This window comes from Nestor notabilis, unplaced genomic scaffold (genome assembly GCF_000696875.1).
Source record: "Nestor notabilis isolate BGI_N333 unplaced genomic scaffold, ASM69687v1 scaffold14695, whole genome shotgun sequence".
Lineage (NCBI taxonomy): Eukaryota > Metazoa > Chordata > Aves > Psittaciformes > Psittacidae > Nestor > Nestor notabilis.
In genome coordinates, this window is record NW_009930723.1 from 1 (window position 1) to 56,122 (window position 56,122).

The 56,122-nt window shown below is 41.0% G+C and overlaps 1 protein-coding gene across 1 annotated transcript; it reads right to left on the reverse strand.

Annotated features, from left to right (window-relative positions):
* Positions 1 to 16,305: 16,305 nt before the first annotated feature.
* On the reverse strand, positions 16,306 to 53,321 carry AACS (acetoacetyl-CoA synthetase; the record flags this gene model as incomplete). Its single annotated transcript, XM_010015551.1, has 17 exons — positions 16,306 to 16,748; positions 18,728 to 18,930; positions 19,758 to 19,816; positions 20,723 to 20,792; positions 22,405 to 22,530; positions 22,998 to 23,111; positions 24,447 to 24,569; positions 24,750 to 24,814; positions 27,442 to 27,566; positions 28,337 to 28,417; positions 32,599 to 32,746; positions 33,420 to 33,501; positions 34,042 to 34,156; positions 37,863 to 37,960; positions 46,009 to 46,122; positions 48,967 to 49,087; positions 53,218 to 53,321. Coding segments are annotated over 17 exons (1,886 nt in total), but the record flags the coding sequence as incomplete, so codon positions are not given.
* Between the last annotated feature and the right edge of the window lie 2,801 nt (positions 53,322 to 56,122).

The following is a 56,122-nucleotide window of genomic DNA, read 5'->3' on the forward strand; positions in this document are numbered from 1 at the left end:
GGGGTGTGCAAAGGGCATCCCAAGGGGTGTGTAAAGGGGTGCAAAGTGCATCCCAAGGGATGTGTAAAGGGGTGTGCAAAGGGCATCCCAAGGGGCATACAAAGGGGCGTGCAAAGCTATGCAGACAGGAGTTTGCAAAGGGCACCCAAAGAGGCATGCAGCAGGGGTGAAGGACCATGCACAAGGACATGCAGGGCAGCACCACTGGCCTTGCACAAGCGCTGCCTGGCAGCAGTGCAGGCACAGGTGAGCTGCTCACACACACAGGTGTTTAGAGATGCTTTGGTTATGAAACCACCTGTGAGCTGTTGACCTCCACATCAAATCCCCAAATCCCCCTCAGCTGGAACCAGCCTCGCACCGAGAACACACTCAGCTGGGAGTTGTAACAGCCATAGCAATAAAAACAGTGAACAAAAAAAAAGGAAAGGGAAAGAAAAGGAGAGGAAAAACTAGAAAAACCCCCATCCCCTTGGGTTCTTCTGCAGTTTTGCAAACATGTCTCTGAGTCTGATTTCTTTTCCCTCCCTGCATAAACAAGCTTTTATGTAGTACTTGCTGTAATCTTGTTTGCCTCCATAACCACTCCTATGAATGTCATAAAAAATTTAAGTCCAATATTTTAGCACTCCACACAAACAGGAACGTGAGTAAACGCTGTTCTCCCATGTAGGGAGATGCTGTGAGGTGGGATGAGAGCATCAGCCTGGGGCTGGGCCCACACAAATGGGGGAAATACAATAAAAGACCAAGAGAACACAAAGATTTAGTATCCTCAAAGAAGGTAAAACTGATCAATCAGGCTGCAGTGATGAAGGTCATGTTGCTGTCTGCTCCTGGTACTTGATATAATAAAGTGAAACAGGATCATTTAGCTGCTCGTGGAAGCTTAGTGATCCAAAATTCAGCTGATTTGCTACTTCAGACACCCCTGTTTCTTCCATGGGCAGTCTGGAGATTTGGGTTTGGCTTTGCTGTGAGGCTTATGCCACTGTGAAAGCAGCATGCAAAGGGTATCATCCCAAGGGATGCACACAGGAAGTTGAAAAGAGCATCCAAGAGCCATCCATAAGCTTTGCCCTGGGGCTCAGCTATATCCCTGGGGGCAGGGGTACGGGATACAGGCACCCAGAGCTGTGCATGAGGGACAACCCTCTTTTGCTGCCCAAAACCAGACACACCCCCCAGCTGGACCAGCACCTTCTGTCATCTCAGCCGTGAGTCCTGTGCACAGCTGATGGCCTCCATCACAACCTCACCTTTATGGCAACATGGGAAAGCACTTAAACTTCATTCCAGCACTGCTACACATTTCAAAGTCTGATCTTATAACCAACATGCATAAGAAAATCCAAAGTGAGAAATTTTGCAGACCAAAAAAAGCACTGACAAGGAACCCACTCTGCTTCCATGGATGGAGGTTCACTGGCTAGAGCTGCTCAGTCCCATCGGGATAGCTGTAGATAGGACTAGTCTGGTCAATACCTTTCCAAACTTGGCCTTAAAAGGAATAGTAAAGCTGAACTGATTCATCATGTGCCTTTCAGCCAAATAAAGCAGTAAGATCTTCTCCCTCCTCTAGAAAATGATTTTATTGTCTTTTAATGAAGGCTAACATGCTGGTCAAAATGAAATGCAAACAAGTATTAGGCAATGCGTACAGACTAAGATGGCAGATAGAGGGCAATGCCAGAGCAATCCTCTTCCTGCAGGTTAGCTTGTTTGTGTTGCAAGAAACAAACCATAACAAAGTAAAATACCAACAATAACCTCTTGTGAAGGTTTTGCCACTGAACTGTGTGCAAACAAAGAAGTGAAAACAGAATTTATCAGAGACTTACTTAGAGATTTCCCAGCACAGAAGGCACCTTGCGGCAGAGGAGCTGCTCCCAAAATTGGGGCTATCGGGAGTTGCTCCAGGAGTTTTGGTGTGGGGGAGCTGGAGAATCCAGCTGTGCGCTAGCCATAAGGGTAACTGGGATTTATTTCCCTCACTGGCTTTAAAAGAGGTGTGAGAAAACAGAAGGGGATTATTGGGGAATGGATTACTAGGGAATACAAAAAGCATAAGGAAGAATTGCAGATGCATCAACAAAGCAGCTACAGCTGATGGAGCACAGCTTCCTCGTCAAAGCAACAGGGCAATAAATGCTCCTTGACTGAGTTTGCACAATTCATGGGAGCTTCTGGTTTCTGAATCAGCCACTGAGCTGTTTCTAACTCCCTTAGCTGGCTTACAGCATGCCTTGTCTTTTCCCCTCTTCTTCTGGTGCGAGAGCAGTCGAAAGGTGAGTGAGGAGATGCCACCAAGACACCCGTGGGTGCCAGAATCTGCATCTCCCATATGTGAGCCTCGAAACGATTCTTTTCCCAAAGGAGATTTGCTTTCAAGTTACTCCAGTAGGATGTAGCTCTACTTTCTTTGTGCCAGTGTGATTTTGCACGCAGAGGCAACCCGTGTGTAACAAAGGACTTGAAAGGCATTGCAGCATTATGGAAAGATGTTGGGTTTTTACATCAATCACATGTCAAACCACCGAAGGTTTGGGGAGTGCCCTGCAGTAAAGATGGGAACTTAAAAGATGTCTTAGTGTATTAGGAAGCAAAATGCCAGCTGGGAGTTAAAAGGGGGGTAGGGATGGGGCCAAATCCTGGCAGTGTTTAGACACTTATTTCCTAGAGGGAATAAGGATCCTGAATAGCGCTGAGGCTCTGTACAGCACATGGAGGGCTGCAGAAATGCCATTGCTTAGGCTAGATTTGACTCGCATGGTCACCACGCACTCAAAGCACGGTGAAGAACCACCACCTCTCTGGGAACACTGGGGGCCAACGCTCCACTGGGCAGCAGGACTTCCTCATCCTGCCCTGTCTCATCTGGACACCCAGCAGAGCAGTGGAACCCTCAGGTTTGGCCTTGAGAGCAGGGGAGGGAGGATCTGCACCATAAGAATCAGAGCCATGTCTGATATGGGGGGAAGGAGTTGAATATTTCCTTATCCCAGCTTTTCTTCTACTGGGGTTTAACAACAATGGGAAAGGATTATATTTAATCACCCTTCTGAGATGTGTTACAGTATTTGAAAGCTCCCCATAGACTTTAAGTGCTTTGTACCCTTGTGGCCAAGCTCAGTAGATCAGCATTTATAATAAAAGTCTGCTAGACCTAAAACCAGTTAATTCCAAAAACACCCAACCATGGGTTGTCCTAAAACTGCTGGTTTGCGGATCACTAAAGCAGCTTGTGAATCCAAGTCAAACTCCACAAATAGTTTTGGCTGGGGGCAGAAAATGGTAATGTCTAAATATTATTGGTGCTTTTGAATGGAAATACTTTGATTTTGTATGTCAAGCGGCCCGGTTTGCTTAGAGCATCATTAAGGAATGCTGTCCCACCAGACCGTGTCTTCTGCCTGCTTGCTTGCAAGAGGCAAGAAAGAATGTTAGCTCCAGGTCAGAGAAAGCCCAGATTTTGCAGAAATATAATTGCATCCACTTTGCAATGTTAGAAAACACTGAGGTAATGAATGATGGGGCTGCTGATATGAGGGTACCACCAGCAGCCCTGGAGAGAAATGAGCAGAGAAATCATCACAGTCCCATTTTACAGACAGGGAAGTGCATCAGGCCTGTTATTTAGGGGTACTTTGAGGGAACCCAAGCCCTGTGGCCTGTCCTTCCCCATCCATAGGAACTTCACCACAGCTTGTGACATGGCACCCTGACACACAAAATGGGGTCCTCTGAGGATCTGCCCCTCTGTGGTCCCCAGCACCATCCAGAGAGGAAAAATCCAAAGGGGCAAGGCAGGGAGATAAGGAGCTGCTGTTCTGGCAGCATGGGGCTGGTGTGAATCACAGAGGTAAGTGATTCACCCAGCATCATGCAGGAAACCTGTGAGCAAGGCAGGAACTGAATCAGGGGGTCTTGTTTTTAGCTTTTAATCATCTTTCTCTCATTATCATTAAAGCCTCTTCCCAGACATGGAGGGGGCTTTGCTCACCAGAAGGGAGCAGGTTAATCACTCCCAGTAGGAAAAGCAAAGAGCAGTGGGAAGTGTGGTGCCCTGCTGTAGACAAGCACCTGCAGAGACTAAAGGGTGATGAACTGACATAATTTCTGCTCCTTCCTTTACCTGTGTTTAATTAAATTGGTTTAAGACAGGTCTGAGCAGGAGACTGATTTCTCTGTGCAATTTAAACCACCTGTATGAGGAGGAGAGGTGGGATCAGGGATGCTTGGCAAGACCTGCCATTCTTATGGATTTCTTATGCTCACTCTCAGCTAAATTAAGAGATGCCTGGAAGATCTACTCTAAGAGGAGGATGAGGAGAGCTCAGCCCCTGGAACAACATGCAGGTGGGACCAGTGGATGCTCCCATTCCTGCACTCAAGCCATCAAGACATGATGTTCCACACAAAGCAAAATCAACCCCCAAAACTGAGCATTTTCCATGGAGGTCTCAGCTGGGGAAGTTCTCAGGTAGCTCCATCACTGAAGAGCTGCTAAAGGCAGGAGTCACACAAAGCTACATGCCTGCGGGCTCATTAAAATAGTCTTTGTGCTCCAGAAAGGCATATAAAAGATGCACACAGGACCTGTCATTCTTACAGATTCCTTCTCTTTATGTTCACTCATTCTCAGCTAAACTAAGAAATGCCTGAAGCTGTCAAAGGGGCTGTTTCAAAGGCAGCCTGGAGACAGAAAGGGAGCAAGCCTGTGCCTGGAAAGCCTTGCTAATCAAGGGAGGGGGATCCGCCTGGTTTCCTCCCTCCCGGAGCACGGCTCGTGCTTCAGCTTTGAAGACCTGTCATCTGTGACACTGCTTTGCCTCAACATTTATACTGAGACGTTTTTGCCTGGAATATAAATTTAATTCTTCTCAAACCAACCCGCCCACCCTTTGCCTCTCAGCACAGCACTGGGATCATTTCAGAGCCTTAAATAAAACATAAGAGAAGGTGGCCCCAGTGCTAGGACCATCCCCAGGCCATCGTCTGTATAAACAAAGGGATTTTCTCTCAGCAGTGCCCAGCAGGCTGTATCTAACACCAGGATCTTTAGAAATCCAGGTCTCTAATGAAAAGGAGAGACTTTCGCCCCCAGGAGCACTACAAAAATTAATGGATATCATGACTGTAACTACTTGAATCAAATGCAAAGCCATGTGTCAGTCAGCCCTTCCACAATATTAGCAGCTTATTACAAGCCTGTTTACATCTGTCCCTGCCTGGCTTAAGCCCAGCAAGAATAAAACTAATATAAAGTGAGCAAAGTGAATTAGGAGCAAAGATGCTCTTACCACAAATTGTCCAACTGCAGCACACTCCTAGCACTGGGTAGATAGATGGGTCCTGCTGGTGTTTGGTGTGTCAAAGCCCAGCAGGTACCAGGGGGAAGCCCAAAGGCACAGACCCAGGCCCATACCAGCTGGAGGAAGACTTGTTCCTTTGTGCCTAGTGTCATTGGTACCATGCAGGGACATCCCATTGCACAGCAGAACTGTCCCTGCATCCCTGTAGCCAGTAAAGCTCCTCAGGCTCTCCCAGCTGCAGCAAGGGGTCAAGCTGGGGCATAGAGAGTGAAAACCACCACTGGGATGTGCTTGAAGTAAGTCTCTGCAGCAGCCCCAGATGCAGACATTCACTCCGCGTGTGTTCATTAAGCTGAACAATGCCTTTGGCTGGTGTTTGAAGAGCTGAGGTAGATGCCCGTGTGGTGAAAAGGCAGAGGTGTGAATTTTCTCCCTTTCTGTGCCATTGGCATCTTTAATCTGAAGCCTCTCAGCGAGCTGAGCACTGACACCATCCTCGTCCCAGCTGGCAAACACAACTAATTAGAGACAGTGCGAGAGACAGCGCAGCATCAAAGGGGGGTTGTGGAGCAAAAAGCAACTGTGGGTGCCCTGTCTGAGGTGGGGATTTGTCTATGCAACAGGATGAATCACTCCTTTCCTCTTCCCACGTGGAAGAAGGGCCCTGGCTGAAATTTTTAGAGATTGCATTAATAGATCACAAAACTTATCCGTCTGTCAGGAATGAAGCACATTTTGCAGGGAAGAAGTATGGATTTGGGGTGGCACACAGCTTCATGGAACCATTGGGCTTGCCATCACTGCAGTGGCTTATGAATTACTTACAGGTAGTTGTAGTCTCTGGGCTGGTTTAATATTTCATCTTGTTTTCCTCGGTCAGATGCAGGGCAAGATCCCAGAGAAACCAAAGTCCAGGGCTGAGCCCTGTTAATGCCACCACTTAGGTTTGCTGAAGAGCTGTGAGTGTGCTGCCCGTCCCTGTGATTTAGATGTGATGCACAAGACATGCAGGAGGAATTATTCATACCAAATTATTTCTCTTACCCATATTAACTTCTGGGAGAGGTGGCAGCAAATCCACTGGACCATGTGAGCCAAGATCTTCTGCTAAGCAGCTACTTAACGGGAGCAGATCTGAGGACTGCGTGGCAAAAGGGAAGTCAGGCAAAAAAGAAAGCTCAGGGTTATCCAAAAATCACAGCAAAATCAGCTAGTGTGCAGGGCTCAAAGTGGCCAGCACCATGGAGTAGCCCAAATTGAAGTCTTTGACTCACCAAAGCCTCCCAACACCCTTGGCCAAAGGGAGACAGCTCAGCTCACACTGGGCTTTCCCCTCTCTAGCACCGTTTTACCTTTCAGCTTTCATCAGAGCATGGCACCATGGTGGGGATCCCTTGGAGCACTGGCCAGGCTGGGTCTAGATGAGCTTTCAAAGTTCCTTCCACCACAAACCACTTGGTGTATAGCGCAGGTTGCTGCTGCAAACCCCACAGAAACTGGAATTTGAGATCCCTTTTTTCCCCCCTAGGAGCCTCTCTCTGGGCTAACACCACGTTGACCTCATCTATGGGTCCAACATTAACCAGGCTAGCAGCTCAGGGGGCTGTGAGCAAAGCCTCTGTGTGTTATTCTAAGACCAGACATGTCATGAGATGAGACCATATCCAAGTGATGAGGAACTTCCATCTGTGTGTCAGGACACAAAACGGAAGACCCTGCAGGAAGGACCACTTCTGGTTTCAACAGCGTTCAGCACTGCCCCAGCGGAGGCAGCACAGCAGGATTTGCTGCACGAGTATTTTTGCAAGGTGTTTAAAAGCAGATTTCTCTGGAATTCAAAGGAGGCAGACATTAGAGCAGAACCAGCCTCTCTCCTGGCAGCTCAGGTGGCACATTTTATTGTGCAGGACAGAGACGTGGACATGGGGTCATGTCCCCTCTTGGGCTCTTGTTAAACTGGGGCAACCAAGTGCCCGGACTGCATGTTTCTGCCCTGCCAAGAGCAAAATGATTGATTTTTTGTTTCTACTTTAATAAATGAGTGGGAAATTTCCACTACTTAGATCAGGAGATGCTGTGAATATTTATATTATTGTTCACCAATTGGGGGGGGAAAGGAAGTGCTATAAATGAACATATTTGGTGACCCAATTTGAGTGGCTCATTACAATTAGATCAAGCTAATTGCCAGCCTTGTATTTCATTTGGCAACTTGTTAAGCTAATTGAACAAAATAAAACTAATGAACAATTATAATGAGGTTTATAATTAGACCACTGGAAAAAAAACCTCAGTTTGAGAATATTTAAGGCATAATGAATGTTCAGGAGGTTTGGGGAGGGGGAATGGGAGGTGTCAGTACATCATGTCACTCTCTCCCACCAAAATGCTTCTTCCCAGGAGCTGAAGTTCTTGGCATATTACCTATTCCCAAATTACCTCAACCTAGCATTTTCTTAATTACATTAATGCCTTTAATGTACATACATGGCACTTAAAGTGATCCTAAATTCAGGAATTAGCCTGTTAATGAGCAGCTCAGAGCTGGACATTACGTTACGGTTCTCCTCAACTCCATCTCTACAAAACGAACCAAACTCTCTGCAAAGGCTGGGTTTTTAATGCTAAAAGTGAAAAACAAGCATGTGGTGCAGAAAGAGGAGTTCACAGAACCCCGACAAGCTGATCTATCGTGTCAATACACCAACTTGCCTTTCCCATTCAGGAGCCAGGGAGGCAGAGATGGCAAGAACAGAAAGAGAAGCACTCTCCACATGATCAGAGCCATTTTTAAAAATAGTTATTTTCATCACATTCAATTCCTACATAGATTTGAATAAACCCATGCCAGCCTCTTTTCACCCCCTGCTGCTGAAGCACAGAAAATTAAATACCATGATAAAACACACAGTCACCTTCTGGAGTTTCAATTTACAGGGTCAAGCAGGTGCCCACTGAAACCTAATAGAATTGTCACATCAGACTCCTCACAGCTTAAAAACTTCTTTTCCTCCAGTTTGCACATGAAAGTAATTATTTCATATAGAACTCAGTGGGAACTGAGGTTTTGCATCAGGGAATAAAGGCAGAAACTTTTAAACTAGGGAGGCAATGGGATCAACCTTTTCTCTTAGATGTCTAGAGGTTTCCAGCACTTCTTGCACTCTGAAAGCAAGTGCTGGTTTTCATCAGGAGCCCATGGTGCTGAGTGCCACATGCACAGGGCAGAGATGAAGCACACAGAGTCTGGACAGACCACAGGATGGGACATGGGGAGAATCATCACTGGAGATATTCAACAGAGCAGCATTGATCACACTCCCTACCTGTAACCACAGTAATCCCAGCCTGGAGCCCTAGTGGCAATAACTTTCTTCTTCCCATTTACATAGCTGCTTTACTTGCCCAAAGATCAAGATAACGAACTGTTTCAGGGAAAAAAGAGGTTTACTTTTATAAGCCTTTGAAATCTCTATTCCCCTCTCCCCAGTTTTAATTCCAGCTGCATTAGGAGAAAAATCTCTGAGTTTGCAGCCATGTCTCAATATTTCTTTGCAATCAGAACCAGCTGTCCTCTTCTAAATCTAATTACAGGTTTCACCAGGAGAGTGATAATATCCTGGTATTCATGTGGGTTTGTAACTGTCTTTGGCACTCACCATGGTTCATCACCTTGTTTTGGGGGAGTTTTCTGCAGGTGTCCTTGCATCAGTCATCCTGGAACTGTTGGCACAAACATCCTGGGGCTAGGGCTGCCCTCCCTTTGGCTTGTGCTGCTTGAGGCAGGGTCTGGTCCCACTTCAGCATGGGCAGGAGAGAGTTTGGGTGAGGAGGATGCAGAGGGCCATGACCACCACCACCCACCCCACATCCCTCTCTGCAGAGATGCAGCTGCTGCATCACCTGTAAACTTGGCATCTCTTCCTTACACTGGTACCTGGAAGCCCGGCAGGTTACAGCCATGGATTATTCTCACTACACCAACCCTGGCAGCACCTTCATTTTTTGTCCATTGCATTAAATTAAAGAGAAATCCTCCCATGTGCTTTCCCTCTTAGGCAGAGCACCTGGACCAAAAACAATCAGGTCTTTTTCTCCTCCACTGCAGCAGCCCCAATTCACAGGCTTGATAATGCCTTTCACCAACACGTCTATAGGACAGCTGGCTGACAGGCTGATCATCACTTGGTAACAACCACGAGGGCCTCCAGCATGCTAAAAGCTCACATACACATGCAGGGTGTTCTATGGGCTTGTGCCGGTCTGGGCACTTCCTCCCTAATTTCCCTCCCCACATGCATGGCCATGTCCTCTAATAATAAAACGGTTGAGAAAATGGAAACAAACCTTAAAGTGAAGCATGAGATAGGCTCCATGATTCCAGACAGCCAGGTCCATTTAAAGCCTTGCTTGGCATTTGCATTGTAAGAACAAATCCTGTACAAAAATCTCTCTTCATGCGTTACACTCTTGCATTAATTCATGGAGTGTCATGTATCTAGCATATTTTATTATACATGAGAACTAGGCAAACTAAAACTCTCAGCTGAGTATCACATTTGCACATTCAAGGCCACCTCCTCAGGCCCTGTTGAGCTTTGGAAGTCTCACCTGTTTAAACTCAGCTTGCCTTTTAAACCGGGTTAGTTAAACCAGCACAAGTTCTTACAGTTTTCTCCACGCAATTTATTTCAATTTAGCTTTAACCTCTTCATAGCTCATACAAGCTGGAGAGAAATACATCTGGTTTAAAGGGAAATAAATGCGCTTGCCAGGGAAGGTAATTGTGATTGAGTTCCTGAGGTGCAAGAACTCAAGCAAGAACCTGAGCAAGCCACCCACTTGCTCAAGTGCCACTGCCTGTGCCTGTCCCAGCCCCATCACCCATAAGCAGCTGCACCAGGCAAGTCCCATCAGTTTAAAATCCACCGCAAAGGAAGGAAATGCAACTCCACATGGCAGCAAGCTCTTAAAAAACACCTTTTCCTGAGCAAAAGATGCCACAGATGCAGGCAGGGATCATGGAAGGTAACAGCGCTATAAACAGTCTGGGACTCTCCTCCTCTGACTGCTCTAGAAAGAGCCTGAGATAACTCATCTTTAGAAAGGGAAAAAGTCAATCATGCTAAGATGGGGTTTCACTAAAATTAGGCTGTTTGAACATGACACTAGAGCTCATATCCCCATCAAAGAGAACTTCCTTGGTTTGGTGCAACTAGGTTTTGCATGCAGCTTCCAAAACATATCTTCTCAAAGTAGCAAAGCCAAACTAAGCAGGCACTTCCTAGGAGTGGGTGTTCAGCTACAGGCTCCCAAAAATGACAGCATCCAAGGACTGCAGAGCGAGGGGCACCGCCAGGATCTCCCCCTCTTCCAGCCTTACCTTCTCCTGCCCCAGACACATACACACACACCCCCATCCACTCTCAATCCTTCACATTGCTACTGATTTCAGCTCTCCTCTTGTCTTACTGTTGTCTTAACAGCTCTTACTATTCAGCTTAGAGCTTGTTCTTGTAACACAAACTCTCTCCTTTGAAGGGTGGTGTTTGAGCCATTTGCCATAATACCGCATCCAGGGCCCTGGAGAACAACGTAATACAACCAAGGCATGTTTCTAACAGTGTGCAAACCATACAATGGAAAGAAATACTCTCCTATTCCTTTGCAAAACACACAGGCTGTAGACCAATAAGCTAGAAACATTAGAAACAACCTCACTGTAGAACTAAAACAGAAACCACAGAGGAATATACCCATCAGTGGGACTGTTACCCTGCAACAGCCAATTCTGAACTTCCTTTGAATCTCTGCAGAAGAGGGAACAAAACTGAAAAAGGGATTGTTCTTTTTTTTTTTGACCAGACTCCTCATTAGTGATGTGAACCTCTCCATGTATACATTAATCTGCTATTGTAAACTCATTAACAATCCGGGAGATGATGGGGGTTTTTCAAGGGACATTATCATTTCAAATGCTGAAAAGCCTCTTGAACTTTGTAAAACCACTTGTCAAAAGTAGTAAGATGAGAATTTGTTAAGGTCTTCTAATTAAGAAGTACAAGGTCCAATTAAGCTTTCACTAACATGTTAAACAATGGCATGCCAAGGATTTTCCCACCCCCACCAACGCTGTTTTATCACTTGAGTTCATCTCCAACCGGTGGTTTGGAAGAATTTCTCTGGCCATCAGAAGCAATGATGAGAAATTGTGTGGACAGCTGCAGCCTGCTACATTAATACTTTGGGACATCTTATTGTTCTGCAACTGAAATTGTTCTGAGACACTCTTTGACTCGCTAATGGCATTTCAGAGACTGTTATGCAAAGGAGAGGGAAGCAGAGTCACTCCCACTTTGCACACAGATCATGTAGAGCAAGATGCTCGAACTGATGTTGATTATCTCATTATTTGAATCTAAAAAGGCCACTAATTCCCAGCAAGGAAAATATGTGTGCTCTCATCAGCTTGGAGGCTGCTGTACTGGACTGTGGCCATGCTTCACAGCAGTTCGTACCCTCATTTTATTTCTGGAAGAATACAGTGTATGACATGTAGCTTCCTCTTTCTATAAAAGATGTAGAAGAAAATTAAGTTGCATCTTGTTGGTGTCTAAGACCTGATTATTTAAGAACTAAAAATACCCTCCTTACAAAGGGAGAAGGATGAGCCAAGCATTTTCGGACTTATCTCTGCAGGGCAGAAGATCCAGCCAGTAGACAGACACCTCAGGAAACCAGTGGTGAGCTAGAAGATTTAATGGAGAAATTGCTCAATGCAGAGCTCCAAAGATCACCTGCAGGAAGACCAAAGCCTTCTATGTACTGAAACATCTCCAACCAGAGTCCCAAAGGTGGACAGAGGTTAAGTGCTCAATAAAGTGACCCACTAAAAGAAATGAAAAAGCAGATACAGACAAGTAAAACGTTATTCAAAAGAACACATCTTCCAAATCAATGTCTGTTCCATGCTGTGACCCAAGCATGAAACCCAGTATCAGCCAATTTCAAACACGTTAGTTGACAAACATGTCTTTCCCAGCAAATCTCTTGTACCTCTGAGCACCAAGGAGACAAATCACAGACATGAAAGGCCTGATCTCGTGCTGCTCCTGCACTGTGCTCCTGCAGCAGCCTTCTCCAGCAAAGGTGTGTCATGTTCACAGAAGTGCTCATGACCCACAAACCTTCTCCTCCCTCAATAACCTGTTGAGCACCCAAGATTCACACACTATTCAGGAAGACATTTAATAACTTAGTCCTGATATTCAGCCACACCACAGCCCTGCTGTGTGCCATCTGGAGCTGCACTTACCTGCATGAGGACTATGGCAGCACTTCCATCCAGGGATGTGGCATAGGGTATATCATTCCCAAGCACCTTCCACAAAGATTCACCAGGACACCATCTTCCTGCCAGAGTGTTCGCTATAGACACTGGTTCTCCCAAAAGCAAAACCCTGCAGAGTTTGATCTCAAGAACAAACTGGTACTACTTACTAATGCATTTTACGTATTAACACCCATTCACCTGTGTGACTGACTGTTCTGCCTTGTAAATGATATCCCTTTAAATATGTATGCATTAAACTGAAAGACAATAATGGCCCCAGGGAAGCTGCATTCCATTAGGCAATTACCTGTGCTTCTAAAAATCACTGAATAAGTAATTCACACAACCAATTTCTCTCGCACATAACAAACAATTTTATCAGCTATGCCCTGCTTAGGTTGTTGTGTACCAGCTCACTTTATTTCTTTGAGAACCAACACTAACCAGAGAAATTAACTCAAATCATAGGGTAGTGGGAAGGGAAAGTGCTTGCTCTAACAGGAGCTGACAAAAGCACATTTCTAGAAGGGGTATGATAAAACTACATCTCTCAATGAGTTGAGGGCAAATGGGCTGATTCCATCACATAATTCAACAGTCACTCTCAAATTTGCAGAAGACCAAGTGGCCTCAAGTACCTCTGCTCTGAATTTCCTTGCTGTTGGGCATTTATGTCAGAGCTTAAAGCAGTTTCCAGAACCAGCTCTATTTGCATGCCACACATGCCACTAACATCTGCATATGTCACTTTCCAGGTAAAACACTGTGAACCTCAAATTATACATAGGCAACAAGAAACTAAAGGAAGAGGGCTATGCATACAAGGTATAATCAAGGCATCAAGTCTTTCTGGATAAAGCCACCTGAGGTAGGCCAGCACTCCATCAGCTGAGACATTCTGCAAGGGTTGCCCAGCTTATGTCTTAGGATCACCAGAGCTGTGGTACTCACAGGAGCTGTTGCTGCCAATGCTATGGTATCAGGAGCTGCACTACCACACCAGACCTTATTGTTGTGGCCAAGCATCTGGATGCTACCAGTTTGTAAGGACACCCTTGAAATTATGTTTGACCACAACTATGCTATGCCCAAGCCCTGGAAAGAGCACAGCTAGCTCACAACCTGGGATAGGAAGCAGAAAATCATGTTCTCTGTTTTTCCTTTGCAAACTGTAATGACCTTAGCTCCCTACTTTCATGCCAGTGAGATTCTGAACTATCCCCAACTGGATAGAGCACTGCCATATTCACAGCTCCATGGCAGTAACCAAAGAAATGGGTCACTTATGCTACAAGTAAGCTAAGATAAATCCAAGTTGAATGCTTGTAGGACAGGAGGAGCTCCACTCAGGAAGTTGGACTGTGTTCCCAGCTCTGCCACAGCCTCCTTTCAAGTCACTTTGCAGCCTAACACGAGTACCCACATACCTCTCCTCCTCCCTGGATTTCCATGGCTGTCAGCATCCAGCACTTCTGAAACTCAGACCCTTGAAACCAGGAGAGGCACCGACAAGTCCTTGGTCTGCACAGTGCATTTTGCACTACCCGTCAAGGCTTCATGGCTATAAAGTCATTTTCAGTACATAAATCAATATATAAATAGATCTATTTTTTTGCTTGTAACTATAGTCTGGGAAAAGTTTTGCAACATGACATTTGCAAGAGATCAAATTATATCCGTTAACAAAACTTTCTACAGTGTTTACAGCAGGATAGCATATTAAAAAAGCAGCCTCTAGGCATTGTATATGTTCTTAATGCATCTGTGCTTCTAAACTATCTTTAATTAATGAAATATCCCAAAATTACTTATTAATAAGGATCTGTGGGCTTTATAAACTCCAGACATTTTGCATGAATTAAAGAACAATATAATGAAGTTTTAATGAATACAAAGTCACAGTTAATGTAAAATTTATATATAGCATGCCAGAGGGGAGAGGAATTTAAAAGTGCTTTTAATCATAGGTTATTGGCAGCTGTATAGCTCATTTTTATACTTTTCTAATGGGTGCTTGGTATTTATGCTACCACATTTTTCATGCCAGCATGGTATATAGTCTGCCTTGGTACAGTTCAGAAAGTCAAATGGAGACCAGATCATTTAACACCTCATTTGCTAATGAGGCATTTCTGCATCCGGCAGTGCACGTGGAGCTGGTGGACCCAATGACTGTGTGCTTTTGATTCAGCCACAGACCACCTGAGAGGGGCTACTCAGCTGCATTCATAGGCAGTTTCACCATTACTGAGTTACTAGCAGCAATGTGACATATTCTGCAGCAGATCTATCACAGGGTGGAAGAAATATACATTAAACTTTTACTAGCTGTAACCAAACGAGCATCTAAATGTTGCCCTAAGTAACAGAGTACACACCTTTCAAGTGTGATCCCTTTTAGTAACATCAACATATCACAACCTGCAGCTTCTTACTGTACTGACACAAGGCACATTTTCAGGACACTGTCTTCCTCTCCTGTTCACCTGTGACCTTCTCAATGAGCCAACTGTGCATATGTAACTAGCAGCAATGTTTTACTTGTCCCGGGCTCTGCGTAAGAAAACAGGATAAAACTTTCAGAGAACAATAATTTTGTAGTGGGATGGACTTGAATAAAAACTATTAAACTTAGTAACAAATTAAGCTAAATATCAGTAACAAATTAAGCTAAAAATGATTCCATGACACCCAATTGAAAGGAAAAAGACAATAACCAAGTGCAAATTAAAACACATGTAATATATAATATATATATTTAAAGAATCAATTTCTTTTAATTTACTATCAATGCTGAATGCATTCAACACAACTGTAAGTACATCCATGATTTTAATGCATTAAATACTTAGCCCACAAAACTCAAATGTGCAGGAGATACTGAATGCCAGAGGCTCGGTACAACTACTGCAACTGTATTTGATGAAAAACAAAATGGTTTAGTGCTTCCATTTTACTGTTTTAGTATGCTCATGACAGTATTTTTCCCTTTATAAACTGGAAGGATACAGAGCTAGAAAACATTTTAGGCTTCAACTTTCAACATGACACTTAGTAAAAAAAGTTACAAAATCCATCAGCTTTTAATAAACACATTGGAATTCTTCAGCTAACATAACAGAGGATCACTGCCTTAAAGCCAGTAAAGGAAGTTCAAAACAAGGAAGCAAAATGCTGTCTTCAACTGCAATGATGTTAATCCACAGTAATGACAGAAAATTCCATGGAAGTTACACCAGGAATAAGGAGGAGGTGATTGCTCCCCCACCTTCTGAACACCCAGAAGTCTATCAACTAAAAGCTTAAAACAATAGGAAGGTTACAACACAACATGAAGCAGCAATTACCTTCAAGAGTACCATGAGATATTTCAAGATTGAAATTGTTCTGAGTCAAGTCAAATGGTTTAGTGCATTATGATTTGGCTTTATAAAAACATTTAAGTGTACACTACATATAGAACACTTGCATGTTTCATGGTCAAGTAGTTAAAATCACTGTGTGTTCCTTACAGGTGACAAACACATGGACTGAAAAAAAATGTGGCTAAAAATCCAGTTTAAAAAAAAAACAAAAAAACAAACCAACAAAAAACCCCAGAAAGTGAGTATTTTGTGAAAGAAATATTCTATTTGCAACTGTAAGTGATGCTACCAGTGCTCCCCCTTGATGGGCTGTTGATGTAAGTCTAACCAGAAAAGATGCACTCATATATATAAAAATCAAAACAGGCAGGTTCCTCCTCCCAGGCTGGAAAAAACTCCAAGATATATGGCATATTTAACCAATAAAAGGAAGCTAAGCTTTACCCATGCCTTTCATAATGCACTTCATGAAATATTTTTTCTTTTAAAAGAACCACTGGTATTAAATAGAGCTTTTTCTTTACATACAGTATTGGTATATATACAAAACAAACACAGAACAAAGACTGATGCAAAAAAAATGCCAAACAAGTGACTTCAGAAGTTCTGAAGCTCAGGAATATTTCGGTACAGGTCCAAAGTCTCTGGGTTTGAGAAAGCACCCCGCTGCTCAACTTCCTTCCCTGCAATTACTTGCTTCACAGCTACTTCCACTTTTTTTCCATTTATTGTATACTGAAAAACAAAAATGGCAATGACAAAGTTACACTTTCATGTAGTAGCTTTATGGAAATATTCATGAACCAACCTGCCCTCCAATCCCAGAACAGGATCAAAGCAATGTCTTCCTTTCTGTTACACTTGAGGCATCAGAATCTTTCTTCTGAAAAATCAGCTGAAGGGTAAGTGGAATTCCTACAGTCTGGATGTAATTTTAGCTTATTATTCCTACTTGGTAATACTGTGAGAACATGATCAAGCTCCAATTTAAACCAATGAAATCAGATCAGAATCATGGTATAAACACCAAAAAAACTTCAACATGTTCTGACACTTCCAGTTTTCAAATAATTTTTAATTTTCTAAGGGTGGGCTCAAAAAAAAGACCAACTCCAATGGGCTTGGGGAGAAGAAAACCACGACTTGTGTCTTAAATGGACAGCCTTTTTCTGACAGGGTGAAGTGAAGCACTGAGCTTAAATGGCCTTCTACATTTAAATGTCTCAGAACAAGTCACAACAGGTTGTGGATGATGACCAGAATGCTTATCTGGTCAGGACAGGACTAGGAAGATTTGATTAAGAGTTTTCAGTATGTTTTTGACACCTGGGTATCTCATTAAAACCTGTGCTTCGTATTATTAAAATCCTAATCACTTCAACACAGCTACAATATTTTTCTACCAGTATATAGTGCCTGTACACAGTCAGGGTTAGATTGTATCTTCAGATGAGGATTCTAATACAGTTCTAAAAGTAGCAGAAAACAGGAAAATGTTTCCCTTCCAAGGCGAACTTTCAAAGGTGGGAGAGAGCTTTGATCACCACTAGCACGTTTACCTGAAAGGTAATTAAAATTCACTCAATTGTAAATTCAGGCAAAGTGTGAACTAATTAATGATGTGAGCAGGCTTTCCTGAGGGACCCCATCACAAGCACCTCACTGCTATCAACTTTGTGCTGTACATTCAGGTGATTTACACGCTTTACAAGTTCAACACTTCATGCAGAAATTAAGTTGCAGCCCAGAAAATCTAGGCTTTGCCATTTCACAGGCACAGGGGATTTTAGGCTCATGCAAAGAAGACATTTTGAGCCAAGGATTATTTGCCAACAGTGGCCTGAAACAGCAGTAACTCAACAGATCAGAACCAGATCACTGCATGCACCACAGAGGCTGGCAGTCCTGAACTGTAGACTACTTCCACATTGAAACCAATATTGGCAGTAAATGGGTATCTATATGAAACAATTGGTCTGAAGTCTCAAGTCTTTTCTGTAGGCACACTCAAGTCCACATGCAAATGGACTTGAGACAACTACACTCTGCACCCCATTCTGCCACTCATACAGCTGTTGAGAAGACTACCAGAGAGTGCTATAAAACACAGGCATTCCAACTAAAAGGTTCATACAGCAAAGGAGAGCATGAGAGTAACAGCTCCAGAAGACTGAGTATGCAGAACCTTTAGCTGTACAAATTTCTCTACCTTCCCCCCATAAGCACAAGGATGTTAATTACTGCTATAGTTAAGGCACTGAGAGCTACATTTAAGTGGCTAAACAGATGTAAAGGTAAAATGGCTTCCAAAATAATTTTATGAATTTGCTCAGTGCTCTCAGCTGTCATAAGAAAGTCATTTGAAACAGGAAAACAAAAACAAAATAAGCTTATGGGTGCCAGAAAAGCCAAAGTTAAAGGCAAATATTAAAAAGGTAATGTAAAAGGTTTAAGTATATATTACTAAGAGAGCACACCACATTTATAAGCTGAGAATGGGCATTTTTAGGTATTGTTAAACAAAAACATGCTTAGCTCAAAAGGAGATGAAATGATGTTGCTAGGCAACATAGACAAACTATTTATAAAGCTCGAATACACTTTTGAGATGCTAAAATTTCCATGCATGTGGGTTTGAAGAGCAATGACAACTGCTCCTTAATTACTATTCAAGGTGACAAAGAAAAAAGTAGGCAGCATTTTTCATGACATACCGGAATGCCTTTGGTTTCTAGAATGAGGCTTGGAACATGCCTGGCAGAAAGCGCCCTACGGATTGCATCCTGGATTCTTTTCACCAGATCCTTGCTGAACGCATGGTTTAATGCCATCTTCAGGAAGAGTATCACCCTCTCCTCCCCATCTTTGTTGTACTGAGGGACACAGAGGCTATCAGAAACCTCCTCAAAAGCTTCAACTGAAAAGAAAGGAGAATCCTTAACAGCACTTACAAATGTGTATTATTCAGTACGCACATGTTTTGTGGTTGCACCAAAAGAAGTGTCAGTTCCCCAGAGCTGCAAAGGCAAAACAGACATCTTGGTGAGGTTATTCTACACCAAGCTTCCCTCTGGCTGCTCTGAAATTTTAACTCGTGCTTAGTTGAAAATCCAGGTTTAAGGACCATATATATTTAAGTCCAGGACAAAAAAAAATTGCTATAGCTTTTGGGACAGACAACAAGGTTTTACACTAAGCCATTTTCTTTGGGTTTCCTCACAACCCTCATTACTGCATAGGCAGAAAACTAACATGCTTGATCACACAAGAACCAGGAGAGGCAACAGGCCCTGAAGTCTTAGATTAGCACCTCTGCAGGTGCAGTTTCACAGCCTTTCACAAGACAGACCTTTGAAATATGAAGCACAAGCTCAGGAACTTCTAATTATTAGGAAAGAGAATAAAACCGCTTGTCTCGCAGGGGGGAAGCAAAGCTTCAGAAGTTAGGTTCTCTTATAAATCTGCATTATGTAATTAATCTTTCAGGCCTTATTATAGGAAAGCATCATCTTACAGAGAAAAGATCTTGAACAGTCATCTCCAGCCCTACAGAAACTTTGGGAAAGCAATCCATTTCAAGTCTTCAAAACTGAATTTTACTGTTAACGCTAATATGCTCTATGCTGACATTTGAAAAATGGCAAGTCTTTTATTACCTAATCCTTCCAAACACCTGAAATGTAAGCATTATAAAGATTTAAGGCAACAATGTCACAGCTGAGAGGTAGAAAGTTAATTTCATACCTATGTTGTAGATTTCAGAACTTCCAAATCTTACTCCATTCGGATTTAAGGTACCATCACTGAATCACACACCAGCAAAACAAAGAAGCATTGAAATGTGATTAATTTGATGAAAAGAGAAAAACTGATGCAATTAACCAAATCTCTCTACATTTCATGCAGTGAATATGCAGCCACATTAGAAACAGAATTTTACAAGAATTTGTTTCAAAAAGGCATTTTGCTCATTAAAATGAAGCTGTACAGAGAAGCTCAACATTATTCACTGAGCCTTTCCTAGTGCCTCCTCTTTCCAGTAGCCTACAACTACACACACATATGCCACTGATGACAAAACAGACCAAGGATCTTAGTACTCCATCATATTGCAATTACACATCATTACTTTCCAGTCTCTTATAGCTGGAACTCATGTTTCATATACAGCAGCCTCACACTGTATGTCTGTTGAGCAGGTCTATTTGTGACAATGCCAGATACAGCTTCAGGGCATCCACTCAACTTTGTTTTGTAAAACAACTTTTAAATGCAAGCTGAAAATTTAGCCACAGCTGTGATCTTGAACATCTGTGATGGCCAAGACAAGCACAATACCTGATCTTCTATAATTTCAGTTTTGCTGTAAAGCAAGTCAATGGCAAAACCAAGACCAGAAGAAAAGTTTCCTGATTCACCACCTTGAATGTGCTGCTCTCTATTTGAACCCTTACAAATGATCATGATAAACCATGGAACAGAAAAACAAGTCCAACACTGTCTTGTGTTCACATATACAGGAGTGGAGTAGAACTCTGAAATGGGCTCCTTCCCTCTAATCCAGCTGCTCTGATTCATTTAAGGGTTGGAATTCACAATACTGGATTTAACAAAAGTAACATAAAGCTAACAGGCATGATGGAGAATCATGTACATTAATCTTTAAGGTGAAGTCTGCAAGTTTTAATGCTTTCACCAAAATACTATACCTGCGACCCAGCATGACAATTCCTCCTGTTTTGGGATTAATTTTGCAGTAATCACCATGGGCCCAAACACCTATTAGAGAATGACAGAGATTAAGCAGCTGATTTCTTATTCATGCAGTCATGGCAGGCATTTGTGTAACTCAACTCATGTTAACTTAATAAAATACATACAAAAATGCAATGAATCAGATATAGTTTGAGAACTACCCACAGCAAATGTAGCAGTACTTAACTATGCAAACAATCCATACTGCATTTACTACACAGAGCTAACACAAACAAGAGTAGCTCACACATTAGGATCAAACCTTAGGTTATCTTCTGATTACTTGTTTGCATGACTGTACAGCATCCTTTAGAAAACAGGTGAATAGCTGCTCAGAACACCGTGTTTTGAGGAAACTGGGAGAATCTTCCACAAAAACAACAACATTCCCACCAGTCTTCCTTGATCCACTTTTATGATGTGCAATTCTGTGCAAGAAGCTTTCTGGGCTTGTGCAATAGGTCTCAACAATCCCTAGGAGCTTATGTGCTTAATGATCTTGAGTTGTGTTAATACACAATCAGATTTGACTGCAGAGCTGGAATAACTTCTGTATTCCTTTTAAGACTGATATCACTACAGCAGCCTGCCACAAACAAATACAAGCCAATTCCACTCAAGTTTTTCCAAAGGAAACCAAACAGCCCCCAATTATTTCCACATGCATGTGCACATAAGACCATTTTTTAACTTCACTATGACAGCCTTAAGCCCCTTTGCAATGAAGGACAGAAAAGCGGTTTCAGACAGAACCTCTGGACCCCAGTGATTTCAATCTAACAACTGTAAACACAGGGGGTTTTCCCCCATTTATTGTTGTCAGGCTTACATGCAGACTAACTCCCACATTCCCTCAGTTTTCCTATATGATTATCTCCTGATGCATGTCCTGACTTCGCTTGTGAATTCATTCTGTACTGCTGCTATATATAAAAAAGCCTCCATCTCCAAAAAGCAGCAGCTTGAGGTCCTGGCCCTATAAAAGCCCCTGCCCCATAGGCAGCAGGGAGTTCAGCATGCCTGTGCCACATAAGCAAAAGCTCTGGATGACAGGAGTCCTCCCAAATTATTAGGAAGAAAGCTTCTGGCACACAGTACCTGTTCCTTTACTCTTACCACCACTGAAAGACTGCACAGATGAAGACTGTGCATGTCTGAAGCTGCATATACTTAAACCTCATGCTAATAAGGTAGCAGGGTCAGCACTTATCCCTTAGGATTCTCTCTTCCAGCTAGGTAGCAGCAGTCTGGCAGAGGTGCAGCAGCACTCATTAATGGCTGGTTGCTCCCTGACCTATTCATCACTTTCATTTCACACTCATGCCAAGCAGTCCATGACTGCACTACAGATTATCAGGCTGTTACACTCACATCTGCCTAATGAGAGCAGGAACAAAATGGGATTGGAGCTTTCCAGAAATTCTTAAAATTGATTTGGATCCATATTCAAAATGAATCACTAGAAAACAGAGTGAGATACTATGAAACATGCTATGGATTTCTCACCTTGGAAATCTAGATTCAAAACTGCACTTACATCACTGGGCAAGAATAAACCTGTACTTCCCTAAAAGCAGCAATACCATCTACATCCTTGGTCAGTTTGAGCAATATCCCAAAGCCCTTCATTACATACCTGGGAATTTTGAAAAATATGCCTTCCTGTATTTGCTTCCATTCTCATCATTCCAGAAGTGCGTAGGCTGGCAGGGAATAGGCTTGGTACAAACCAGCTCTCCACTTTCACCCCAAACTGGTTTTCCTGTTTACAAGGAAAGAGGTAAACAATAGAGTACCACAGCAAAGAGCACCTACAGTTATTACTTACATACCAGATGCTGCTGTAGATACAAGATGAGCTGTGACTGGTGGGCTTAACAGCTTGTGTTCAATTCCTAAACTCATCCCTATCAACCTCAGTAACTCCAGGAAAGTTGCACCACAGGGTGGAAGCCAGCCTGGCATGCACGGCAACACAGCTAACACACAGCAGAGGCTAAAATTGGGCCTTGATGTGTTTTAGCAGAGTAATGGAAAAGGAGGGCCTTTATACACTAAAGTCCTGTATGATCCAGATGAGATGGATCCAGAGGCAGGTTTTATGGAACATGTTTCCAAAGTGAAATCACTTATTTAACAGCTGACCATTTACCCATCTGATGAATGAAACTTAAGGTCATAACACTACTATATTTTCTAAGTTTGCATAATAGTTTTGGGAATAGTTACCTTCATCATTCCATGCTTCTACAGCCATTCCAAGATTTCTGGCCTGAATTTCTCCTTTGTAAACTGGAATTGTAACATTCTGACCCATGAAACACGAAATTATATCTGTCCCACCTACAATAAAAAGTCCATTTAGAATACACAGAATATTTTGGAAATAGCAAAACTGAAACTTAAGAACTCTGGAACAGCTTCTGATGCACATTAAGTATCATCGAACAGGCAAGCATTATCCAGAATGGTATGTGACTTAATAAAAGAAGGTTTCTTTTCTTACTTTACATGTCTTTATACATTTGTGCCATTCATGCAGGAATATTCCTTAAGGCATAACTTCTTCCAACAGTTTCTTTAATCTCATTTAAGGAAGTTTCTGTTTATACAAGAATGAGAAAAACAGGCCCTAGTTTTCAGAATTAGATATTTATGATAACTGAGAAATGTTTTCTTGTTTGTTTTAATTAGTTTAAGGTAATGTCAAGCTATTCCACTCAATATTTACTTAGCTTTTATATCTCATTCTCATTAGCAGGGAGGGGGAGGAAGGGAAGAAAGGGGAGCCATGTCTATAGAATGAACAGTTATCTTAATGAAAATAGATACTGTCAAGGTGCTTACTTAACTGGAATATTTATAGTATTTCTAGAACTTGAAGGAAGTGGAATTATAACACTTATCAATCATGTTAGCTTCACTCAAAAATAGTATTCTGCATATGAGACTATTAAGGTCTGTTGTAGCAAGTTCTAGATTCAGCACTACCCTTACTAAGGCCTGAGTCAGAGGTGACTTCAATAGCTGAACAGTCAAACTTTGAAAAATCAAGCTAAACTAAGTTAAAATGCCCTTTGAAAAAGTCAGTCCTTGTGACAAAGCAGAACGAGGAGTTCCGCAGTGGACTTGATGTGAATAGGAGCTGCCTCAGCTCACACTCCTCACAACAAGCTGCACAGTATGTGGGCTCCATACTTCCCTAATCATGTAATTTACAAAAAAATCTGTCTGCCAATTACTTACCACAAAAGAATTGAAACAAGGACATGAAAAAACCTCTTCAAGAGGTATTTTCTGCTGAAGTCAGCTATTTGCAGAACAGCGTGTTCTGTAGGTTAATAGACTCTTTTCTTCATCTCACCCTGCTACCCCTAAGGACAGCCAGTCAAAATAAATGATCCTGCTTAAAAATAAAAAAAAAGCCAAAACCCAAAACATCCACCACGTCAGAAACATTCCACCTAAAAGCCTTTGAGCATATTGAGCTTCATTATGGCACACTGAATTATGCAGAAAATCTCTGCACTAAAAAGACAGTTAATTCCAGTTTAACTATAACCAAGCCTGAACAATCCAAAGGTTAAGCTTCTTAAATACACAGCAGCAAACAAGTAAGAAGGAAATGCACAGGCAATGAAGAGAATTAGGAAGATGCATGCAGTATAAAAGCATCACCTGAAATGGATCCCAGGAGAACGCTGCTTTTTATGTGTTTGTAGACATACTCATAGCTTTGAGATTTGAGCGGTGATCCTGTAGACAGTATAGTGTGGAGGGTTTGGAGATTGTGTGTTTCACCTTAAAAGGGAGGAAACCAACAGATCAGGTTAAGGTAGAATTTTTACAAGAGTTTCTATCTATTTGACACTACAACCCAGAACAATTACATCAAGTACTTTGACAAGATTCAGGGCCAGAACCTGGACAGGAAAGGTAGGAGGGAGGACAGAAGGGATGCAATAGCTTTTTGAAGCTTACATGGTTTTAAATTTTTCTCTTCTAGCACAGCCAGCCACTTTGCACCCGTTCCAAGGATGGTGATCCTAGAGTGAAAAAAGTTTCAATGTTTGGCATATTCAAATAATATGCTAAGACACTAAAGGCTGGCAATTCCCACTGCAGTAAGCAGAAGCTGTTAGATACTTTACATTGATCAGTCAAGTAATGCAGTCTCTTAAAGCTTTCTAAGTGCAAGGCACATTCATTTGAGCAATCAAAATTAGTCAGATCACATGCCATTTCTGCAGCTTTGAAACTTTTAATTCTATCTTTAAATATTAAGCAAAGTTTTCCCACCTCATGGAGAACGTTCACTTTCATTTACAGGAATTCTTAAGTGCAGAATACTCCAAAGACATCACAAAATGTTGTAACATTTATTTCATTAATGGGCCATAATTGCCACTAAGCTGCTGAACACAAAACTGCTGCCTTGTTACACTCTTGCCTATAAGAAAATTGCCATTTCGGGGCACAGTTTAACAAAAAATACTTCACTCTGAAGACAGCAGCCAGTCATTTTCTCTTAGGTATCTCCCTGGTTTACACCGATGAAAGTCTGAGTTGCAGGTGCCTAACTGAAATGAAATGTGGCCTAGCTAAGCAAGTAACTGAATTCTGCCCCTGCAAAAAGGTATTTAGAGCTCTCCAATACAACATAATCAAAACTTGAAATGAAGGCTGTACCTCTTCCCTACTCTATCAATAGAAGTGCTAGTTCAATGTTTCTGCTGACTTTCAGGAAATCCTCTTCTCTGCCTTCTGCTAATTCATTTTATATTACAGCAATAAACTCACTCAAGAAAATGCATAGGGACAGACAAGGATAAGGGATCCAGTCTGAGGGCACAGAACATGGGCAATCACAGATCAAAAGAACTTCAAATAAGATCCTGCTATCTTTGCTTTTATGCCAAAGGCAAGAGGGAAGGTAGAACAGCTCTTGAGATAATACTATTACAGACATGGAGAGAGCTATTTCAACAATATCAAAAGGGGATGTCTTCACCATTTTAGGTGGATGGCAGTTACTAAGAGGCTGCCACCTCTTGAGTAGGGACAGGCTATTCGCACACTGGTGCATAGAGCAGTTTATCAGGTACATGGGAACAGCACCATGACAACCCAGATGTGTACTGCTCCTCCAGTTATATACCACAATCACAACACACTCTTGTGTAATATCTTACTTTCCTTCCATGCTCCAAATTATTGCTTATTTTACAACTAGAATACATAATGCTTCTGTTTTTAAGCTCTGACACTTCCTCTGCAGCACATGCAGAGCCTAAGTCATCTATTATTTCCTCCCAAATGCTACATAACTGGTGGATGGTGACAAAATAAGAGTTCACTTGAACAGATCTTTAATTGATGCCCACTTAAAATCTTGCCACGCAGTATGAGATATCCTGATGATACTGTAAGAATATGCTCTCAGAAGGAAAGTGTGGCACATCTTCAGAGAAGTAAGGTAGTCTTAACATGTTTGAAACCTTCTTTTTAAGTATGTAACATATGACTGAGCTGGGAACAGACTGCATTATGAAGTACCACACAGATGGCCACCACTTTTAGCGCCAGATTACAAAAGTGAGACATGCAGACACATTTCAGTTATCTTCACTTACTTCTGGCATGTAGAAACAATGCTTAAAAATAAGCTGTGTTATTTCTCGAGTCTAAATTTTTGCCTGTTGTTCTACTGGGGTTTTTTTGGGGGAGGTGAGGGGCGTCTTAAGTTTGTGGGTTGGTTTCGTGTTGTTTTTTTTTACTGGAAGCGTTCTGACTAGGCATTAACCTTCAGTTACAATAGCCAGAGACAAAATGTCAGCTTTTGAATATTACATGTCACAAAAGACTCAATGAAGTTTAAATTATTAATTATCAAGAGTCAGAAAGTGAACCTTTCAGCATCCGCTTTCGACCATGATTTTAATTATCAATTAAAAACGACATTATTTTTATCAGGAATAACATTTAGTCCTACTCCTTACATCCAGTTGGCAAAATAAGAAAGTTATCAGAAAAATAAAGTTGAGGCAATGTACAAGGCTAAATACCAGCACAGGATTTTACAGCTGTTTATCCAATATCTGCCATTTCTCTGAGCTTTGAGAGAGAGGGCACTGTGAGCATTTTGTGGCACAAAGAGCTGTGTAAAACAATTAATGAACAGCTTGGCAGGGAAAATTAGGCATTCTAGATTTAACAGCAAAATATGAAAATATAAGCAACCCTGCTGAGCCCTTCCAGTCAATTTATGTCTTTAAGTCAAAGTGTTATATTGAGTCTTAGGTTGAACTGCTTGAAAAAAGGATTCGTATTTTCTAAGTTCTAAGTGTGCTGAGAAATTACTCCTCAGATTGCTCCCAATTACTGCCTTTTGAAAAGGCTGCGCTTGAAAACTGACTATTGAACCAAAATTCTTTGTTTGTTGGAATCCAAATACTTGACTCAAATTTGAGACAATCAGCTCTTTGTCTCTCCTGCTCTCTCTCAAAAACTGTTTTAGAACAAAGTAGTAGTTCCACTCAAGGCTAAGCCAAAAGATAAACTCATGTCACATACTGGCTTTGATCAAGGCAATGGCACCTTTAATGAGGTTGGTTGTATGTGGTCATCGTAACAGGAGCAGACCATTTTCCTCCATTTAATCTTTTTTACGTACCCCAGCCTGTCAGTCAAGTCCCAGAGCACATTTGGTGATGGAATTAGAGGAGATCCATCATAGAGAACCACTGAAGCTCCTGTAGCGAGTGCAGTCACCAGCCAATTCCACATCATCCAGCCAGTCTGGAAAACAGAAAATACCTGCATCGATTTCCATCTTTGTCAGCTAGCTGTCTGCTTTGCTGGCAGCTCTATCACAGCATCAGGAGTGCTGCTTCCTATCATATGCTGGTAGAGGAGCTACAGGCAACTAGAAAATGATGGACATGTGTAGCTCATGGCAAAATCATCTGGACCAAAGCATGCTCTCTGCCCTTGTGCAAGAGGAAGCATGCAAGCCCTCTATTTTCCTTGCCTCAAGTTTTCCTGCTTTAAGAAACTGTTAAACCAACACCTGAGTTTATGCCCATCTCTGCTGATTCCATCTAATCGTATTACTTAGGAATCAGAAAATAAGGCTGGAGCACTGCTTAATCTCTCACCTCCCTATACACATACCTTTAAAGCATGAGTTGCAAGACAGAACTTTGAGACAAGGTAATTACAATGATCCCTTCACGGAGATACTGGCAAACTGACTAGTGGTGTTGAAGCTCAGAAAGGAACTCATGAGGAAATGTACTAGCCTTCTCCAACCGTTTCAGAAGACCTTGGAATGATTTTCTTTACCACTACATTAGGAAAATAACCCACCACGTAACTGAACTCCTACACAATCAGATTTATTCAGCAGCTTCTTACCTCCCCACCAAAACAGTTAAGTAGGACAATCCCTTGCAGAAGAATTAAAGATACATAAAATTGTACTTGTAGATTTGTATGAAAAGCTCTCTCATCCTCATAAGAAAATATATTAAAGTGGGTTTAAAAATGCCTTAATAAGCCACACTTGCCGTTGTATAGTACATAATAATGTCATTGCTGGTCATGTTACCATGAAGAATGTGTTCCTTCAGATGCTGTATTAGTGTACCCTGAAAAACAGAGAACGGAAAATACAAGTTCACATAAATGAAAAGCAAAACTTGAAAATCAAAACTCTGACACTTAAAAACCCCCTTAATGTTGTCAATACTTCACAGGATGTACTCCACAATTAAAGGCAAGTATTTCCTTTAACCACAACAGAAGTAAATCCCAGGGCCTATCTACAGCAGCTGCAGCAATTGCATTCTCCATTTTTTCATGTAACTTCCCAGCTTCTCTCATTAGACCTCAGCAATTCCCCCTGCACATCACTTTTAATCCATGGAATAAAGAACTTCATCCACTTCCAACTCTCATCAGCCATCAGAGTTGCAGAGTGCTCCATGCAGACCATAATTTTAACAGCATGGTTTTACCAGTCAGATTTTCCAAGATAAGCCCTTTGACAGTTTTGTTTCAGTATACCAAGGCAACTGGGAGGAATAAGGACCTAGAACTGCTACAAACTGCAGCAGCTGCTATACATTACCACTGTGTACCCAAACTATCTTATCTATTAACATCTAGGAGAGGAAAGACCTAACTACACACATCTCCTATAAACATGGAAGTGACCAGCAATGTGAAAAACCTCACTGCTCAAAGCATAAATATTGATAATGTAGTTAAATATATTACTTCCTATTCCCTTTTGTTGGAAATGCTGCTTAAGTACCTTTCTAATCATCATTGAAGCATAATTTGTTAGGATAGATAAATCTACAAACTACTTCATTAAGTCACTAAATTGCAGTGACAAATTGGTGTGGTTGATTTTAAAATAAAGATGGTTTTTGCTTTTATGCAAGGAGTTATAGTGGAACTATTAAGAGCCTCATAAGCATGAAACAAGATTTATGCCAAAAGAAAATAGATTACACATAAGCATTTGAAATGAAAAAGGAGAGTCATAAAACTGGCACATGCTTCAGGAGAAAAGGCAGAAAACATTAAACACAAATAAAGCAATAAGTCTTATTTTCTCTTTGCAGCTCAAAGGAACCAGGTCTGGATTCACCTGCTACTGTTTGAACACATTAAGATATCCCAATGCTGCCACCTAGCTATAGCTAACATTGCCTACATCTAAAACTCAAAACCAGTCAGGATTTAAATCACTGTGTCTAACTTAATTGTTAAGGTTGCCAAAAGAATTGCAGGTGTTAACATAATTATTCCATTCACAAAAGTAAGCACATCGCCCCCGCAGGAGAGTCTGAAAGAGCCACGTAAGAGTGAAATTAAAAGTCAAATTCAATTAAAATAAATATTGGCTTTCCTTTTCCTTCCTTTAGTTGTTGCTATTTCACAGTTTTGGAAACAAAAGCAATTTTTAAACAATTACTTTAGGTAGAGGCTATGAACTAATCCCCTGCAAAACCTGGTTAAGTCTCACTCCAGAAACAAAGGTATTGTGCTAGATTGCATAGCTGTTCTAAAGAGCTTATGGCCCAGTATGCTCTCTCAAGTCTATTTATGGGGCTTATTTATTTATAGGACTTGCGTGACCCTCAAAATAAACCCTAAACATTTAGCATGTCATGACACAGATTTGCCAGCTGATAAAGAACTTACTGGTCTGCTTGTCTTCATTGAGTTTAACATACAACTGATAAAGTGCTGAGCATCTGGAGAGTCAAAGTATCAGTAGGCACAGCTGCTCCTGAGCCATACCACCAGCACACAGGGACCAGTGCTAAGAGGTTACATAGCTGAGAGAGAGCAGCTACTCAAGGCTGCTGGTCCCTGGTCTCAAACCAGCAGCCCCCTCTGTAGAGCACTCAGAAGAGTCCGAGCATGAAAAATCATCAGAGTGATTTGCCCACAGTCACACAAGAGGTCTGCAGCAGTGCAGCTATTTAAGTTCAGGTCTTGCAAGTCCTTAAAATGGATAGAAATCAACTGATTAGGATTTTATCCCGAAGTTATCTTCTTAGATAATTGGGAATAACTGAAAAGGGGCCTGTATGAATGAGGTAAGAAGCAGAAACAATGTTTTTAGGACTTAAAATTATTATTATTTTTTGAGTATTACAAAGAACCCTCCAAATGTCTTTCTGCCACACACCCAATTGTTCAATACAACACAGCTTTGTTTCCAAGACCAGAAAAAGCTTAGCCCCCTCTAAGGCACTACTTTCTAAATCATTTCCCATGACCTGGCTTCATTCTCACTATTTACATATGCTATTTCACTGTGTGTCAAGAAAACAGAATGTGTGCAGAGAAGACAGACCAGAAACATACTGCAGAATTAGAAAGAAACAGAGTTGTGAATTTAAAGTAAACTGTGTATTGGCATCTCCAAGATCAGTACAGTAACAAAACAGCTTTAAAGCACACTGCAAAAACACAGTTGAAGTATCTTTACTGAAATGTCATCCTTTCTTGTATTTTTTACTATCAAAACCAAACTCCAGTTAATCTGAGGCTGGAAAATGAGGCAAAGACCATGGACTACTTCTACTTTTGTTGAAATCAATGAGAATCCTCCTATTACTTCCAGGAGAAACAAGATTAAGCCAAAAACAAGTAGAGGAACCCATCAAGTGTGCAGAAGACTATAGGCTCTGTTCAAGCTGATACATACAAAGCATGCAAACCACAGAACCTCTGATGCAATAATTTGCTTTTAGGCCAAACAACAGAGGTGTTAGCACCAGAACTTAAAAAAAAAAAAATCACCTGGAATACAGGAATTACAGAGCTGATCAGTAAGAACACAGAATTCTCATAAATAACATATCCTATTCAACAAGCTATCACATTCTCTCCTCCCCAGCAAGGATGAGTAGTCCATACCTAAACTCTAAGGTAGCTCTGTATGAACTAAACAGATGATTCAAATGGAGAGCAAACACATGACTAAGGGCAAACTAAGCAGCCACACAGAGAACATCGTAAGAGAAAGAACTTTGCAGAGCAAAGTCCTGTTTTTCAATCTACATCTGTGTTTTTCATCTCCCTACTGTTTATCCTGCATCACTGAACAAAACACCTGTCCTCTTCTTGCTAATCCATCTCTGCAAGTACTTTTAACCAGTCTAAAGCCAGCACAGATTCAAAAGAACTGTCAAATTTCAAAATATAACTACTTTCTTCTTCACAAACCACGGATTTGTGTCCCAAAGGGACCATTTTGCATGTCACATGTTGCCTGGTATGATCTCCTAGTGACAATAAAGCAGCATGTTTAGAGGCAGCGTGGGATTTGTCTGTGGGCAAATCCTCCAGTCCCTGCCACCCAAGAGGCAAGAACATACACACTATGGGTGTAACAAAGTGGTCCTGCCCTCAGGCTACCTAAAACCTCTACAGCCAGTCTTGTAAGACCCTCATCCTGACTTTTAGAGCAAATAGCAGAAACAGTGGACTCTGGCTATTAGTCATGCAGTTTAATTTATACAAGTTGGTAGAAAATGTGCTAGACAACACCTCGTGCCTGCCTTAAGGGAAAAAAAAAAACCCAAACCCTTTTATTAAGGACCACACTAACAGCAGAGTTAAAGTTCCAACATTCTGCCTGACTGCTGGAATCGCTTCCTGAACTTTCTAAGTTGCCTAGAACAAATTCTAGAACATGAATAATAAATGTGAACACAAGTCATTTTGGCAGTAACATCATATATACCTTTAGTCACAATAAGACACTGCCTAAAGCAAAGCTTCCATACAAAGCAAAACCTACACCCAAAGAGATAAGCTAACCTTTTGGCTTCCTTCCTTAAAAGGAGATTGATGAGGATGACATGCTCTGAACTGATAAACACAGGGACTCAAGTTTATGGTCAAAGTCCTAGATAATAAAAACCTGCAAGCTCCCTACGGGCCTCAGCTTGATTGTGTCCAAAAATCAGTTCCAAGCACTCAATTCAAGCTCTTTGGCCTTTTTTTTTCCTATCAGTATCAGTTGGGCCAGTTCTACTAGTGCTTTTGTAAGCGACACTTGCTCCCCGGAAACAGCTGAAATCTGGAAAGTCTCCACACCAATCTTTAAGGATATAATTTGGTTTTTTTAATCCATATTTGCTTTCAAACAGTCGCAAATAGAAAGTTTCATTGCAAGTTACTGAAAAACTGTCAGCAATCAATTCTTCCTTAAAGTGCAATATGGTATGATCCTGTTAAAGGAAAAATGCAACCCAGGTAGTTAAATATAGACAGTGGAGCTCCAGGAGGGAAGACATACCCCTGCTGAATGAACCATGCATTTTGGTGCCCCTGTTGTGCCTGATGAATACATGATAAAGAGAGGATGACTGAAAGGCAGCTGTTCAAACTCCAGCTGGGGGGCCTGGTCTCCTTTCCCAGTAGCGAGGAAGTCTTCTAAAAAGACACTGCATAAGAGGGGGGTGGGGAAAGAACATAGGACATTTAAAACAAATTTAAATCACTACTGCAGTCCATACACAGGATTACCTCTGTATCTATTATCTCTTTTACAATAAGCTATATATTCAAACTGTGTACACTGTTTTTATTCCTAAACTTTCTACTCTTTGCATTGCTATTTTGTTTTTTCCTGTTTTCAAAATAAAACATTAGTATAATATTGAAATGTAACACAACAAAATCAAGCCTGTAAATCTACACCTACAATCAGCTGCCACTCTTAGCAGCTCAGACTGGAACAATCTGACCCTCAACACAAAATCTGGAACTCAACCACGTCCAAAAGTTACCCAACATATGTAACCCAGACCCGTAAAAAAGCAAACCAAATTATCTCTAAAAATGTCACTTAAGTTATTAATTATTCATTTCTGGAAGTGACTCTTCTGCTTGCTATATCCTATTGAATTTTGCCTTCATTTGAGAACCATTAATACCAACAGTGGTTTTGTAGAAGCAAAACATCTGCAGCAACACATTACTTCTACTTTCAGTATGAAGCTGGACCCACATTAAGAACTCTGGCTGCACCCTAGCTTTTGCATGTTCAGTTTCAGTAGCTATCAGCATCCATCACATCCATAGTGAGGGCAGTTGCAGCTCACAAACTCCCATTACCTGTTTGGAATCCTAGAAATATCTATGGTTTCTCTTGAGGAGACATATGGAATCACCACCACTTTTTTTATATCTGGAAGCCCTGGAAGAAGGAAGGAAAAAAAAAAATATTATTTCCTACATTCAGTTACATAAACCAAAGGTATTTTCTGTCTGATTGGATCATACAACGTAATGCATTAAGTAACAAATAATTCTGATGCACCAAGTATTGAAACTCCAAAAGACTAAACTGTTGCCTAATTACAATTTGCTCAATATTGCCAGCCTGTGTGTAAATCCACAAGCTTTAGTGCTGTAATACCTCTTCATTTTTCTTCAGCAGCACTTCACTCGGGCTCAAAAAACCCCAGTATCACCAGTCCTTGTTCTCCTACTTTTACTGCTAACTAATATATGATACTATACTTAAGCTAAGCTAGCAAAAGACCAATAGAATTACACAAAGGACTGGTTAGTTTTTACTCCAATCAGTTCTGAAGTCCCAAGTGGCCACAGAGATACTGTAAAGGAGGAAGGACAGTGACAAGCAGTCAAAAGTGTCACTTTTAGCAGCAGTGCAGGCTTTGAGTGCCCACAGAACTACAGCATAAGTAAGACTAGATGGTATGCAGTGAAATACCTTTTACCACATTAAGAAGCTTTTCCAAGTGGTTATGTTCTTTGCCATTGTATATAACAGCTTCAACAGAGAAGATGAGCTTAGGCTGAATTTGGGAAAATCTGTCCAGTACACCCTAGAGAAATAGAGAGAAAGAAGTTAAAAGTTAAATTGCTACAGTATGGAAACCCACTGGATACTGAATGCAAATCCCAATTCAAGCAAGAACTAAGCACAAGAACTAGCAGGAGAACTGTTCAAAGACTGCCTGCTTGTCTTTCACTCACCCAAGATTTTCAAAGTACGACAGGTTTGTAACAATCTATTTCATGACCCCCAAATATATCAACCAAAGATAAAATCACCACAAGTCACAGAATGCCATTTGCCGAAGGATCAAGCTCAAAGCACTCTAAGCAGTTAACAGTTCATCTTGAGAATCACTTGTACTCATCTAAAGAGGATAAGCACCTCTAATGTGAGCAGGAGTCAGGCAGTTAATTTACTTGAAGGTCTACATGACTCCTACCTGCATCTGCACGCCCTTGTAAACTGCCCCCAACATTCCTTGGGCAATGTACCAGTAGGTGGGCAGTCTCCCTCTGCACAGGGGAGAAACTGAGAAACACCAGTCTTCTGGAAGATGCCTTTATCACACAGCAAGGTGGCACTTCACATGGACTGGCAGCTGTGTTCAGCTATGATTAACAAAGGAAACTCTACCACTGGGTTTTACCGGAGTTACTAGATATTGAAAACACATGCACATACATACATGCATACTACCAACAAAAAACTGCCACAGCTCCTTTAGAACCTCTGGTGCAGGACACATTCAAATGCCAAGTTTTCTCCTCCAGCTTAAACTGTTTTCAAGGAATTTACTATAGCTATTATCACATTTGAGAGAAAAACCCTTCTGGCTTTTTTTCCCCCAGGTACACAGCATACAGCAGCCTACCACAAATGGATCTTTTCGTATTCAAAAGCAAGAAGCAAATCCATTTACTAAAAGCTCTCAGCACACAATGTTCACATCCCTCTCTAGCTATATTACTTGAAATTATCAGATAACTATTCAACAAACTCCTAAATCATGTTGCAAAAAAATCAGACTTCAGTCGTGTACTTATTCTTTCCAGCATTCTTTATTCTTGTCTGTCTCCTGTTTTGCCCTCTACTTTGCAGCCAAAATGACACAAATTGTTACCAAAAGACCAATGCAAAAACATTACAGTCAACTAATCTCTATTACACTCCTCCTTTACAAGCTAGACCCGTCAGGGTTGCAAGAAAGCCTCCTGCAGAAGTACAGAGGTCCTGTCCTGACAACTTCTCTGTGTTGTCTTCTTAGGAGAGCTCAATGAACACCCCTGGGATATGACTAAATATGCAACTGTCTCTGCTGCGTATGTCACAATTTTCCTACACCCAAAGATGCATTTCCTTTTCCTTGTTCACATTGTAAGAAAATACAGTAAGCATGCAGTGACACCTAACTATCAATTAGCTTAAAACAAAAATCACCAGAATCTGCTTTGGTGGCAGAAGTTGTTTTCAAGAAGCCTCTAACGTGTTAGCTAACAAACTCAGAAATGTAGCTTTAATTAATACAAAGATACCCTCTAAGGGAGTATGAAATCAAATTTCCTGCTTTCTTAGGTATGAAATCAAATATATTTCTTTGTAGCATTTCCAAAGAACAGACCAAGCAGCCAAATTACATACACAGCACGTGTGTATGTATATGTATGTGTGTGCGCATACACATTCATGCTGAGCATGGAGCATACATACTCCATATCCATGCTGCCTGATGCTTAAAGAAAATAAAGACTAATGAGAGGGCCTTAACAGAAGAATCACATCTGAAGAGAGGTGTGAATCAGAAAGATGGCTACAAATCTCAGGGTCTTAACCGATGCTGCTAGTACACCCAGTTGGATTCATTAGCACTGGCAGAATCAAATCCCACAGGGCAGCCTGGTATGATACAAGGGCAACACAAACAGATGGAACACGTAATTGCTACACTGGAACTTTAGTCCAACCAGATGGCTCAGCAAGGAATTGCTTTCATGAAAAATTCAGGTATATCAGATATGGCTCATTCTATTCTGAGCCTCAAATCCAAAAACTGTGCAGAGCCCTGTGAATGGAGCTGCACTGATTTTGCTCCAAAGGTTCTTCATACAGATCTAAGAGAAGAGGCTCTTAAACTTAATATAGCCAACAATTTCTTATGTACAGGCCACAAAAAAACACTTTCCTATTAATATACCAAAAGGGATAACAAGGACTAAAGAAATGAAGGGAAAGCTGCCAAGAGCTGCATTCTGTGTGGGAGGGAGCTCACTGGTTCTCTGACAGCAGACTTCCTGAACACTTGTGAAGTCTTTGGATGTATGGCATTCAGAGCCTGCAATGTGTAGGCAGTTCTGAGAAGTGACATTTCTAAGCTTCACAAAACATATATACACAATTGGATTTGAAGTGTTGAAATTGCTACACTATTTCCCAAAACACAAACAGAATCTTCATTTATGTTAACAAGACTAATGCAACTGCACAGAAGGACGAATATCTTTTCCTTAGGGTGAAAGCCAATATCCCTGAAGACCTCTGCTGATCTCCCTCAAGATTTTAGGGTTTGAATTCATGCCAACACACACTGCCAAGCCAAGAGACTAAATGACATCGATGGCACTGCTGCTCCAAGACTAAGTTTCATTAAAAGACTATCACAAAAACTAAATAAAGCTGGGCACTGAAAATAACAGCATATCAACATGGACAGAAAACATATCAGTCCTCTGTAATGCAAGTGAAATGAACAATCTTCTCCCAGATGAGAGATCAAATCACACTGCAAAGAAAATAATGCATACTGTCATTCTCTGAGCAAGCAGAAAATATTTGTAGAACAGATTGATCATTACATGCTGTAATGATTCTTTTTAATCATTTTTTTTCCCGAATGATACAACCTCAAGTGTAAGAAAGTGGAATCCTGCTGCCCTCTAGCGTTAGAGATGATAGCTCCATGCACCTAACCAGCTCCTGGTTAACGGAGATTGAGGGTATGCATTACCTAAACTCATCGGTGTTTTCTGTGTTCTGCAGTGCCCATACAGTACATTCTCCAAATGCTTTCATGGAAACTTTTAGATATAATAAAGGTTCAACGCTCCATTTTAGAAGCGATTTGTGTCTGTTGCTGCTTGTGATGTGTGCTAAAGGCTTTCCAAAGAAAGCAGAATATATTCCCAAAGCTTCCAGGCACACTAATGTCTGTTATGATATCATGTTCATTTTTGCCACATTTTACACACAGCACTTACTCCTACACTAAAGAAAGAGTCAAATAAGTTAGTGATATTAACCTGAAATTCCTCACCTTGTTGGTAAAGCCTTCTGGAAAAGACCAAATGAGCTGTGGCTCAGTTTACCCACATAGAAGGCAGAGGAAGGGACTACTTGCGCAAAGAAACTGGACTGTAGCTAAGCAGCCCGGGGAAAGATTTGAGAAGGCAGGGCCTAGCCCCAGACAACACTGTTGCATTGCTGCTCATTTGCACATTTAATGTAATAAAAGCTCACAAAGACTACAAACTCCACCTGAAAATATCCCAGCAGTGAGTTAGCTAAAGATAGATACTCAAATTAACAACACTGAATGTCATTACTGACAACTGAAAGCATGGATTTGTGGTAGCTAAGAAAAATCTGGTGTACTTGGCTGTGCCAGGAGGTGGCAGTAAGACTAAAGTGAAGAGAATCTGACACTTCATTTTATTTGTATGAAACAGTGACAGCTTTTCTGCAATAATAAGGCTACTCACGTTAATGCCAAAGTCTGGTGATGTTGAACTCCAGATAGCACCGATACTTGCAGCAGCCAGCATTGCTTCCACTGCATGAATGCTGTTTGGTAAGTAACCTATGGCAGAATTTGAGTAGTTAGAGATGGAAGAAAACTAAAAACATACCAAACCTTACAGTAAATGTAGTGTATACAATAGCCAGTTTGAACAGGCTTTTCCTAGACTGAAGCATCCTTTAAAGTTTTCCACACATAATGTCCTCCTTCGAAGTCAAATGAGTTACATGAGGAATTAGAAGAAATTCCACTTATAAAAATAGTTGTATTGGGGTTTATATCTACAAGGTTATTCCCAATTTACAAACGTTTCTTCTTCGTTAATGAGACTTTCAGGTTAAGAGGGCAGCACACTGAAAAGAACTGGGAGAGAGTAAGTTTGTGGTTTGAATTGGGTACAGAGACTAATACAGCAGCATGCAGGGGAAGAGAACAGGTTTTTTGAAACAGCCACTGGAGCAAGAACAAGGATCTGGAAAGAAACATTATAAATAATCAGTTCAAAAGCAGAGATTCAACTTTACAGTGCCAGAATCTTGAACACAAACAAGCAAAACCAGTGCCTCAGCTGATAAGGGAACAATACAGTAGGACAAGCGCTGAAACATCCCCACAAAAATGTAGCTCTTCAGGTTTATCTCAATAGATTGCAACAAGATTTCAAGATTGAGATTCAACTTATCAAGGCACACAGAAGAAATTAAGATCAAGAAAGTCAGATTTTCAGTGGGCTCAATTTGAGGAGCTGTGCAGAAGGTGCTGGGTGGCTGAGATAAACCCTCAGCTGATCACAATCCAACCTACAGATGAAAACATGCAACTGAAATTCAGAAAGTACACTAAAATAGATAAAAAAACCCTGGAGTTTCAGGTCATCCATCTTAAGTAACCAAAAAGATGTCCAAGTACTTAAAAAAAGGCATGACAGGCCTAATTGTAGTACTTGGATATCTAATTAGAACTCAGAGTTTGAAAGCAAACTTAAATGGCAATAAAAATGCGTTCCAACCTGCTCAATGGAAGTGGTGAGCACTGACACATCTTGGACTGCAGTATGAGCTGCAGGTGCTCCACAAGTATCTACCAGACAGCAAAAACTCACTAGTGCTAAGCACTCCTCAAAGAATGAGGAGTACCAAGGAGGGTACTGAGCTTGAGTTTTACCGGTTTGTCTACACAGCTTGAAAAATTCTATCCTTTTTCAGCTGTGTATAAAGTAGACTTTAAAAGTCATAATTTAAACTGAGATATTTTTTTCTTCACAATTCAGAACCAGTAAAATCAATCTCCTTAAGGCAGCTTGACCACTCTAGTTAATGTGTAAACTGTTGTGCTTTTGGGTGTAGCAACTTTGAAAACTGCATTATGACTTGAGCCCAACGATTTCTGGAGAAAACATAACTGTGAATAAAAGCTTCCAACCATGTTAAGATACAAATTACTCCCTAGAACTGCTTTTTGTGGTGTTTTGTTCAGAGAAGTTCTTAAGTACATGAAGAGCAGCAAAACCTCATGCCCATAAAGGCATTATTTACTTTGCCATTTTTCCCTTAGGGACAATGGTTTATGATACAAAGTACCGTATCCCAAAATCTTTTGGGATACTTCCTCTTTTAACAGAAATCTTCCTCCCTGAAAAATTATTTGGAATTTTAAATACATGAATTAGAACAGACTGAAATGGAATTTTCTGTGATGAAAGCAATTCTTTAATTAATGCCAAATATTTCCACTGAGCATTTCTTAGATGGGATTATCAAGGAGCCAGAGTGCAATGAAAACTGAAAGATGTCTCTTCATTCTTTGGAGTACTTATTGTGTCATAGCTTACAAGCATCAGTTCTACTATAAGGAAGTTCTCCTTTTCACTATTCCTACAAAAGCCCTCAAGGCAAGAACTCAAGTCTCTGCTTAGTATTGTGAGCCAGACAATCAAATCATCATTTTCATTTGTCAGTTGGCTTTGAGGTGGTGGTTGAGTTTTTGAGGCTATCAGCCAAAACTGCCCAAAGGTATGAAACATGCAAGGCAACTTACTTCACACTTCTGTACCCAAACCCCATCACTGCAGGCAGCCAGCCTGCTTGCTCATTGGGATTCTCATGTGTTTGTCCTAATCCCCAGCACCAGGTATTAGGAATAAAAATGTGGATCTATTCTGGAAAGAGATCCTCCAAGCACAGCGATGCAAGAACTCACATTCCTTTTCTCTCGACAGCTCCCAACTCTGACATGAACTACTTCTCCTGTCAGTCTTTCACATTAAAACTGGATTCTCAGAAATAAAAGTGACACATCAGAGATTCAGACAGATCAGAGATCAATGACAGCAACTGTCATGTATGCAAAACTCCCTGCATTTGACTGTGCCCCTTGAGGTATCAACTGACTCCTCAAAGCACTCAGTAGGCTGACACAGGTCTTAAGTGTCTAAAACTTGAATAGGAACATTGCTGACAAAGGATAAAAGCACAACTTTTTAGCTGGATTCACATCAGGGGTCACAGAACAGTGACATATGTACAGAAGCTCTGTACTACTGAAGAATAATGGTACAGTTAATTTAAATATTCATCATATATTTGTTCATATGTTTAACTAGAGCCTCCATGTTCCTTGATAAGATATTTAAGCTAAGGATCAAAACTAGCATTCGTCAACATGGGTAAAGTCTACAGAAGGTACTTGTCTAGCTCTGTATCTTAACCCCTTTCTTGAAGCTGGTAAGAAAGGTGGAAACTACCTATTCTTATTAGGAAGAGAAGGATCTTCATACCTTCTTTGGGTATGAAAGCAATTGAATAGAAGGCTCCAAAAACAAACTGGGAACCCAGCAACTAGGAATTCAGAGTATGACATACCAAAGGTCCTAGCAGCACTCCTCCTGACTCGTAAGTATGTATGAAATCTCCACCAGGACAAAGAAATAAAAGACTTACTTTGACATAAAACCTGCGACAAATCCATAAGCAGGACAAGAAACATCTTAAAAACACCATATGGATTTTTTTAGAGGCACTTAGAGCCTGATCTGCTCAGGACAGCATTTTCTGTCAGGTGCTGTTTACTTAATCTAGCATAGTCTGAGATGACACTCGAGTTGTTTGTTTACACTACAGTATTTAGCAACCAAATAGGTGAGAATTGTAGTCCAAAAATTGATATGCCGAAAACCATGTCAAAAGTCTCATCTCTGAGTGCTGAGAACACATTCCCTGCAAGCATCTACTGCCTTTGTAAGGCAGAATAAAAGTGTACTCAGAAATAGAGGCAGCCAAGCATTCAAACAAAAAAAATAAGAACGAGAAGCCCCAAACTTAAACCCTGCATCAGGATTTAGTTTGAACCTTGAAAGAATGCATCAGGAGGAAGGACAGTATGGAGCTCAGTATCTTAATGGCTTGTACTATTGATCTACACCAGCTCTCAAACAGAAGAGACAAAGACCAGACTTCCAGATTCTCTTTGATGTTAATATAGCGTTTCACACTCCTGTAGGACTTTAAGGTGGTCAACCTACCTAACATTACTGTGGCCTGAGACTGTTAGTAACATGCTAATCTCCTTACAAAGCTAGCTTTAAACCCCACGTAAGCAACAAGGGCTAATACCGTTACTATAGATAAAAATACCAGCTTTAAACAATGTAATTCATTGATGTTTTGTTGAGGATTTTGTGGGAACACAAGGGGAAGATTAGTTCCTTTTTAACTGCTGACTTGTAATAGAACAAAACTGGCTACAGGGATGTAATAGAAGCAACCTATCCAGAGATGAGAAACACATATACTCCCAGTTTTAATTTATTCCTTCTGCAGACATGGTTATTTGCCAAACAGATGATCAGTGGGAAGTGTTCTTCATATGTGGATCTGTGTAGCTTGCATTAGGTATTTTATCAGTCTCTTCCAATTGTTCAAGCATCATTGACAGTATCACAACACATCTTTAGAAGATATCACAACACATCTTTAGAAGAAGAGATACATTTTACCTCACATCTGCTTTAATTTTATTTACTATTAACTGGTGTCTCCTTAGCGATAGAACGGGAAGACTGGGATGCAATCAAGCTGAAGAAGTGCTGACATAGCTGCTTGTCCACCCACATTCACCCACCTCCAGCTTTAACATACTATTACTGTCATGATGCAACCATGAATTGTATTGAACTAACAAGGGGATATGTTAAGTATAATGAAAAGTTAAAGTAGTTTTCTCTTAGAGATAGTAAAACATGGAGATGAAATTCACAAGAAAGCAATGTCGATGGTCTTGTGTATAATTCTAACAGCTCAAGCTTTTCAGTGGTTTAAGAGAAAGTGGCAACATAGGGCACCAGAACCTGCCAGGCTGACCAGGTGTTGGGCAACTATAGTAAAATTAAAGTATCTCCCTTCTATTCAAAAGCTGATTTCTCAGAGGCAGTAAAAGCATGCCCTGTTATTACTGCTGCAAAACACATGAAGAATCACCCTTCCTTCTGCCATCTGCTATAAATTTTGGAACAAATTAGGTCCTAGTAGATTTTGGCAAGCTTTGGAGAGCCTCATCTTTGATACAAGTGGGTGCAGTGCTCAAACTTTCCCACCCAACACTTAACATCTCTCCCTCATTTCAATTTGGGATTTGGAGAAAAGCCTGCAGCCCGAACCTCTGACTGTGACATTACAGTTTAGCTCTTCCAAGGACTGCCAATATCTTCTGGCATAGGAGAGAAACATATGAAAGAAGTTGAGAAAATTAAAATATATATTCCTCTCTCTAAATAGCTACACTGCTGTTAAAAATCCCATCGGATTTCTTTCAGAGGGAAGCTCTCCCTACATATAGGCTGCTGCAATCTGTCGAGTCAGGAGTCAAGGACTGGGAGCAGCAGGGGAAATTAAGGGGTGAGAACAGTGCAAGTGATGGGAGCTGACGTGTTCATCTGACTGAAGATTACAAGGGAAAAAGATGGTTACTAGCCAGGGGAAGAGGACAGAGTGGCAAAAAGCAAGATGTGAGAAAATGCCCAAAGAAAAAAGCACATAAAGACTCCGGGTAATTTAAAAAGCTCTATCTGAGCCCAAAAACATACTGTGACTTTTAAGGACAGAAAGAGGTTGCCTAGATTCATTAATCTTTTCTGTTATCAAAAGTAAAGGGCTTTGTAAGGACTCCAAGCACAACGCAAGCCTGCTTCCACAAATAAGCTGTAACTGCTCATAAAAATGAGCTTAAGCTACTGAAAAGCTCAAGGGGACCAGCACAGATACTTGGTACCTACAACAGCTGGGCAGAGAGGTCTCTGCTGTGGAAGTGCCAGACGGGAAATTTTGGCTTAGGAAACACACAAGAATGCCAAGGGAAAAAACAGAGCTGCAGCTTACTCAAAGGATGGGAGCTGAACTTGCTGCCTTCTGCATGTAAAAATCCTGCATAAATAAAAATAAGGGGGAACTATTCATACAATCTTCATTTTTTAATTTAAGTAAGAGGTGAGCTAGCTGCCAAAACAACAGAAAAGATTCAGGAGTCAGCCAGCCTGCAGTTGTGCTAAGCAAAATGCAGTCCTTAACTAAAAGGAAGTGTTATTAAAATTATAATAGCATTATTAGCATCACTGGCTATATTGTGATAGCACATTTTCTCCAGCTACAGAGTACATTTCTCCTGCATAGTACACCCTTACAAAGAACTGCTCACAAGATGAGCACAATGCGAGAACATCCTATGTGGTCTTTTCCCAAACACAGTATTTCTAACTTGATTAGAAGAGGTCTAGCAGTGATAACCATGTTGCAGAGAGACCTTTAATTTGCACCTTAGAAGACAAAACAAGCTCGTGCAGGAAAAATTCTTCGATCTTAATTCAGAATGTACATTCCCATTAAATGTGGCTGCACCTGCTCACGCTTAAACATTAGTATCACATCTGTTACCCTGGTGAGCAGTATTTTCTTCCCAGAGATTGAAAACCTCTCATTTAGCATCAGATACCAGTCTGCAAAGTCTAAGAAACTGACTTTAACCTGAGAATTAGGACAGCAAAGAACAGCAGGCCCCTACTCACCAAAGCACCAAACGCTACAGCTGTTGCTACTCACAAGCTTACAGCTACTGTCCTCTCCCATTGTATTGTGTTCACACACAGTTCTAACTCACACGAAATATGAAAACATCCAGTAAGTACTCTTCTGCATTGTCCATCACTTTCCCACAACACATTTCACCATGTTACGGGGTCTAAAACTGTTAGAGCACTCTTTTTGCCACTTACGGGTGAGATTTAATCCTTCAGTTTAGCATAACCAGCAACACATATGGAAGAACTGTTTTGGGCCCTGTTAAGACTTTTTTTACTTACTTGAAAACTCATAGGGAATTAAATCCCCACAAGCAGTCTACACAACAGAGTATTTCAACTTGTTTTGTACACAGCAGAAGAAATTTCATTGCAAAAGTCAGAAAGAGAGTATATTCAGCGTGCTTCACAATGCTAAACAACACTTACAGAAAGCATTAAAGATGCCAGTAGAAACCTGACTAGGTCTTCTGACTGATTTCATGATGTTTAAGTTTCTAGTTCTATGCACAATTATGTATTGTCTTGCCAATGATTTTGGGGCAATTTTAAAATACACACAACCCACTTTTACCATTTGATGTACACATTGAAGGACAGGTAGTAAGGAAAAGTACACTTAAACTCTGATTATTGAAACTTTGTAGAGTGTAAGTTTTCCTATTCTTTAGTTTGGTTTCAATCAGAGACTGTTGCTCCTCAACAAGTTGACAGGTATAAATGTGAGTGTCAACACTGAAAATGGAGACAAAGTGAAGCATTAGCCTTCATTCAGATAAACCTTCCTGATTTTGCTGGATGGTTCATATCCAATTAAGGATTTAGCTCTAATTCTATGTAAAAAGCAAGCCACCAGCTATGATAATTAAATGTTCAGTTACCAGTTCCATAGAACACTCATAGCATATGCATGAAGTATGAGCTCTTGAGTATATTTTACATTTGAAGGTCATATTTGTGGGTTTAAAAATAATAATGCATGCCCTTCTGTTTTTGAAGACATGGGCTCAAGTTCTGGTTTGTAACATGCAGAAAACAAACCAGTTTCATCACTTTGGGTTTGCATCATACAAGAATTTACACATACTTGGGATAATGGCCAAGTATTGCTCAAAGAACATGCAATTCCTACACTAAGATGGATATGCACATCAGCAGAACCACCAGGTAGGAGCCAAGGAGCTTCAAGGATATTGAAGTTTCGACTTGCAGTACACTGATGAAACTGAAAAGCCTGTGTTATAGAGCACATGAAGTAGAGAGATGAAGTAGTTCAGCTGGAAGGGCAAACCCAGCAATTTAGAAATAAATGGAACAAAGCCAGCTTGAGGAACTCCTTTCTATGCCTGGGCTGTATACTGCACAAGCTGTTCACAAGAAAAAAAAAACCTCTTTATACAGAGAGATTCACATGACAATCTCCTGACAGGAAATAATATTCCAGAAGATCCTGTGAGTTACTGAAAGCATCTCAGGGTTTTAAACTACTAATCTCTGCATTGCTATGACTCAAAAAAATTACTGCTTACCAGCTGTTCACCACCACAGTGCTGGAAAGCACTACTCCCAAAGCACTGGTGGCAGAAGGTAGTACAAATCCATTCCTCAAGAACTGCCATTCACAGTGCACCATATTAACTGAGGCCCCAGGGGCAGTAACTTCCAGTTGGCATCAGAACAACCAACCTGGGACCGGAATTCCCAAGATTAGTCCCGTGTGAATGTGCCAGACCTCACGAGTCGGGGCTCAGCTAGATGCAAAGTCTCCATCACTTCTGCTTCCATGGAGTGCTTATGAAGCAGTCCTTAGTGAAGCTATGAATGAAGTATTTTTCTTCCCCCTCCAGTGCTAGAGGACATGCAGGCTAATCCAGATTTCTTCCCTCTAGAAGTATATTTCATACGAATGTAAATATAGCAGCATAAGAGCCTTTTCTTCAGAATGTTTCTGTGAGATAGTACTTCACATTCATGTTTCCATAACTTTGACTACTCACCCAAGAAAATTTCACCTCCTGTCCTTTAAAAAGAAGCTACTCACCCACAATCCTGTCTCCTACTTTTACTCCCATCTTCCTCATGGCTGCAGCATACAAAGCTACAGCTTGTCTGAGTTCTTCAAAAGTAACTTTCATGATTTCTTCTTTGCCTTCCTCTGAGGAAAGAGGATTAAAACAACCAGTCAGAAAACATGCACTGCAACATAATTAGAGTCTAGTGTAAACAATTCTGGAAGAAAAATAATATTAAGCTATTTCAGGAGAAGAGTTTCCATCAATAATTACACTTTTTGCTTTTCAAGTTCCTCTTATGCTTTTCTATCTAATAGAAATCAAGTATTTATCAGTACAATGACAGGAACATACATCTGTGGAAACGCGAACTGTTCACTGGAGAAAGGTGTGTCCTCAAAGAGCATCCGTAATAAACAGATTGCATTCACCAGGGCTACTTTCTAACATGAAAAGAACAACCTCCATTTCCCTTTTCGCTTAGTTTTCTCATAAGGTCTAGGAAGCAGCATCAAGGTGCCAACTTCAGGTTTTATTACAGCAAGTCACTGTTAACGAGAAAGTCATCCACATACAGTTACTAAGGTCTGATTTTCAATAAGCTTTTTTAAACATCTGTGCTTGCCAACATACCACAAAGCAAATAAACTAAACTAGACTCCATTCATCCCTGAAAAGATCTGCAGGGTGTTTTCATTTTTATACTGACTGTCAGATGTTACATAAGCTGTTAATAAATCACTTGTGAAACAAAGTGAACAAATCTAAATGTTATGAAAGGCAAAGTTCATCATCCTAAAGATCCCCTCCTGTAGTTCCTCAGTGCGACTCCGGCAACCCATTTGGACCATCCTGTTCCCAGTACCCAGCACTCCTTTCAAAAACACATATGCCAAGTATGTCACAACAAAAATGTGCTGCATGCCCTGCTACAGCTGCAATCGGTCCGATTTCCTTAAACAGGGAACAACATAAGTCAACATAACGTGTAGCTCATAAGCTGAGCAGGGACTGCTGAGAGATCCTGTATTCCTATCAAACAGAAAATGGGATTCTGATATTGTTCCATGATTAAAAGCCCCAGGAGAAGGGAGTCACAAGTAAGAGATTTACAGTGGGAGCCAGTGGCAAGTGAAATTGTTTAAGAAAGTTACATTTACATTCCAGTGCTCTATTAGACCCACATTGCTCCCACAGAATATATCCCTAGTGAATACACAAACCTGGCACGGGTTCCCAAAACACCACTCTGACCTAGCAGCAAGGGGTTAACAAAGAATACTCCGACTTAAGAGATCTTAAGAAGATTAAATACAGCAGAAGGTCATGAAAAGAAGCACAGGTGGAAGTCTGTTCACCAGAGAAGCATGTTCACTCCAGCACTCATGCAGTATTCACTGGAAAACTATTTTGCTCATTTTGGTATCATTGCCTGTGATTATGTGACACAAAGCAGTGAGTTTCTGGTACACCCCATGTTCTCCTAACAAGAAATAAGACCTACAGGAACAATGCAGTCACATGTCAAACCAAGTAGTTCACTAAATTGATAATAATTCCTTCAATAATTTGAACTGAAAGCATTGAACTACTTTTTCTCAAGTTGCATGTTTAGCTTTTAACATTAACAAATCAATCACATCAATTCTACTTATATTAAGAGCTGACTTACTAATCAGTGCTTGGCTGTTGCACAAGATGTACTTAACTATATTGATTTTTCTTCCCATTAAATAATACATAAGCAGTTTTTCTAATGGTCTCAAATTTGAAAGTAATGAGTTCATCACTTTGAAGACAGCTTTCTCTTACAAGCCTCACTCTTACCAGACATCACCAGGTCAATTCTTAGGACACTAAAATTGGGTCACAGATCTTCCCATTCTCTCTGAACTGGTAGTTGATTTAATATATACTGTGTGTGTATTTTCATATATATATATACATATATATGATCAAAGAGGTTTCTCTCAGTATTTCTAAGGAGTAAAATGCAACTGGTAAGTATTTCTTCAGCAGTAAACTTACAGAAAACAATTGTCTCCCATTGTTTTCGAACAGCTATCAGAACAACAGTAATACACATGTAGTTCGAAAGCTGATCTCCATGCATCAGAAACTAAGACTTTTAACACCTAAAACCAACCAATGTATAGTTCTGCATAGTTTTCTCTGCTAATGAGCTGCAAGTCTTCACTGGTTATTGTTAAGCTATTATGAAGCACCATTGCTTCGTAAGTCAGTCCTAAGGTACGGATTATGTTCAGCAAAAGGGAAGCTCAGGATGCAGTTCCCCAAGGAAGCACTCACACACCTGCACAGAAGCTAATCCCATCTAACAGAGCAGAATACTTTTAAGTTACCAAAGTCAGCAGGCATAGGGAAGGACTTTGTCTTAACATTACCATCCTAATTATGAGTATTCCCAGATTTTATGAGACTTAAATCTTCTCCACAATAACAAAAGATTGAGTCGGAGCTTTAGTGTTTCAGAAAAGTGGAATTCCAAGTCTCTCATGCATGTAACTGTCATTCCTTTCTGTACTGTCTAAACCAGAGTTATATCCCACCTACGCCCCATGTAGTACTTAGTATTCCTAAATTTATTTTAGGCATAGGAAGAGCATGGGAAGGACAGTATCAAGCAACAGTGCCAAAATACTTCCTGAAGGCAAGCATTAAACAAGTGCTTATGACGAATGTGAAGTAATTGCTCAGATATTGAGGGATGTTCAACACAGCATGATCCCCACTACCTTAATGCAGTTAAGCCCATTCTAAGAAAACTTCATTTAGTTTGTCAAGGACTTTTCAGAACTATCTATATTCCCAGAGCACGTTTTGCTGTTACTTGGCAGAATTACTGACTTCATTTTTCTATTTGTTCCTACCCAAGCCAGTTTATCTCAAGGTTTCATATAAAGAAGAGCTGTTTTATAAGGCCTAGTCCTGTGAATTACAAATACAAGCCATTAATTCTTTCTTACTTGCTGCATACAGTGCAATCTTGTCATTGTCCTTGTGCCTCAGAAGGTTTTCTGCATAGTTCAGACGACTGCCTTTAAACCATTCTGGGACATCTACAATGCTTTTGGATGTATCAATCACCTGAAAAATAAAAAATAGATATATTCCTGGAAAACAGTGATGTTATTTTTCAAAGCACTGTACAGAAATCAGCTATCTAATTCCAAACTCTTTATGCACTCTATTAGGCATTAATAATTTCTCCCAGCCTACAGATAGCAAACAAAGATATTAGATTCTGTAATTACAGGCCTGGAAAGATTAATTATTTGTCAACTGTCACAAGCAAAGACATAATTACAACATCACTAGAAAAAAGTTCCCCACTGACCAACCTTAAATACACAAGTGAAGCAAACCAGTATGACTATGTCCAGACCACAAGATACCCACAAACCACAGAGCATGCTGGGGTTTTGCCTCTAGGGTTTGTCGCAAACAGGGACTGAGCTACAGGATTTTGTAGGTCTCTACCAGCATACACTCAAGCCTTCCCTTATGAAAAAATCAAGGGTGGATATTTCTGCCTCCCTTGATTTGCTGTTTCCTGAAAAAAGTCCAACAACCAAATAAGCCCATATTAAGTAATTCCCCGTTTAGGACCAAGACATGCAAAGAATTGATAAACACAATTAAATCACAAAGATACATTCAGTTGAAACAACTCCCCTTCATCTTGAACAAATTAAGCTTCAAAATAGTAAATTAGCCCTTGACTGAACCACAATTAAGATATCTTTGATAAGTGATAGGTAAAGCGCCCCTTCACATTAGCCACAAAGGAATGCAAATTCCTTCCACAACTCCCCACTGTTTAGCAACTCAACTGCCCAGCAGCACATGCATTTTGTAATCTTTAAATTCAAGCTTCATTTTATAGTTGTGCTTTTGAAAGCTTCAGCTTATACCCTCAGGTTGTCTCATGGACTGCACATGCATTACAGAAACAACACTCTTCCAGACCAACTGAAAGGCTCTTCTAAAAGCCAGAGAGAACTCAAAATAACTCCCATTCCAGAAAGCCTCATGTTTTTGTGCTTTGAGACGTGCAGTGTGTATCACTTGAGGCAGTTTTAGAAGTTAAGGCTCATGTGGAAGTGCTCTATTACTTAATTTCAAAATTAATTTTCTAAACATGGGACAAAAGGGATTTACAACATTTACAGTTTCTGAACAAGGCTGTAGAATTTGTTACATTTTTTGTATATAATACATATATTGCTGAAGTAATAGAAGCCATTAAAAACTGACTTCTTACTGACTTCCTTAGCTTGAAGTGAGCAGAATTTTTTTCAGCTTTTTCTAGGACAAGATCTAACATAACCCAACTTCTTCCTTGAAGGAGAAAACCCCTTCAAATAGCTCCACCAGTAGCATAAGGTGCTGGACTTGCATACTTGATGCTCAATTATTTTCTTCTCAGGTAGCACCTGTGACTCTTACTTAAACCCAACCTCTTAGGTGGTAGCACTCTGTTGTTTGAACATCCTGATGTCTCCCACAGAGGCAAGTTCTCAGCAAGCAACGCAAATTCACTGTCTGGCAGTTATTTATTAGAACTCGGCTCTAGCAAGTCTGTGACAATACAGAGCTTAGCAACAAACATTTCACTTCACACAGTCCAACAAGCACTCAGCAAGTCCAAAGGAACTAAGTGCAGTCCATAGCACTGCTGACTGCAGTCCTCATTAAATGAGGAAGGCTCTACTCCTGCTCACAGCAGCAATGGCACACAAGGACAATTTGTGGGGTTAGGTGAACGTGCCAAATATCAGATGTGCTCCTGTTCTACAACTGCTCTTCTTAGCAGCTAATCAGAGACTGCTTCACAAGCCTCAGGAGCTATGAATAAACATCACATTAGATACATCCTCTGTCCACACCTCTACTGCATTTCCCCTCCTCCAAGTGGTTTGTTAGTTGTGCTATAACCATGCATTATCATGCCTCAGATTCTGCTTACCCTAAACAAAAAACTATACTTTTGAGAATTAATCTCACCACTACCATGAGACATACAATCTTTGCCTTACTGTGGTACATGTGATATTCTGTATGACCTGAAGAGCTTCATGAAAAGCTAGAGATCAGGGCCTATCAGAATGCTCAAAGCAGCTCCCCTGCAGGAACAATGGCTGTCAGGCACTTCTTGTAGCAAAAATAAGTAAGTTTAGACTATATTTCTCATTTCAAATCAACAGCTACTTAAACTTGACATAACAGTGCTAATGCTGCCAAGCCAGTATAGCTTTGCACACTGCAAGTACCTTTGTTCTTTTCAGGAATGGCATGGATATCAATTGCTATAGTGATGAGCATGTCTACAAATACTGAACACCTTTACTAAGTTTCAATAAAACACTAGCTGTCTATATTATATATACACACACAAGATTTTACTGTTTCTTGGAATGACCTGTGAAAGTAGAAAGAAACTGTTTCACTGACTGTGAACAAAGGAGTCAACTCCAGTTGATGAAAAATTTTATTTTCCTCAAAGCATAGTGCTTACTTCCAACAAGCAGCAGGGATCAAGTTTAAGACACTTCAAACTTTTCAACTCTTCAGCTACCACAGAACAGCTCAGTTACTGTGACCAGCCTTTCCTCTGACATATAACAGAAAGAGACCCAGGGTAAGGACTACACCAAGAGAGCTCTGAGGCTTAGGAAAGCTGGAGTCAAGCCTTGAAGCTGACATAGAGAATGTTGAGGCAAACAGCAATAGCCACAAAGAGTGAGACAAGTATCTTCTTCAGCACCTGTCTGTCAGCTGACAGACCTCTCCTGGTTTAAGATCTACCATCATAGCAAGACCACTGTACAACAGGCATGCAGAAGCCTAGAAGCTCAAAAGCAGTCTAGTTAAAACCTTCCTAGACTTCCCCATCTTCTTGTTTCTCATCCTCAGTAAACATCCCAGCTCACTATTGCCTGATTCAGTCTCCCTTCCCATCAGCCACTGGTGGTGTCTGGAGGGACAGACTTCTCAGGAGAACCAGACCTGTAAGGCAAGAGGGAAAAAAAAAGTATTGCTGTGCAGCTTGCTGAGAACAGATACACAGGAGAAATAGCTCCTAAAATAGCTCCTCTGAGCTACTTACTCAGGACAATTTGCATTCATGTGGAAACTTAAATAACCTTGCTAGCAACACAGAGTAGGTAGAGAAAATATGACAGTAGCCAAATACAACCTGGCCAGGTTTTGATCTACCATCAACAGGAAAAAAAGATTAAGTGTTTACAGCCTTCAGACTACATGCTTGTAGTAGTTCTTACAGGCTAGTTCTTAAAGGCAGTAAGAACTAGTTCTTACATTCTTGATTAATTCACTCTCCTAAAGGGTGGGTCACATTAAGACACTTGAGCATGCAGTTTCACAGTAGGAGAAACCACTTTATCATATAGGGTAGTACAGGAATTAGCAAGACAGGAAAAAGCTAAAGAAACTTACCAGCTCCCTCTGTAGAACTGCCAGTACTCAGTGTTCTTGGAACAGATGGCCTCCAGGGATTAAGACAGAAGTCCAGTCCTCCCTCTACTAAGTCCAGGGAAGTAATCAGTCCAACATCTTCTTCAGACGGAAAACCACGGGGTGATGTTGATATCCTACATGAGGACTGTACTAGGGCTCCAGCTTTGCCCTCTATTTGCAAGAGCTTCAACATAACCTCTATTTCAAAGCATCACTATGGCATGGATTGGGATTCAACTTGTGACTGCATTTAACCACTACCACAGCACCCTGACAGATATTTCAAGCCGACATCTGGTTGCAGAGACTTCCATAACCAGTTCTACAAAACTAGAGTTTAACAGATGTGCTTATCAGGTGAAGTGACGCCAGGAGCAAACATGAACTTGACTGCATGCCAGCACTTAGAAAATCAACATGTTTTACCAGCATAATCCTAAAGCAGAAGGCAGTATATGGCAGACTCCTCAGCAGCAGCCAGGACTGCCAAGGTATGTGAGAGCACATGACCACAGGGAGATGAGAGCACAATTGTTTAGGACAACAGAACTTAAGGATTTCACTGCCATAAAGTGTACCAGCAACAGAACACCACCATCCACCACACAAAATTCAGGACTACACACTTGGCAGATACTTCTTATCACTTGTAAAGGTTCCTGGAACAGGTCAAAAGATTAACTGTAAAACTGGTTTATTTCCCTTTTGTGTTGCAGGTGACCAAGAGAAACACTTACCTCATCATACAGGCGAGAACATAGAATGTTGCTGTACTTCCAGAATTCTGCCCAGAAGTCTGAGAAGGATTCCACTGACCACTGGTATAAGTCATCATAGTTGGCTGGAAGTAATAAGTATCTGTTAGCATTATGCAGATAATTGCAGGAATAGAGACAAACTACAATTAGGGATATCCAGATAAATAATATTTGTGGCTGAAACAACCAGTAAGATAAAACTGATAACACTTCTGTTTAAAGCAAGTGACTATAGCATCAACAGATATAGTCTACTTGAACACCTAAACAGATGGCATCATTTCACCTGTTAAAAGCCATATGCGACCATGGAGATACAGACCTTTTCTAATAGCTCTGTGCAACATCTACCCCCAGTCTGTGAAACTGAGGATTAAACAGCAGGACAGAGTCCTGCCTGCTGACACTTCCACTTCATATCTTATCAAGAGCGTAACAGTTCCATACAGCAGAAGATAAATGAGTCTTCCTGACATTTGCTGTATGGTTCTAGTCCAGGACCAAAGACCTCTGATAGCATGGTAGCATTGAGAGTAGATGCACTCATTTAACTAACATCAACAGCACTGTTACAAAGGGAGCATGCATTATTCCTTAATAAATAAGAGGTCTGACAGACTGCAGCTTACCTTTCCATGCTAAATCAGCATCAATAAAATGAAATAAGATGTTTACTAGCTAGGTATTAAAACCATGACCCGGCATCAAAAACATGGCAGTGAGCAGTGTAAGCCTTATATGATTGAGAGACAGATAAGTAACCTGAGGAATGCACACCTAAACCCCGCAATTCAAACTAAATACTGAAATTGTGTGTAAAACAGTTTCAGGTATGAGTAACTGAAGCTGGTTCCTCAGCAGCAACTTAAAAGTAACATTCCCAAGTCACATCCACGCTGTCTGAAGCTGTGCCAAGAGCCAAATTAGATATGAGTACTGCCATCAGTGACAGTAGTAACAGTTTCCTGCTCTGCCAACTGTTTCCTATTTGATGCTTTCAGCTAAACCACTTGAAGTCATTTTCTCCAATTATCTTTGGTTTGTCATCCTGCTGTCCAGCTGACTGCTTCAGAAGCCATCTTTGCATCCTCTTCTTACGATGACATCTTCCAGATTTATAAGAGAAAAGCATTCAAAACCATCTCCACACTGTTACTCACACTTGATCACAACAGCTGTTTCCCCACCCAGTCTGTCCCTTCCACACCTTAGTCCACTCAGTCTTTTCCATCAGTGTTAAATTACTCAATATGTACTAATGGCACAGTAGAAGCAAAGGCAAAGACTCTACTCCATAATGCAGCTTTTGCCTATGTGTTGCCTCAATCCCAGCCTCCTACACACCCTTTTTACTCTCCACCACTATTCTACAAACCGCACATCAGTGGGTCTGTGATATGGGGATAAGACTTTAGCAAAGGAAAGTTCAAGTTCCCACCTCCTCCTTCAAAAACCAGTTGTACCACATGGTCCAAATCATTTGATAAAGGCAAAAAAGCTGCAAGTAACCACTAATTTGGTTTCTTACAGTATGAAAAGTTTGTTTTGTTTATACAGTTTGTCCCCAAATGAGCTTTAGCATGCAAATCCTTCAGAGCACAAGCCTGCTATTCAGCAATTGAACATTGCATCTTCTTACTACATCTTCAGCACTGGGCAGAACCATGCTGTTTAAAGGGTTATATTGCCCTTAGCTCTTCTCAGTGAGTCCACATCTTAATGTTACATAAAGAATCCATTGTTGTTGAATAGCACACAGACCAATGATCATCAGTTCGAACGTAATGGAAGTTGACAAAGGTTTCTATATATGCAGAGGAATCCACTTTTGAATGGGGATAGCCACTTCTAAATGGGGTGAAAAGAGTTCTAGTTGTTACAGTCATAAACATGGGCAGCACATCTGAAACTGCATTCAATCTTGATCACATGAGTACCAGTTAAATAACATTTCTACTCAGGAGTTGACCAAAATCCTGTAGTAATTGACTTTACTTGTACCAGGAGAGTTATATGCTATGTACGTGTTCAAATAGGAAGCCCCCCAGCAGTCAAAATAATAGCCTGGCTTGACTACATAGCAAGTTCCCAACCAAAGTTCCTAATTGTTTTCTAGACATGAACTGCTAGAAGCACTAGATACACTGCTACTACTCCAGAAAGTCTTTGCTTGTACCACAGACATTTATACTGGACTGACAAACTTGTCAGGCCACTTGCCAAAACTACTCCCTCCATTTCCCATGAGAAGAATTACTATGGGAAAGCCACACAAGCCACCTGGCCCCCAAATGCTTGGAGAATAGAGCATACAGCAATCAAGCCAGAATTTGAAGGTCTGGCTGCCACATGCACTGAACTCTACCTGGTTCATGCCACAGATGAGCCCTCACAGCCAGTACTTGACTTGCTCCATAAACAAAGATAAACACAGCTTTAACTCAAGCCTCACACACATACATTGTTAAAGTATCATTTTATCATTAAAGCTTAAACTAACCTCACAATCATGATAGCAGCAATCCTTCCCTCCCACATCCCCTTAAAACACCAAGTCACTTCAGCTTTGCTGCTCACACAGAAAATCCCTGCAAACAGGGCCGCAGCAATACACAGGAGCAGACAGAAGCACACAGCAAGTACCAACACCGATGCTGCCCAGGCTGACATCCAGCAGCAGCACGAGTAACAGATAAGGCTGTTTACATTTCCCAATAGCATGTACCTTTCACAGCAAATGAGATGCTGCACCAGAGGCCTCTGCATGAGGCACAAGCGGAGCATCCCACTTGCAGCCTGGACCACTCTGCCCCCTACTAACCTAGGGGTTACGGGGGGTGCCCAGGCAACCTGCGGGCACCTTACTCCCCTCTCTGGGGTAGGG